A 72089-nucleotide genomic window follows, 5' to 3' on the forward strand; every position below is an offset into this window, starting at 1 on the left:
AAAATAAATGTAAGGTAAGCAAATAAAGGATATGATTAAAGGAATCTTATTGTTACTTTTACATTTATATTCTACAATAGATGAGTATCAGGCACCTGACCTAGGTTCCATTTTACAATGACTTCTAGAGTAACTCATAAAAGTCCTACTTCTTTCCTATAGATTGCAGCCTTGTCATGGTGGGGAAAGGGCAGAATTCACAGTCAGATGGGCCTGAGTTTGAATCCTGATTCACAATCTATAACCTGTGTGATTCAAACTCTCTATGTATAATAAGCATTTTATATAACAGAACAATATAAAATAGAGACGCTCATCTCTATTATCCTTAATAGGAATATTAAGGATAACAATATATGTTTTAACAAAAATGTATTTAAATAATTGTGTGTAAACGAGTGTATGTGCACTAGTTCTGTCATTTATTAGCTATGTAACATGATAAGGCTTAATTAACCTCTCTGAAATTCAGTATTCTCAAATGTAAAATAGGGGTAATAACTGAAACTATGTCGTGATTTTTACGGTATTAAATGACTTAATGTACAAATATTTAGATTATTGTCTGGCATAGAGTAATTTGTCAGTAACATTAGGTATATTTTTAAGTAATGCACTTTAAACATATCTGTTATTTAGTAAACACTCAACAAATAATTATGTTACTATTAGTTTTTGCTTTCTTACAGCTAAAAAATATCACAATATCCAATGAGAATTCATTCCTTGAGATCAAAGAGAGAAAATAGAATATGCACACTCCTACCTCGTCCCGTATCTACTTAACAGAAACATTTTTAAGTTCTTACCATCTGCCAAGCATTTATTTCCCATCAACCACAACTAATTTTAAATTTCAAGGAATGCCACAGAAGCCAGGTAAGTTGCAGCTGCTTGACCCTCATGACTGAAACTGCCCCATCTATCCTTCTGTATCACACCTTCTCAGGCATTACTTTGTGTTCTCAGTTTTATTCATTCATTTTTATCGTGTTCCACCTGGACCTGGAAACCGGTCTCTAAACTCTCTGCTCCTGTCTGTCATGGTGTTAGTTTCAGAACCCTCAAGGGATGCCACTGCTAGGAATTAACTCCAGGTCTACCCTCAAGAAAATGTCCTGAACCACTGGAGCCAGTTTCTACTTTTATGCCATTTATTGAAAGAGCTCTGGCATGACCTACTGAGAAGAGAAATCAAACATTATTGGGCGTGGTCAGGAGAAAGATCGAATGAATGGGAAGTGGTACAGGAGGCCAACCTAGCAAGTCCTCTCAAACAGTGATAGAGATAATACGACGTAGAGCAAAATATAGGGGGTGTTGTTCCAGAAACTGTGTATGTTTTGAAGGGATACTATAATAATGCAGCAATAATCAAAATATTTAACAACACACGTCAAGAACATCAACCAATCAGAATTAGGCATAGAGCAATCACAATGGGCGTTGATGATAAACAAGGACTTTGCTACAGTGATGTATACCAGCTGAATATTACCCTTAAGAGGACACATCTGTGGTAAAAAGATTCTTCAAAGGATGTATATTAAAATGTTTTAGTAGAAAAAAATGATTACATAATGGTCTTCTAAAAGAGAATGCTGAATAACTTCAGGAGTCATATTTGTTGAATAGAGTATGCAAGATCGGGACCAGAGCTGAACTGTAGTGATTTGCATGTGTTTTCTTGTGCCTTGGTTAGAGGAGTGCATAAGCAAGACATCAATTATATAGTTCTTGACTGGTGGAAATACTGAGTTGGGTAAAAAGTACAACATACGAAAGTATGGTTAAAAACAAAACTAATGCAAATGAGTAAATGATGAAAAATGGTGGAGCAAATTTATACATGTAAATGATTATCAAACCAGAGGTTAGATTCTGGATTTTCCCTAGGAATTTATGGGGTCATTATTTAACTTTTTAATTACAATGGCTTGCACCCCATCTCCTATGCATTGGAAAACCATGTGGGATAGAAGTTTTCACCTTCACTGTATCCAAAGCTCCTTCATGACCTCTTGTTCTGGTCTCCTGCCTCTACTAGCTCTAAATCACTCAGGCTTTACATCCATATCTGGTTTCCTTTCTCTCCCCAGCTCATCCCAAAGGTGGAGTATGGTCCTTTGAGTCATTATTACTTTAGTTTTTGCTACTGTAATAGTTGAAATGCAAGGTCTTGTTTTAATTTTAATTATCTGTGGGGCGCCTGGGTGGCTCAGTCGGTTGAGCATCTGACTTCGGCTCAGGTCATGATCTCGCGGTCCATGAGTTCGAGCTCCATGTCAGGCTCTGTGCTGGCAGCTCAGAGCCTGGAGCCTGTTTCGGATTCTGTGTCTCCCTCTCTCTCTGACCCTCCCCCATTCATGCTGTCTCTCCCTGTCTCAAAAATAGATAAACATTAAAAAAAAATTATCTTCACATAGGCAGTCATGTTTTTCTGTGTTATTGTCTACTTGTGTTTTTTTAGTAAACTGGTCTTTCCCTATATTTCTATAGGAGTATTTTACTCTTGGGGTACTATCTTACATATTATTACAAATTTCCTACAAATTAAATATATCACTAATATTCTGGGGCGCCTTAGTGGCTCAGTCAATTAAGCATCTGACTTTTCAGCTCATTAGTTCATAGTTTATGGCATTGAGCCCTGTGTCTGGCTCTGCACTACCAGCGTGAAGCCTGCTTAGGATTCTCTCTCTCCTTGTCTGTCTGCCCCTCCCCTGCTCATTCTCACTGTCAAAAATGAAAAAAAAAACAAACTTTAAATACACACACACACACACACATATACATACACATGTGTTACTAATATTCTGCCAGTATGTGTGTAATTTACCTTTGAAGTTATTTATGGTATATATGCCATTATAAAAGGCTAAATTTTTCAGAAGTTACATTTATCAATTTTTTTCTTTATGAGTTATTCTCTGAAAACCTTGCTCATGTGAAGATCAAATAAAAGGATAAGATTTGTTTTTGGTTTTCCATTATAAAAATATAGATTCTCATCACAGAAAAAAACGGATAGGGTAAAAAGGTACAAATTAGGAAATAAAAATCAGGTGAAATTTCTTCTCTAAGATATTATAAATGTGCTTTATGTGTACATATATTAACATTTTTAATAGAAATTTAAATCATAACTACTATACAATTTTATAACCTTTAATACATTGCAAGCATTTTCTCTGAACAGTCATGAAAGCTTGAGTAAGAGTTTTTTTAATAGAATATATGCTATTTCTATTTTATTAACTATACTCCCCATGTTTCTAAGTACTATTATAAACTCTCTTTAAAATTTTTTTTTCTGCTACATAATGATTAGCTGCTGCATATGGCTGTCCATGTGAGTAGCACTCTATCAACAATTGTCACCTGTCATTTGGAAGTATTAGTTTTTGACATTTATGATTGGTGCTGGTACAGGTATCCCTTTTGTTATTTGAATCCAGTCCTTTTTTAAAACAATGTGTTGAATTGCAAATATTGAGATGGTAAAAGCTTATACTCCCCATTTTAAATGGAAGAAATGAAGGCACATTTCCAAATCTGTCCCAAATCCCACAATTTAGCAATCGCACCCCCAGGTATTTACACAGGAGAAATGAAAACGGAGACTTGAATATTTATAGAAACTTAATTTGCCATGGATTCTAACTAGAAACAGCCCAAATATCCATCAGCTGGTGAAAGGTAGGCATAGTATGGTACATTCATAGTATTGTTCAGCAACATAAAAGAATTATAGATAACTTGAAAAACACAAGAATGAATTTCAATACATTTTTATAAGGACTCAGACACAAAAGACTAATACTGTATTATTCTGTATACGTACACTTTTAGAAAAAGGCTGAAATTTAGTGACAGAAAGCAGATTGGGGCTGGAAGAGAGAGGATTGACTGTGGATAGATAATGGCAATTTCATAGGGTTAACAGAAATACACTCTATCATAATTCTGGTTACTGACTGATTTTACTGTTTAAAGTTATACATCAGCAAAGATGTTGACATTTTCAACATGTGATTTCTTTTAAATGCTTTTTTTTGTATGTTAGGCTAAATAAGGTGCCTCTAAGTGAAACAGTTGCTAAGTCTATAAAAGGTATTTGGTTTAATTCCGACATTCTAGGGGAGTGGGAACTCTACTGATGGGGTAACAAATATCTTTACAAGTCAGGTGGTTTTATTTCCAACAAAATTTAAGGGAGACATAATTTATTTATCCACTTACAGATTAAATATAATTTTAGTGATAGGGCCTCTGTTTCTTTGACATAATTGGGAATAAGTTCAAATAGATGAATAACATTGCATAAAAAATTCCTTTCCACCCCATCTACTTATTTACCTATTTATAAGATGAACAGGTTTTTTAGGATTTGCATTTGTGAAGAAATTCAATATAGGATTCAAATTGAAGCTTAAAGCAGTCTTATTTCAAAAAATAAGCACATTCAACAGTAATGTTCGTCTAAAATATGCAATGTGGGGGCACCTGGTTGGCTCAGTCAGTAAAGCCTCCGACTCTTGTTTTTGGCTCAGGTTATGATCTCACAATCAGGAGATCAAGCCCCATGTCAGGCACTGCGCTGGGTTTGGAGTCTGCTTTAGTTTCTTTCTCTCCTGGGGCGCCTGGGTGGCTCAATTGATATTGGCTCAGGTCATCATCTCACAGTTCGTGAAATAAAGCCCCACCATGGGCCTTGTTACTAAGCCGTTTCTATTCTATTTATCCTATTCTATTTAGATTCTATTGGGTACAATTTGAAAAGGGATATAACAGTTTTAATTTAAAATGCCAGTATTTCCAAAACACTAGAAATTATATTTCTTAAAACTAACCACTTATGGTAAAACATTTATATTTTTAAAAAATGTATGAGTGGCTAAATAGTTTTCTGTAATTCTTTTAGGGATTATTTAAATGAAAATCTTTAATGATGATGACATGAACTATGTAACATATATTTAACATGTTCAATAAATTTTCATTCCAACAATATACTCCAAAAGTGAAGAATATCAATCCAGTTATTTTTATATAATATAGTAACAAAACAGCAGAAATATATTATTTCTTGAATTTAAAATTCTATAAATATATTCATTTTTATCAAATCAAATTTTCATCAATTTGATCATTCATTTTAACTGTAATAAAAATAAATAATAAGTGAAGAAAAATCTGAAAATATTAAAGAGTGAAATAAAAATCACTCCCAATCTCATGATCAACAAATAGCCACTTTTTAGGTTTTTAGTGATGCCCCTCCTTCTGTGTATGTGTGTGTTTATGAGCACAGTTTTACAGGCTATGACTTACATGGTCTCTCTTGTTTTCTTGTTCTATTCTTAGCATCACATCATAAAATTGTTTATGCATTGAATATTCTACAAAATTTAAACTTTCATTTCTTTGCAAATTTTATAATTAATTATAAGGAAATTGTAAGACTTCTAGGACACAGGTTCTTTCACTTTAGCATGAGTTATAATAGAAAAAAGGTCACCAAAATGGCCAGTAGAGGAAAATTTAAGTTTAAAATGGCATAACAGCAATCTTAAGAAATGAGAAGAAAGCTGGAGGTATCAAGTCCCAGATTTCAAGATACACTACAAAACTGTAGCTATCAAACAGTATGGTGCTGACACAAAAATAGACACACAGATCAAAGGACACAATAGAGAGGTCAGAAATAAACTCGTTATTATATGGTCAATTATTCTATGACAAAGGATGCAAGAATATACTATGAGGAAAAGACAATCTCTTCAACAAACAGTGCTGGGCAAACTGTATAGCTACATGCAAAAGAATGAAACTGGACCACTTTCTTACACCATACACAAAAATAAAACTCAAAATGAATTAACTAAATGTGAGAACTGAAACCATAAATCTCCTAGAGAAAATATAGTCAGTAATGTCTTCAACATCAGCCATAGAAGCTTTTTCTAGGTAGGTTTTCTGAGGCAAGAGAAACAAAAACAACATTAAAATATTGGGACTACGTCAAAATAAAAACCTTTTGCATAGTAAAAGAAGCCATCCAAAAAACAAGACAGCCTACTGAATGGGAGAAGATATTTGCAAATGATATATCTGATTAGGAGTTAATATCCAAAATATACAAAGAACTTATACAACTTACATAACTCAAAACCAAAAACCAATTAATCCACTTAAAAAATGGGCAGAAGGCCTGAATGGACATTTTCCCAAAGCCATTCAAATAGCCAACAGACACATGAAAAGATGCTCAACATTACTTATCAGGGAAATGCATACCAAAATCACAACGAGGTATCAGCTAACACCTGTCACAATGGCTAGAATCAAAATGACAAGAAATAATGAGTGTCAGTGAGGATGTGGAGAAAAAGGAATTTCCATGCACTGTTGATGGGGATGCAAAATGGTAGAGCCAATGTGGAAAACAGTATGGAGATTCCTCAAAAAATTAAAAGTAGAACTACAGTATGATTCAGTAATTCTGCTACTAGGTATTTACCCAAAGAAAACAAAAACACAAATTCAAAAAGATATATGCACCCCTATGTTTGTTGCAGCATTATTTACATAGCCAAATTATGGAAACAACCCAAGCGTCCATTGATAGATGAATGGAAAAAGAAGCATGGTATATATGTAGACACACACATGCACACACACGGGAATATTACTGAGCCATAAAAAAGAATGAGATTTTTGCCATCTGCAACAACATGGATGAACCTACAGGTATATTGCTAAGTGAAATCAGAAACTCAGAAAGAAAAATACCAAATGATTTCACTCACATGTGGAATTTAAGAGACAAAGATTGTTAAATACAGTGAACAAATGGTGATTGCCAGAGGGGAGGTGGGGGGGGAATGGGTGGAGCAAGTGAAGGTAATTAAGAGTACACATACTGTGAGGAGGACTGAGTAATGTATAGAATTGTTGAATCACCATGATGTGCACCTGAAACTAATATAATACTAAACATTAATTATACTCCAATAAAAAATCATAAAATGACATAATATTTCATTATTAATCCATTTGTTAACTCTAAGTTTAAAGAAAACAATAGTTAAATAACATGCTTATTTTTTTAAGTTTAGAATGAAACGATATATTTTGTGCTTTCTGCAGATGATGAATTTAATAATTATTTATTTACCTCTTCTAAGATTTTCAAGAGAGTCAGGTGTGTTGTGTGTTTTCTGAGTCCTTACATATTTGTCTGATGATTTTTTCTGTTGCCTTGACCACAAAGATCAAGTCTGTTTAGGATAAATGCTTGAGTTGTGACTTCATCTTTCAAATTCTGATTTTCCAGAATAGTTCTCAACAGCAGCATTTAGACAGCTAGTAGCAAAGGAATAAACATCATTTAGGTCAACTTTTTTATTACTATGGTGGTAGTAACTGTTTCTGGGTTTGTTCTGTCTAGTTATTTATAGAATTTTGTCTTGAACTTAATTATGCAAAAAGTATCCATATGTGGTTCTCTTGTCATCAAAACTGCTTGAAAGAATATGATTCATTTCATCTGCACCACCAGATTCTTTCTCAAACTATTAATTATAGTTGCCAATTTTTTTTAATTTATATTTTTATTCTTGACTTTTGCCTTATTGTACTTGGTTTACACCTGCAGAACACCTACAATTTTTGCATATTAAATTTTCCTTTTCTCTTTAGTATTCTGTTATTATTTGTATTCCTTTCTTCTTGTCTATTATTTTTGGAGAGTGTGCAAGTTAGATTTTAACCTGTCCTTCCTTCTCTCTTTTTTCTGCTATACTGACTAGATAGTATTTTCTATGCACAATTTTATTCTTCTACTGAATTTTGGTTTTCCTATTTTTTATTATTATTTTAATCTCAGTTTATTTGCTTTGCCCTTCTTCTGTTTTTTTCTCAATCTCCTCTCTTCTAGTAACTGTCTCATCCTATTCCATTCACAACTCTGCTCATCCTATTGTGAACACCCAGAAGGTTTTCTTCTGGTTCTTTTAGTTGATCAACTGCAGAGATCTGCTATTCTCTCTGATGCTTCAGAATTATTTCTCCTTCATTTGCATTATTTTCTCATAAATCTCATGTGTTCTTTCTGCTCCTGTTCTAAAAAGAGAAAGTTTAATGCAAAAATGATGTTTGCCAACAGATAGGTGGTGAGGATCTTCCTGGGCTCCATTCACTGTCTTCTTGACCTTAAAAAGTCTCTGTTCAGAAGCATAGATGGGGGAAAGCAAACAGATGGCCAAACACATAGAAATGTATCATGTCTCTCCTGTACTCACACAGCTTTTGAGTTGAAAAAGTATCTTCCTTAACTCTACAGCTGGCTTCCTGGTTTCCCTCAAATTAGAATGAACACACACACACAGACTTAAAGCCACCACTTTAAGAGATATGCATATCTCAGTGTCTATCCATTACTACTTTATATACAATATTTTGCTGTTATTTGATAAGATTTAGCATGCCATCAAGAGTCCACCTCTCTCGTGTGTGTGTGTCTCAATCTCTCTCTCTCTCTCTCTCTCTCTCTCTCTCTCTCTCTCACACACACACACACACACACACACACACACACACACACACCCCTCTGGCCATGTTTTCTTAGCATCTCGATATTCACAAAGCAGTGCCAGCACAATACTAGAATGTTGAAAAATTCTATTGTTGATGTAGAAACCTGTTTAAATAATATTATCTTTTTAGATACAGTAATATTTTATGGAGGTAACATAATTCTCAATCTAAGAACTAAGCATTCTAAAACATTTACATTTAGGTTATTTCCAAAGTTTCTTTTTCTTAATGCTTATTTATTTTTGAGACAGAGAGAGAGAGAGAGAGAGAGAGAGAGAGAGAGAGAGAGAGAGACACTGTGAGCAGGGAGGGGTAGAGGGAGAGGGAGACACAGATTCTGCAGCAGACTCCAGGCTCTGAGCTGTCAGCATGGAGTCCGAAGCGGGGCCCAAACTCATGAACTGCGAGATCATGACCTGAACTGAAGTCAGGCACTTAACCGACTGAGTCACCCAGGCACCCCAATCAAAAGTTTCTTTTAGCTACTTCCCATTCCTGCTAATCCTGCAGTAAAAATCTCCATATAGAACAGTGGGTCCTACCTGGAGGATTTCGGTTTGAAGCCATCACCAGAGTGAAACGTAAGGGATACTTTGAGAGTCAGATCCTATTGCCATGTTACTTTCAAAAGCACTCTCCAGGGTTTTAAAGGGATCAGCAGAAAAGGAGCTGTCTTGTTTTATAGCAAAGTTACTACACTTAAAAAGGCAATTCAAACACCTTTTCTTCTCTTTCCGCATGAGAGAATGGGGAATCATCATTTTGTTTTCTAGCCCTCTTTTAGGAGAACTATTGCTATGGCAAACAAACATGAATGCAGCTATCAATTCTGGTAAAATCCTTTCTTGCTATTGGTTTCCTATAGCTTAAACAAATTTCACAAAAATTGCTATGAGCCAATGAGAACTATCACCTTGGCGAGAACAGCATTGTGTTGAAAGGTTTTTAAATACAGGACAATATTTGGAGAAATGTCATTGTTACTTTGGACTTGAGAAAATTTAAAGCAAACACTTAAGTCTTAGAGTCAAAAGGTGACAATAGGAAGCTTATTTCCTATTCACTCACAAACCTCATCAAAACCACTTTGATACCTAGTTTCCCACCTTCTCAAGTTGTATTACATCTATCTGGTTGTCGGTAAATCTGGACTAAGGTGTTAATTGGTAATTAATTGAGCCAAAAGAATTAAATTACAACAAAAAGCATTAAAATTCTTCTTGAACACGAAGCCTGTTTGCTTTCAGCACCACCCTCCATGTCACATAAAACTTACTATGTTTGTTGGAATTTGAATGGACTTACAATTATTGAAGTTATGTATTTCAACTGACTATATATTCATATTCAGAGGAATCCAATCTATTTTTTATAGGACATTATATAGGGAAATGCTTTCTTTGCTCACACTTTGGCTGAGCAGCTTAAAGATTAAATAGAATCTTCCTTGAAATAGACAAAGACATTTTTGAATGGAGTAAAAAAAAATCCCACTTCATAGGTAAAACTCAGAATCCCAAAGAATTTTTGAGTTCCTGAGTTAAAACAGCTTGACTGTAAAATGGCAGATTAGATATCTAGGTCTTATTTTTTTTTCCAGGTAGCTGTCAGCCACCCAGAGAAATATACACCTTTTCAAATGCCAGAGTTAAACAAAAGAAACTAAATAAAATGTTATGTGCTCTTTTCTTAAATTTTAAATTCAGGAAACAGTAATGTGCTCAATTTCTCTCTTTGGAAAAGAAACCTAAATTGATTAAAGCCTTTATTTGATCCTTTTTATGGATTTTGGCTTGGTGTAAAGATCTGGGTCTCTTCTTCCTTTGGGATAAAGGAAGGCTGTCTTTGTTTTGTCTACACCTGCTGCTTGGGTATTTCACACGGAGGAGGTCATCTGGTTCCCAGTACGGTTGGTAGTTTATCCGCTTGTCTGGAACAGAAAGCAGCACATTCCTTAATATGAACAGTGGGCCTCAGATCCCATGTAGTTACAGAGCTTGTGTAAATTCAAGCTGCTGGTGGAGCACGTATCTTTCAGATTTTTCTCCCAACTTGTCTTGCAATCCTGGACCCAGCTGAATTACTTTATATTAAATATTAATAAGTATAAATCTGCAATTCTTTAAACAGAGAAGAAAAAGAATACCTTAAATTCAGGTAAGGGAATAAAGAAAAACTACTTTGATTTATTACCTTCTATGAAGTCTAATGTGGTAACTTAAAGAATAAGGGAATTACATGTTTTATGTTTTCTTTCTTTTTCTTAACGTTTATTTTATTTTTGAGACAGATGGAGATAGAGCATGAGCAAGGGAGGGGCAGAGGGAGACACAGAATCTGAAGCAGGCTCCGGGCTCTGAGCTGTCAGCACAGAGCCCGATGTGGGGCTCAAACTCACAGACTGCGAGATCATGACCTTAGCTGAAGCCGGGCGCTTAACCGACTGAGCCACCCAGGCACCCCATGTTTTATGTTTTCTAAGTTCCAATGTTCAGGGCTAGTACATGGATGCCAAAAAAAAAAAACAAAAAACAAAAAAAAACAAAAACAAAAGACAATAACATGAGTGTTCTCTGTTGCCATCTCACTCATCTCTTGAGGATTCTTCTGGCTTTTCACATATTCTCCTGCTTAAATCCCTCATAAGTTCTCTGTTATGGTAAGAAAAACTTCAACCACTTCACACCACAGACATCATCCTTTCCCAATTCACATTTCCCCAGCACCCCGGCTTCCTGCTTTGTCACTGAACCACAGCTTTACACATGGTCACACCATGCAACAGGGCCATTTCTCTCCCAAACACTTGTACATCCTATCCACCTTCTGTCCTCTTCCTCCTTCACGACAAATGTGCAGAGGGTCAAGTGAAAGAACTCACAGACATTGTACGGACCATTGGCAATACAAGAGACCTTACCTGCCTTTGAAAAATTAAGTAGAGACTAGGTCTGCTCAACCAAGGCACTGTCAATCCCCAGTTCCTAGGACAGGCGATAAGCCATACACTAACCTCATTTCATAGTTCAACTTGATCTCTTAATGAAGAAAAAATAAGAGAAAAAAATGAAAAAGATATGAATTGATCAAGGGAAGGGAAGGCAAATACCACTGCTTGCCTCCTCAAATTTTATTCCCTTCTTAATAATTAATAACTTCTCAATTCTATTTAGGACAATCAGAAACCCAGCCCTTCAGTCTCTCTCATTTTTTCTGCTTGGAATGCAGACACAAAGCTTCCAAAGGTACAGAAGCTTTTCTTCAACCAAATGTGACTATCACAAATCAAAGGCCTCTGCTCTAAGGATGGTAGAGAGGAAAGACGTGTCACAGAACTGTCACTAGCCCTGGTTTGTTTCCACCATAATTTTTGTCCACAGGGATAAATCCACTGCTATTTGAAAGTTTTGGTTGTTGCAACTGAATATATTACTTACTGACATAAGGGGCCAAACAGAAATGTGAATGGTATAATTTTATTAAATTAACAACTTTCCCACCAGATAAATTAATTGACAGCTATCATTTGTGGCCTATCATAATAGAAAGGACTAAAAGTAGGGTTTTGAATATATGTCTTCTCTCACTCCCAGAAAAACAGAGGGGAGAGGTCAGTGGCCTAATGTTCAATTGGCCATGTCCTTATTTAACTCTTCCCTTACCCCTTATGTCCGTCCCGCCACCTCTCAAATAGCAGCACCTAACATCAGAAGAGCCATGTGAGGCTAAGCTTTTATATACACAGTCCCAGATCATTAGAAAAAATTCCTACCCAAACAAAGCAGGAATGTGTGAACTGAGTAAATAACTGTGTCAGTACTCTTGATTTTTCTATAGGCCATTACCCATCTGCTTGGTCCACAACCCTCATTCTCAGATTCCTCATTACCTACCTCCCCCTGACCCCCAGCCCACTCAATTATCAATATTCAATCCCCACTTAGATTCTAGTCCTTCACTTAGTCGCTGTTGAGACTTATTCTCCTTCCTTTGACTTCTCCCAGGTCCAGGAAACAATTTCCTGAACTTGCCCTCAGTTCCTTACCTCATATCTCAACCTCATGTGAGAGCATCTGCCCCTAACACAGGAGTCCTTGAATCACTTCATCCCACTTGAACTCTGGCCAGAGAAGGGGATGAGATACATTTATGGGTAGAAAAAAATAGTCTTTCTAATCATGCCTGAAACTGGCTGCCAAAAAAACGAACATTTAATGGCCAGAATAACTTGTATTTAGAGTAGACTGATTTATCTTCTTTTTCAAACTCACGAAATCCTATGTTGGAGGTCAGTTGCCCTCTAGCCTATGGAAGAATAATGATTCTTTACACCTTGCTGGATGACTCTATCTTCATTCTAAGATGAGGGGCTATTTCAGGAACTTGTTTGGTGACAAAAGTGATCTTTTGCCAATTTCAAAGATAAACAGCCTCAAGCAGTCAAAATGATTTCACAAGTTTTCATCAAAAGCTATAACTCTGACTTGAACCTTTCAATAGTAATGGCTTCAATGATTGAATTAATGCATCTGGAACAAAATGTAAAGGAACAGTACTTCAGAAAGTATTTTTGAAGAATTAGCAGCCAGGCAAAATTACAGAATGGTGAGTTATAAATTTTTATAATTTACAGACTGTTCTGTAACCTAATGGGTCGCCTGCACCACCTGCACACTTTTCTCAAAAATCTTCTCTTTCCCAAAGATGCAAATGGTTACAGACATCCTTGGATGTAAAAGAAGGCCTTGGTACCTACTATAATCATATGTATTTTGGGGAAAGGGCAGTTTCTCCAGAAAACTCTGATAATATGACTCTGCTCTCTAATCAAAGATGACACAAATAAAGATGGCACTTGATAATGCCAGGTATATTAGAGTCCTTCCCTGGCAATGAAATTTATAACTAAGTGATCTGAATTGTTGTAGCACAGATATTCTTTAACAGAAGAAGTGAAAATTCAAAGCTGTCACAGCTGAGGTCTGTAATATGGGATGAGAGGCAAAAAAAAATCCATTTTTGGAGACAGAGATCAAACAATGTCAGACATTCAGAAAGAATCATAGATGAGAAATGGAGAGAAATGATTTCTCAGTCTCCCTACAGTGGGCCAGTGTTTGGTTGTAGTCCATTCCCAAGTCCTGCCAATTCACAGCCCTTATGGTACTTGAGATATTCTTATACCATCATAATAAATTCACTCTTTTTGCCAAATTTAGTTCCATTGGGGTTCTTTTATAGATACGATAATTTTCTGCATTCTGTAGTTTTTGTAAAGCTTATGGGAAATTGTTTCATTTTAATAACAGAGATATTTTCTTTCATTTACTGAAAGCTGTTTTCTATAAACCATGTGCTACCTCTTTAGACAGTCACAGCCAAATCACATACGTGTTCCGTAATCAAAGTACACATGGGGAGACGAGACATGTATCTCAGTATATGAGTACATGTAGCAAGTTATAAGGGACAGGACCGACATACTATAGAAAAAGATTATTTCTTAGTAACTCAAGGAAATTTCAGGAAGAGACGGAATTGGAGTCTGCAAGTGACAAATGGGCATCATTTAAAATGTAGGGTTAGGAGGGAAACATACTTTTTGGGTAGAGAGAATATGGACACAACTATGAAGACGGAAAGAAGGAAGAGATACAAGCAACAGTTCAGTGTAACCAAAATTAGTCTTGCAAGAAGATGTAGAGATTAGGATTTAAAAGGAATGTTTGAGCCAGATTAACAGAGGCCCTTAAAATCATGTGATTTACTTAGAATTTATCATGTTAGCCATAAGAAGTCAATAAAGATCTGAGCCAGGGAATGATATCAGGAGTGATTCAGAAATGAATCAGGAGCACCTTGGGTGGCTCAGTCGGTTAGGCATCCTACTTCAGCTCAGGTCATGATCTCACAGCTCGCGGGTTTAAGCCCTGTATCAGGCTCTCTGCTGTCAGCACAAAGCCTGCTTCAGATCTTCTGCCTCCCTCCCACCCTCCCTCCCTCTCTCTCTCTCTCTCTCTCTCAAAAACTAAACATGAAAAAAGTAAAAAAAAAAAAAAAAAAAAAAAAGAAATGAATCAAATGGCTGAACAAATGATGGGACTACAGAATAATAATGATGCCAGTGAGAAAGCTACAGTTCGGTGTCCAATGAAGCGATATTAAGAACTGGAGAAGGAAAAATTTTCTTCAGTAGTAGTATTTTTTTTCTCTTTTTGGTTCCAATATCATTAAGGAAAAGTGACATTTTGAAAGTGTCATTCAAAAAAGGTAGCAGAAGTGCTTCAGGAAGAGGCTGGGGGGTGGGGGGGTAGAATGATTTGTCTCCAAAGATGGGAGCCAACAAACCCACTGTTAAGGAGCTGGGATCCTCGATGACACAGCAGGGATGCATATAGTAGTCTAGATAGGGAATTAATGAGAACACAGAGTGAGAGAATAGAGGAAGGGTTTTTCATCTAATAGAGTAATTGTAAAATGAAAGGATTAAGAAAACAGAAGGGTAGAGTTAGACTGAAGACATTGGATGCAAATCTATATCCAATTAATATTGATTGCCTATACAGTTCCAGGTATATTCACAAATGGTGAATTACATTGCTATGTTACCTACATACTGCACATCTAGAGAAATTGAGAAACTGGCCTGAAATAAGCCCATTTTAAGTGGTACAACTGAAACTTCAACCCATTTTCTGGTGTCTTGATTTTAATCCTTTGCATTGTATCACATTGTCTCTCATCAAAACAAGGAGATGTGAAGGAACATAAACATGAATCCAGGTCTATGCTTTAATAGGAATGCTGGTTTCACTGAATATCCAGCCGTCTTAAACCAGCTTCTTTAAGTACTAAACCCAAATCAAAGTAATTTCCACTTAGGCCATTGGCTATTGATAAATAATTAACATGAAATTACTAAATAGATGCCAGAGGTAAGCAATTATATATTTTGATATTGTGACAAAATCAACAAAATGCAATCACCAGATTGTTTTTTCCTAGTTTCACAGCTTGTTAATTTTGTGACTATTCATTTGAGTAACTACATCTGAAACAGGAGCATAAAAGGCTAGTGGCCATTTATTCATGTATTATAAATGCTAAATTCCAGAAGTGTGTGACGTCTACATGAATATAAAACAAATTTATTGTAATTAATGTTAGTACCATGAATAAGAAATAAATTCATAACGTGCAATATGGAAATACTAAGCAAAGCATGGAATTTTTCTCTTTTTGAAATTCATCTCACATTCACATGAATATGATTTATGTTATTGTAATATACACTATGCCTCTGGAATCAAAGTGGGAATGATTAGTTCTTTATGTGACCTTAACAACAAATAATGTGCTAACAGGATCATAAATATCAACTAAAATTAATTTATATTTCTGATATTCCTAAAACAGCTTCCTGAATTTGAACTTTAAACAGCAATATAATGAATGAATATAAGCATAAGTGCCATGACATATTAAAATGTCAAAACAGAGAACACCTATGATCAGAGTTCAAGGAATGGATCATAGATCACAGAATGTTAGAGGGAGGAAGGAACTTGGAGGTCATTCAGTTCAATCACTTCATTTTGTAAATGAGAGAAGGGAAGACCAGAGAGCTAGAGACTTCTCTGGGGTTCAATGCACAATTCCAAAGTGCCAGTGCCAAGAATCTAGTTTAGACTTCCTGACTTTGGTCCTTGTTATTTTTGCTACATCATGTTGACTGAAGAATTGTTTTTCCTTGTCTTAAAATCATACCTGATTATTGCATTAGCGAGTGAAAAATTAATGGGTGTATATATTTTTTTACTTTTTAAATGAGAAGTAAACACTTCTATTAATTGCAGCAAAACATTTACCATAACCTGAGCTCTGATGATAGTTTTGTTTCCCATACATTCTCCAGCAAATAGGCTTTCTAGATTTGAACACATATCGTAATACTGATGGTCTTTTAAAATGTTCTGTATTTTTATTAAAATAAATTACTGGACCTGTGATTTTTTAACTTACCTGATACAAAAGAGGAAATCATTACCAGATTGGTGTTGTAGCAAATTTGGAAATTAAAGTAACACCATATTTTTTTTTCTATTCAGGTATCATTTACAAAAAGAGAGGGTCATAGATCTTAAGTATATCATTTGAAGAGTTCTGAAAACAGCACCCTGGAATCCACATCTAGATCAAGGTGTTTTTTTTTAACACCTCAGAAAAATCCTAGTATGTCTTTCAATCAATATATTCTCCATCCTCTTACGGTGACAACCATGAATATTTTGTTTATGTTTTGATCAGACTGGTTGCCTTTATTTTTATTGAATTGTAGGAGTTTGCAGTATAGTCTGGATAGAAGTTCTTTGTCAGATACATGCATTGCAAACATTTTCTGCCAGTCTATGGCTTATCTCTACACTTACTAAATTGTGTCATTTGAAAAGAGGTGTTCAAGGGGCACCTGGGTGGCTCAGTCATTTAAGCATGGGACTCTTGATTCCAGCTCAGGTCATGATCTCTTGGTTCATGAGATCAAACCCCACATCAGGCTCTATGCTGACAGCGTGGAGCCTGCTGGGATTATCTCCCCCTCTTTCTGCCTCTTTCTGTCTCTCTCTCTCAAAATAAACCAAAAAAACATTAAAAAAAAGAATTGTTCAATTTTGATAGTGTAAACTTTAATAGTTTTTTTTAAAATTATGTCCTGATTTTGTATGTCCTAAAAAATATGTGTGTATCTCAAGGTACTGAAAATATTATTCAATGTTTTCTTCTGGTAACTTTATAGTATTAGATTTTATGGTTGGTTCTGAGATCCATCTCCAGTTAAATTTTATATATGAAGTGAAGCATGAGACAAGGTTTTCTCCCCCCATATCATGATCCTGTTATCCCAGCACCATTTATTGAAAAGACATTTTTTCCCCATTGGAATAATCTGGAGTCTTCGTTGAAACTTCACAATGAAGGTATAAATATTTTTTGGACTCTAACCTACTCCATCGATACATTCTTATGTCAAAAGCATACTCTCTTTTTAGCTTTTTTATAAGTCTTCAAATCATTTGTAAGAACTCAAACTTTATTGCTGTTTCCTTTTTCAAGATTATTTTAAAATTCTAAGCACTCTCATTTCCACATAAATTTTAGAAGTAACTTGTTGGTTTACATCTTAAAAAATGGATGAAATTTTGGTTAAGACTACATTGAAACTATAGTTTAATTTGAAAAGAACTACATCTCATTAATTGTGAATTTTCCAAAACACATAAGTATGATATATCTCTCTTAAGTCTTCTTTAATTTCTCTCATAGTCTGCCAGTTTTCGGTATACAAGCTTTGTACTTTAATATTAAGTTCATCTTAAGTAGTTTGTTTCTAATGCTAATGTAAACTGTATTTGTTAATCATTTCCATTCATTCAATGCTACCATACAGAAATAAATTGACCTTGTATTCATATAATTTTGCCTAATTCACTTAATCAAGACTGCTTGAACTACTTAAAATTTCTATTATCTGTAAATAAAGACAGCTTTATTTTTCCTTCCAATCTACATGACTTTCATCTTTTTTTTCCTTAGTTTATTTCACTGGTTATAACTTAAATTACAAAGTAGAATAGAAGTGGTGAAGCAGATATGCTGGCCTTATTCTCATTCTCCAGGGAAAAGTGTTCAGTCATTCATTATTAGGTATGATGCTAACTATAGGTTTTTCTTAGATGTTCTTCATCAAAATGAAGTCTTTTTCTCTTCCTAGTTTAGAGAGAGTTTTGATCTAAATGAGTTTTGGGTTTTGTCAAATGTTTCCTATGCATATATTTTGGTGTTTACAGATTTTCCAGATTGTTCTGAAATGTTCTATTAAGATTGTAAATTACACTGACTTTTGAATGAACTGTAGAAATGGAATAGACCCCACTGGGGTGTTCATGCATGTGTCCGCGTGTGTGTATTACTACTGTTTTGTTAAAGAATTTTGCTTATGAGGGATTTCAGCCTGTAGATCTATTTTATTGTAACGATTTTTTCTGTGTTAGATATTGGGGTAATGCTGACCTTATTAAATGAGTTGTAAAGTGTTTCTTTCTATTTTGTAAATGAGTTTATATAGGATATGTATTTTTGCTGCTTAAATTTTTTTTTTTAATGTTTATTTATTTTTCAGAGACAGAGAGTATGTGTGCATGTGTGCTAGCAGGGTAGGGACAGAGAGAGAGAGGGAGAGACAGAGAATCCCAGGGAGGCTCCATGATGTCAGCGCAGAGCCCGACACAGGCTCAATCCCACGACTGTGAGACCATGACCTGAGCCAAAATCAAGAGTCTGATGCTTAAACAACTGAAGCACCAGGCAATCCTGTTGTTTAAATTCTGACAGAATTCACAAAGGAAGCATTGTGGGCCTGGTACTTTCTTTGGAGAATTACTTTTAATTACTAATATATTTCACTAATAGATCCTGGGCTATTCAAAATCTTTTTTTTAAAAAACAGTTTGTCCACACACACCCCCAGCTCCTGCCAAGAAATTTCTCTGTTTCATCAAAATTGTTGAGCTTATTGGCTCAAGTGTTTTTAAAATGTCTTTTTATCGTTTTAATATGTATAAGATCTATAGTAGCATCCTTATTTCATTACTGGCATTGGGCATTGTGTACTCTTTTTTTCCTTGGTGGATGTAGATAGGGAGATTATCAATTTTAACAATCTTTTGAGAGAACCACAGTTAATTTCATTTATTGCTTTACTGTGTATTTCATTAATTTATTCTCCTCTTATTATTTTCATTATTCTACTTAATGTCGATTTGAACTTGCTTCTTTTTTTAACTTCTCATGCTGGAAGGATAGATGACTTTTAAACCTTGCTTTTTTTTCCCCCCAAACTAAACACATAGAGCTATAAATTTCCCTCTAAGCACTGTTTTAACTGCCTTCCACAAATCATAATTTTTGGACATTATCATTCATCTTAGAATATTCTGTATTTTGTTATTTCTTCTATCACTCATAGGCTTCTTGGACCTGGATTGCTTAATTTCTAAATATTTGAGGCTTTTCTAGATGTCATTTTTTATTGATTTCTACTTTAATTCCTCAGTGGTAAGAAAATATACACGGTATAGTTTCGACCTTTGAAATTGAAACTTTTTAAATGGCTCAGAATATGTCCCATCTTGGTGAATGCTCTGTGTGCGTTTGTTTGAAAGCAATTAGCATGCTGCAGGTTGTTAGATGCAGTGCTCTATAAATGTCAATACCATCAGGTTGGTTAATAAAATTTTTCAAGTTGTTTATATTCTTACTGATTTTTCTCTCAATTAGTTCTATCATTTACTGAGAGAGGAGTTTTGAATCTCCTACTGTAACTGTAGATACATCAGTTTTTCCTTCATGTTCTGTTAATATTTTCCCCCAATCATTTTGAAATTCTGCTATTAGGTACATACACATTTAGTATTGTTAGGACGTCTTGAAGAACTGTTCTTTTTATCATTATAGAATGTTTCCTCTTTCCTGAACTTTATTTTCTGATGTATTAATATACCTATTCTACCTTTCTTAAAATTAATATGTGCATGGTACTTAAAAAATTAGCTTCTTTATTCTACCTGATAATCTCTGTCCTATCATTGGGAGTATTTGGCTTACTCACATGTTTGGAAAGTAATTTTACCTACTGACTAGTTACACCTTTCTACATTAATTTTGGTGAGCATTCTAGAAATCATAATATGTATACTTGACTTTTCACAGTCTACTTAAAATAAATATAATAATAGTTCTTGAAAATATGTAAATCTTCTAACATCATAGATCCGTTTTCCTCTTCACATTCACTTATGCTATAGTGTCATAGGCATTACCACTACACCACTATATTCCCTGCATGTTATACTTTTGCTTTAATCAGAACTAAGTATTTTTAGAAATTAACATAAAAAGCAATAGGCTTTTACATTTTTCCAGATATTTACCACTTCTGACTATCTCAATCCTTTCCTGAAGATCTGAGTTTTCCTTTGGTATTACAGTTGACCTTTAAACAACATGGGAGTCAGGGGCACCAACACCCCTGGAGCAATGGAAAATTATGTATAAGTTTTGACTCCTAATAGCTTAACTACTAATAGTTGACTGTTGATTGAAAGTCATCAATAACATAAACAGTCCATTACACATATTTTACTTTATGTACGCATTTTATATATGTATTATATACCATATTCTTAAAATAAGAAAATGTTAAGAAAATCATTAGAAAGAGAAAATAGATTTACAGTACTGTAAAAAATCTACATGTAAGTAGTACTGCTCCCAGTGGTCCCTGGATTTGCCTTTTGCTTCAACAATGTTCACACAGAACAGGGGCACCTGGATGGCCCAGTCAGTTAACTGACAGACTTCAGCTCAGGTCAAGATCTCACGGTCTGTGAGTCTGAACCCTGCTTAGGGCTCTGTGTTGACAGCTTAGAACCTGGAGTGTGTTATCAGATTCTGTGTCTCCCTCTCTCTCTACCCCTCCCTCCCTCTCCCTCTCTCTCTCTCTCTCTCTCAAAAATAAAGATTTAAAAAAAAATTTTAACCATGTTCAGACAAAACAGAACCAGAAATGCCAGCCTCCACCGCCTTCTTCCAGCCTCCACGGCCCTCCAACATTTTTTCCAGCCGCCACCTTAGAAACCATTTTCTCAACCATCCTCTGCTTCCAGAACCAATCAACACCATTTTTCTAATCTTAGCTCTTTACTGCCAATCTACCATGAGCTCCAAGATGTGTCAGAATTATTCCACCGAGATGGAGACGGCCATCAACCACCTGGTCAACGGGCATCTGCAGGACTTACACTTACCTCTCTCCTGGCGTCTGTTTTCACGGACACGTGGCTCTGGAGGGCTGGGCCACTTCTGGGAGTTGGCCAAAGAGAAGCAGGAGAGCTCCGAGCGACTGAAGACGCAAAACCAGAGCAGCACTCTCGCCTTCTTCCAGGACGCGCAGAAGCTGACCCAAGATAAATGGGAGAAAACCTCGGGCTCCATAAAAACTACCCCAATCCTGGAGACGAACCAGAGCCAGGCCCTTTTATACCTGCGCGCCCTGGGTTCTGCCTGCGCAGACTCAGTGACTTCCCGGAGAACCACTTCCTGGATGAGCAGGTGAAACTCACAAAGAAGAGGGGCGACCACCTGAGTAACCGCTTCAGGTTGGCTGGGCTGGGCTGGATGAATATCTCTTGGGAAGGCTCACCCTCAAGCATGGCTGGAAGCCCCCAGGGCCCGGCTGCCTTTGAGGGGTCCCTCTGGCATCCCCCTGGCGTCAGGGCTTCTGCCCTCGCCTCTCCCTGAAGCAACTGAGCAGCTTTTTAACCACCCTGGAGCCCAAATCAAATGGAAATACGAAAGCTTTTTGCAGGGCTGAGGAGGAGGGAGGGAAAGAAAAGAAGAAGAAAAAAAAAATCTGTGTTGAAGTAGACCCACGCAGTTCAAATCCATGTCGTTCAGGGGTCAACTGTATTTTATTTCATAATGAAGAAATTCCTTTACCATTGTTTGTAGTGTACATCTACTGAGGATAGTTTTTAAAAGTTCGCCCCTCTTTGAAAATGTCTTTTTTCTCTCTTTCTTGGTAGGTATTTTGTCGGATATAGAATTTGGAGAGGACTGGTTTTGTTTGGTTTTGGTTTTTTCCTCTTTTAGAACTTTAAAGATGTTTCCCCACTGTGTTCTGGTCTTTATTTGTCTAATTATTGCGTCCTCTATAATATGTCATTTTTCTTTGGCTGCTACAAAATTGTTTCTTTATCTTGGGTTTTTAGAAGTTTGACTGTGAAGTTTCTAGTCATGCTTGTGTGTGTGTGTGTTTGTCCTGGTTAGGGTCTGCTAGTTTTCTTGAATTTATAAATTATCTCTTTTACAAAATTGGGGTATTTTCAGCCAATATTTCATCAAATATTTCTTCTGTCCTCTTCTCACTGCCCCCTGCTTCTGGAATTCGAGTCCCAAATGTTAGTCCTTTGATAACGTTCCAGAGGTCCACGAAGGTCTGTTCTTTACATGTTTTTTTTTTCTCTAGGCTTCAAAATATGTAATTTCTATTTCTGTTTCAAGTTCAGTGTCTTTTTACGCTGTCATCTCCTTTTTGTGGATCATCCCATCCAGTGAACATTTTTTTAGCATATTGTATTTTTCAATTCTACAACTTTTCAGTTGGATCTTTTTTATATACTTTTTTTTTTTTCTGCTGGGATGTCCCCTTTCCATGCTCTTGAGCATTTTTTAAAAAAAATTTTAATGTTTATTTATTTTTGAGAGACACAGAGACAGAGTGCAAGCCAGGGAGGGCAAAGAGAGAGGGAGACACAGAATCCGAAGCAGGCTCCAGGCTCAGAGCTGTCAACACAGAGCCCAACGTGGGGCTCGAACTCACGAACCGTGAGATCATGACCTGAGCCAAGGTCGGACACTCACAACCGTCTGAGCCACCCAGGCGCCCCTTGAGCATTTTTTTAAAACCTTCTGAGGTTAATTATAGTAGTGCTTTGAAATCCATGTATGTTAATACCAAGAGCTGCACCCTGTCAGGGTCTGTCTCCTTTGATTGCTATTCTATCTTACAATGGGTTGGCAGAAGCAGAAGCATTCTTATAAAATGGGTAAAACTGTATTGTGTTTTGGACCTTTTGAATTCTATATTGTGGGGAAATGGGTTCTGGAAATTCCAAGTTGGTTTTATACTCCAAACTCTTGATAGCATCTCAAACCTTAGTTCATCCCCCTTACCCCCCACCTGGCTTCACTAGAGTCTGTCCCACATGTGCATATTCAGAGATTTGGGCAGAGCTTATACAAAGAAGGTAGGGCTCCCAGTCTCTGACTTTAAATATCATAGAAAACATAATTTCTTTTAAGCAGCTAGTATTTCTCCAGGTTCTGTCCTCTGGTTCTTCAGTCTAGAAAGTCTATGCACTTTTTAATTAAAAACTCAGTCACCCCATGTAGTGCCAAATCTCACCTGCTTTCCAGATAAAAGATGTGAAACCCAGTAAGTTACCCTGTGCTGTTGCCTTTTTCAAATGTGTACTTTGCCTCCAGAATCTGGCTGCTTTTGTTGTTAGCTCTTCATTGCCTTCAAGCACTGTTTTTGGTTTGTTTGTTTGTTTGTTTGTTTGTTTCTATAGTATTTTGTCTGGGCTAATATTGGTTATCTATGAAAGGGTACCATCTTTTAGGAACTACTCAGCCATTCCAAAAGAACCCCTAGTCTATTTACATTTGATACAATTTTCCTATGATTGGTGTAAGCCTGCCATTTTGTTATTTGTTTTCTATTTGTGCATCTGTTCTTTGCTATTTCCTTCTTTAATAGCTGTATTTTGCATTAGTTGAATATATTTTAATATTCCCATTTACTTCCTAATTCATATTTCATTATACTTCTTTGTTTTGCCTTGCCTTGTGTGTGTGTGTGTGTGTGTGTGTGTGTGTGTGTGTTTTCTCTAGGATTACAACACATATCTTCATCACATGTTGTCTTCAAATATAATATACAAATATTCATATATAATACATAAACCTTAAAACAATATATTTCTATTCTGTGCCTTGTGTTTTTGGTGCATTTGTTGCACATATTTTGGCTTCTATATGTATTTAAAGCCACAATATATTATTTTTGCTGTAAAAAGTTAATTATCCTTTTCAAAATGAAAAAAAAAATAAACTATATTATGTTTAATCACATATTTATTATTTCCAGAACTCCACATTTCTATTTATAGATCCAAGTTTCCATTTACTCTTTTATTCTGCCTGAAAATTTTCCTTTAACATTTCTTTCAATATTTACCTGCTATTAAGATTCTCTCTGCTTTTGTTTGTCTGAAAATGATTTACTTTGCTTTTAAACTTGAGGGATATTTTCACTGGATATAGAATTCAATGTTGACAGATTTTCTTTTCATTCAACACTTTAAGATGTCATTCCACAGTCTCCTGGCCTCCATGGTTTTTATATAAAATTTCAGCCCTCATTTGAATCATTCTCCCCATATATGTAATATGTCTTTTTTTCCTCTGTGTATTTTTTAAGATTTTTTTTCATTTCATTGTACTTCAGAAAGTTGATTATGAATTACCTTGCTGTGCTTTACTTGGTGTTATCTCAAATTTGATTTGTTTAGCTTCTTGGATTCATTACAATTATTCATTAAATTTGGAAAATTATGTCTATCACACCAAAATCAGTACCCTAAATTCTAAATGCTGAGTCTTTATTAAAATGAGCTGTTATAGGGGTGCCTGGATGGCTCATTCAGTTAAGCCTTCAACTCTCAATCTTGATTTAGGTCATGATCTCATGGTTTGTGAGTTTGAGCCCCATGTTGGGCTCTGCTGACAGCGTGCAGCCTGCTTGGGATTTTGTTTCTCCCTCTCTCTGCCCCTCCTCCCCTCTCTCAAAATAAATAAAGAAATTTTAAAAAATAAACTGTTATATATAGCTTAAAGCAGGATTACTGATTCCCTCTTCTATCTGAGGGGCTGTGTCTGCCTCTAAGCTTAACTCACCATTCAGTTGTTAGTGTGGAAAAGCTAGCATAGAAAAAGAGATCCTCGGGCTTACCTCAAGAATCCATGTCCTGCTTATGTATGATATATCACACAGGGGAAGTAAGTACAAAAGAGAGTACCTCACATAAATTGTTCATCTTTGGGACATAATAACCACAGTCGTAGTAACTGGGGTCCAACAATGCCCTAAGCTCTGACCACATTCATGGGAGAGGTAGGAAGAGAAGTGGAGGCTTGGTTAGAAAGGGTAGAAGATTCCATCCCAAATAATATAGGTAGAAGGATTTTCTAAGTACCTTGAGTCACAAAAAAGGAATACCACCAACAGAATTCAGAGATTTAGATTAAATTAGATTAGATTAGATTAGATTAATCTAATGTTTAGGTCAGAAAAAGATTTGAGAGAAATGCACATGGAAGTATGGAAGAGATTGAGGTTTGGATCTAATTTTGGTGGGAAAACAAATAAATTCCAAAATTTCTTTGACACTCTGAGGTAATGTAAGAAGATGACTGAAGTAAATCAGTCGTATACTGAGCACTATGAAAACAGAAAGAAGAGAGAACCTAACTGTGTCTGAGGGACCTAAATGGGTTCTCAGAAAAGGAGACACATAAACTGAGTCCAAACAAAGATGAAGTGTTCTCCCTACAAATGCACCAGTAGAAGTGAAAGAGCAGACTATAGGCAGAGTGATACTATAGCAAAGGCAAAAGTATCCAAGAATTGTTTGTATTCAACAATTTTTTGAAGCATTTTTGAATGATAAGCATTCAGTATGTTTGTGGTGGCATAGTGGCACATGAGAAGTCAGGAAGTATCAACAAAAGGCCTTCACGCTATAGAGTTTAGACTTCATCATACAGACCAACAATCACCAAGCTTTTTGATTCTTGAGCATGCAATTAAAACCTTGAGTTTGAAAAACTCAAAAAAGAAACTTAAAAAAAATTTAAGCTGCTAGACACATATGAATATGTAGAAATCAATAGTCTGCATATTTTAAAAACAGAGGATATAATGGAAGGAAAGATCTTATTTAAATATCAAAACTGCAATAAAAATATATAAGAATACAGGCACCTGGTGGCTCAGTCAACTAAGCCTCTAACTCAGGTCATGATCTTGAGATTTGTGAGTTCAAGCCCTGCGTCTGGCTCTGTGCTGACAGCTCTGAGCCTGGAGCCTGCTTCAGATTCTTTGTCTCCCTCTCTCTCTGCCCATCCCCAATTCATGCTCATGCTCTCACTCTCTCTCTCTCTCTCTCTCTCTCAAAAATAAATAAAACATTTTAAAAATTAAAAAAAAGATAAGAATCATCTGAACAAGAAAATGTGCAAGATTTGTTTGAAGAAATCATTCTAAAATACTACTGAGGACACAAGATATTTGAACAAATAGAAAGGTATACCTTCTTGAATCAAAAGTTTTGACATGATCAATTTCCTTAAGTTAACCATTAAATTTAATGCTTCCTCAATGAAAATTCCAATAAGACTTTTATTTATTTATTTGTTCATGTAATCTCTATACCCAACATAGGGCTTGAACCCACAACCCTGAGATCAAGAGTCGTATGCTCTTCCAGCTGAGCCAGGTAGGTGCCCTCTACAATAAGACTTAAAAAAAATTTTCATCTTAATGTAAGAACACTTACCATGAACATATAACATGAGATCTACCCTCTTAACCCATAAGTATATAATACAGTATTGTTGACTATAGGTACAGTATTATATTGTACTATAAGTACTTGATCTCAAGCACTTATTCATCTTGCTTAACTGAAACTTTATACCTATTGATCAGTTGCTCCCCATTTTCCCCTCCCCCAGGCCCTAGGAATCACCATTCCACTCTTCAATCTTTTTTTTTATTTTACTTTTTTTAAGTAAACTCTACATCCAATGTGGGGCATGAACACGTGATCCTGAGATCAAGAGTTGCGTGCTTCACCAACTAAGCCAGCTTGGCACCTCTCCACTCTTCAATTCTATGAATATGACTTTTTAAGATACCTCATATAAGTGGAATCATGTAGTATTTGTATTTCTGTCACTGGCTTATTTTACTTAGCATAACGTCTTTAAGGCCATCTGTGTTGTTGAATATGGTGAATTCCCATCTTTATTAGGGCTGAAAAAATATTCCATTGTATGTATATACCACACTTTATCCATTCATCCAGTGATGGACATTTAGGCTGGCTCCACCCCTTGAATTTTGTGAATAGTGCTACAATGAATATGGAATGCTAATATCTCTTCAAGATCCTGATTTCAATTCTTCTGGATAAATACCCAGAAGTGGGAATACTATAGTATATGGTAGTTCTATTTTTAGTTTTTTGAGGCACCTCTGTACTCTTTTCCATAGCTGTTGCATTATTTTGCATTCACCGAAAGTGGACAAGCATTTCAATTTCTCCACATTCTTGCCAACATTTGTTGTATTTTTTTTTTCTTGATAATAGCCATCCTGATAGGTCTGAAGTGAAATCTTATCATAGTTTTAATTTGCATAGTTTTAATTTGATTAGTGACATTGAGTAATTAATTTTTTCCTATTCCTGCTGACTATATATATGTTTTCTTTAGAGAAATGTCTATTCAAGTTCTTAGCTCATTTTATAAATCAGGTTGTTAGGTTTTTTGCTATTGAGCTATAGGAGTTCCTTGTATAGTTTGGATATTACTCCTTTTTAGATATATGGTTTGCAAATATTTTCTCCCATTTCATAGGTTGCCTTTTCACTCTGATTGTTTTCTTTGCTGTGCAGAAATTTTTTAATTTAATGTGGAACCATGGGTCTATTTTTTTACTTTTGTTGCCTGTGTTTCTGGTTTCATATCTAGCAATGAAATCATTGCTAGAACTCAAACCCAAGTTCAGCCAAACTCCAACCATCAGGGCCTTAATTGCTATGCAGTGTTGTCACCAATTTAAGGAGCAAAATGAAAAACAAAAATGCCACACCTTTCACCAGGCATGAAGAGAACTCACAGAGGAAGAGATGGAGTGGCTCCATCCGATGGCAGGATATTTCCTTAGATTCAAACATTATGTTGTGGCTTGGTTAGAAGCCCAAGCTTTAGACCCAGGTAGACTTCCATCAAATATTTGAGACGCAGTTTCTTGACCTGTGAAATAGGGATAAAAAGCAGTGTAATATACTTGTTATTAGAATCAAATTAAATAATGTATATATAGTGCCTATTAAATAAATTGTAATAATTTTTTATCATGTATCTTCTGTTGGTCTAACAGCAAAAAGAAAAAAAAAGATAATGTTCTTTAGGGTGGAACAGAGAATTATTAAGACTAGAATGAACACTGCATTACCTCAAAGACATTTATCCAAGTAGTTTTATTCATATATTGAAAATAATCTGTTTATTTATCTTCTAATAAGCATTTTATCTTGTGGTTTTAAACAATATATGCACAGACAGTAAATAGCCAAGTGGTCTCTTCAAACTTGCATAAATTCCAATCCAGATTTTCACTCTCCAAACTAATTGAAAACAAATTCTGAAAAATCATGAAGGCAAATAGAACCAAAAAATCTGTAAGTATTCAAATAGGCTCTCAGGACCCCTCAGTAACATTAAAAAGTACCCTGAGAATGAATCAAAACAATATGATTGCTTGAAATTGTTGTGCATGTAAGTATGGAATCAGTCCCAAAGGACTGGATGGGTAATAAGTATTTCTCTTTTATATGTCTGCTGGCTCTGACCCTGGAAACACTCAGCTGGGAACTGGTGTGTCTGCTCTGATGTCTGAGTGGACTACAGCTGGGCAACATCACCATGCCTGTGCATGAGAAAGAATGATTCTCCCTCCTCCCTCTCAATCTATCTGACATCTGCTAATGAAGTCCAGAGGACAGACTTTGCAAAGCCCATCCCTCCTGTAGAGGGGGGACATTTGGTGAAATGATGAATGGCCTATACCCAAGCTAAATAGACAAAAAGAGATTAAATGTAAGCAGTTGAACAAAATGAAGCATACAAATTATAGCAGACATCAGTACCTTCTTTCCCAATTACTCTGATAGGAACACCACCTCACCCATTAGGTGTTTGCAAAGCAAACTTTCACTTTGTGTTAATTAACAAAATATATATCTACAAGAATTACATGGTTGTCCCACGTATAGCTTTCTGTTAAGTAGTGAATTGTCTTTTCTTAACTACAGTGAAATTAATGTCCTTTTTAACATTTGCTAAATCTGTACGGTTTGTTGTTGTTGTTGTTTAAATACAATGGAACAATTCAGTAAGGTATTATAAGATTTCATCTAGTGAGGATAAAAGTTAATGCTGTCTAGAAAGCAAGGCTTAAAATTTCTTGAAGCTGTGTTTACCATCCTGACTAAATTATGCCGGCAGAGCTTATAAACTATTAGGGCCTTTAGATCTTTAGATTGGAAACATTTTCAGATTTAGAAAAGCTTCATTGTTTGATTTGAACTTTTCTGTTTCAAATAATTAGGGTGGAATGGGAACATAATCCTCTCACTAACATGTTTTTTCCTCAGAGAAGTCTGAGGAATGTCGCATAAAGATGCAATCTGGGAAAAAAAGAAAGAAAGATGAAAAAAATTCTGTTCCTTTTCACTTAATACCTAATAACAAAATTGCAAAATATAGAACATGATGGTTAGTGTTATCTTTTACTGGAATATGTCAATTTCCCCAGAGACACTATGCAAGTAAGTATTTGAAACACAGCTGTGGAATATTTGAAGATACTCCTCTTTGAGGCTTTTCTACACCTGTTCCATGGCAGCTATCCACCCACCTTTGCCTCCATCCAGGTAAAGAAATAAATAAAACAAACAAAAGGACTATTCTTCTTTGACATGTATTTTGTATTTTGTTACCTGTTTTACATCTTTGCAATTCTGGATAAAATAAGCTTTGAGAGAAAACGTCCACTTTCAATTTCATATTTGATTCCGTGAGCTAACCTTAGCTAGCTGCCCCTTTGAAATCACAATGGAGTCTTAAAATCATTTAAAGTGTTATTAATTTAGCAGTTGCACAGTGATGGATTTTTCAGATTGCTCATACATAGATCTCTTGACTGAAAATGTGCATAGCCTTGTTTCCTTAGCTATCACTGCCATAATTTCCATGAAGGATGATATTCCACAGCAAAATTACTGATAACCAAATGAACTGCCATTAGATAACTCCATTATTTAGGCTAATGTAGACTTTAGCTGGTCATATTACTTTGTGAAAAGCTGGTGTAAATATTTCCAAATAAAACTATTTTTAGAATATAGGCTTTAGTTTCTGTCTTTTAACTACTAACAACCAAGCATAAATTCATTACAGACTTGTAAACTCAGATGTGATTAATATTTCTCTACTACATGAAAATGAGTTTGAAAATATAGGTAGAGCCCTAATTATGCTTAATTCAGTTCATAAATGTCCAAAATAAAACAACCTCAGATTGTTACATATATCTCTACCCTTGATTTCAACATGGCAGTTCACAGTCTTAAAAAATAAAATAAATAAATAAATATTTTTTTTTAAAGGAGCAAAAAGCCATTTCATTTTCACTGCATGCTGAATGCATTTCAGGTCATTATTTTTATGAATAGAAAATGTGAAGGTCATTTAACCTCATCCTTACAATTAACAATTGCTATCAGTTCAGAGCTGTGGGAATATCTGTGAATCTAAGTTTTGCTCAGGGAAGTTCCAGCTAGGAAAGAGAGAGGAGATAAAACAAATGGGCCTCCCTCATTTAAATTCCTGAGTAAATACTACCACATTACCAGCTCTGAATAATTAACTTCCATCCACTGTGCCAAAAATGACGCACTGTATCTGGAATCCATCTTTTCAATAAATACCCCAGAAAGAAACCACCACAGAAATCATGACTGCTATCACTGCACTAAACTTTTTACTTACTCAAATCATTTTCTGAAAACCATCATTAGAATCAAATTAAAATAAAGCTGAGGTTTTCTGAATAAAACTGTCAAAAAAGATAAAAGTTTTTACATTGACAGTAAAGCAAATGATTTTTTCCACTCTGTTGAGGTTGCATAAGAGCGCAGTATATCTGAATGACTTATGGTCCATTAATGACAGATTAACAGCTGGAGGAGGGGAGATCTTTCCAAGAATAGTTTTCAAATGAATGAAACTTCAGGCCTAGAGGCAATGGGAAATGCAAAGTGTGGGGAACTGGGGGAGGATGTGGGTGGAGGAATCTTATAAGATCAGACTTTCATAATTCATTAAAATCACTGAAAATGACAGAGTGTGATCTGAAATGAATTTTCCATATTCACCGGGGAAGAGGTCATAGTTACTAAGTCCTTGAAGGTGACTACAGGAGATAGAGACCCAACGTGAGTATATTTGTGCAGCCTACCTGAACAAAATAAGACTTGCTAAGACAGAACATAGTGAAGGATTCTACCTATGTGGTTTTGTTCACCGGGATTCTTGTGTTATAATGAAACACCAAACACTGCACGCAGCCAGACTTCGGTGGAGTGTGGGGTGGGGGTGCAGATACTAAAAAGGTATTTGATGTATACAAATTTACAAAGACCAGTCCCATATTCTGGAATGATAATTATATCATATATATACTTAAATAAATTATAAAAAATAAATTCCAAAAAATAGAACAGCTAGCTTTCATTTTTTAGGTTGACTTTCTGGGTAGCCTAAATTTAATTTTTTATCATAAAAGTAATTCATGATTTTATAGATATTATAGAAATCTGGTAAAATAAATGAATAAAGTAGAAGTCACTTCCCAGTAATATCCATATTTAAATTTTAGTGTATTTCCTTCCATCATGTAATGTATTTATTCATAACAATTTTTTCAATAAGAGTGAAATGATATTGAATGTACATCACATTATGTTGGGAACATAGGAGCCATTTAGCCTTGCTTTTGAAGTCAGTGATCTATCTTCATGTAAATCCAGCAGACTTGGCAATCTATTATGGCTACTAGACCAAGGCATATTTATTTTTCTATCTGGCCAGTGCTGGATTTGTGTGCTCAGTACTCATTAAAGATACTATCCGTAACAGTGATCATAGCATATGTATAGCATCCTTACATATATAACTCTACCTAAATTCCTAATGCAAATACAGAAATTGTAGATGACTTCACTACCTAAAGGTTCAACAAGTACATTTTCATCTAGCTTCTGACGTCTTTTTTTCAGATTCCATCAATGAACAATAAACTTTACTCTTCAATAAGAAAGAATTTTGACATAGGTCAAACACAAGAGTGGAACATGGCCCCACCAACACACACAGAAACTAATAATCTTGTTAAAAAAGAAATAACCCACTGTGTAATGAAAAAAATAGATTAATTATGATGATAGAAATACTACAAAAATGATTAGAATAGTGTCTATCTGCATTAAGTATTTTTCTTTAAAGGTGATTAATTTTATTTTACTGAATCCTTCCACATTCATATTTTCTTTAATTCAGAATAAATGATAATAGTCAAAGATCATATATCTCTTAGAGGGAGAAAAGTTGGAGATAATTTCTTATGAAATTTTAGGCTTTACGAAGTTGCTTAAGGATGAGTACTCAGGCATAAAATTTGTCTTATTTAAATCAAATCTTCAAGGAAATTGAAGAAGATATAAAGAAATAGAAAAACATTCTGTGCTCATAGATTGGTAGAATAAATATTGTTAAAATGTCAATACTACCCAAAGCTATCTACACATTCAATGCAATCCCAATCAAAATTGCACCAGCATTCTTGTTAAAGCTAGAACAAGCAATCCTAAAATTTGTATGGAACCACAAAAGGCCCCGAATAGCCGAAGTAATTTTGAAGAAGACCAAAGCAGGAGGCATCACAATCCCAGACTTTAGCCTCAACTACAAAGCTGTAATCATGAAGACAGCATGGCATTGGCACAACAACAGACACATAGGCCAATGGAATAGAGATTCCAGAATTGGACCCACAAGAGTATGGCCAACAAATCTTTGACAAAGCAGGAAACAGCATCCAAAGGAAAAAAGACAGTCTCTTTAACAAATGGTGCTGGGAGAACTGGACAGCAATATGCAGAAGATTGAAACTAGACCACTTTCTTACACTACTCACAAAAATAAACTCAAAATGGATAAAGGACCTGAATGTGAGACAGAAAACCATCAAAACCCTAGAAGAGGAAGCAGGAAAAAAAACCTCTCTGACCTCAGCTGCAGCAATTTCTTACTTGATACATCCCCAAAGGCAAGGGAATTAAAAGCAAAAATGAACTATTGGGACCTCATAAAGATAAAAAGCGTCTGCACTGCAAAGGAAACAATCAACAAAACTAAAAGGCAACCAACGGAATGAGAAAAGATATTTGCAAATGACATATCAGACAAAGGGCTAGTATCCAAAATCTATAAAGAACTCACCAAACTCCACACCTGAAAAACAAATAATCCAGTGAAGAAATGGGCAGGAGACATGAATAGACACTTCTCTAAAGAAGACATCCAGATGGCCAACAGGCACATGAAAAGATGCTCAACGTCGCTCCTCATCAGGGAAATACAAATCAAAACCACACTGAGATACCACTTCGTGCCAGTCAGAGTGACTAAAATGAACAAATCAGAAGACTATAGAGGCTGGAGAGGATGTGGAGAAACAGGAACCCTCTTGCACTGTTGGTGGGAATGCAAACTGGTGCAGCCACTCTGGAAAACAGTGGGGAAGTTCCTCAAAAAACTAAAAATAGACCTACCCTATGACCCAGCAATAGCACTGCTAGGACTTTACCCAAGGGATACAGGAGTGCTGATGCATAGGGGCACTTGTACCCCAATGTTTATAGCAGCACTTTCAACAATAGCCAAATTGTGGAAAGAGCCTAAATGTCCATCAACTGATGAATGGATAAATAAATTGTGGTTTGTATATACAATGGGATACTACTTGGCAATGAGAAAGAATGATATATGGCCTTTTGTCACAACGTGGATGGAACTAGAGAGTGTTATGCTAAGTGAAATAAGTCATACAAAGAAAGACAGATACCATATGTTTTCACTCTTATGTGGATCCTGAGAAACTTAACAGAATACCATGGGGGAGGGGAAGGAAAAAAAAAAGTTAGAGAGGGAGGGAGCCGAACCATAAGAGATTCTTAAAAACTGAGAATAAACTGAGGGTTGATGAGGGGTGGGAGGGAGGGGAGGGCAGGTGATGGGCATTGAGGAGGGCACCTGTTGGGATGAGCACTGGGTGTTGTATGGAAACCAATTTGACAATAAATTTCATAAAAAAAAAAAAAAGCAAAAAATAAATAAATAAATAAATAAAGTCTTCAAGAAATCAAGAGGCCTTTATGCTCTTGACTATTGATGCATTAACTTAAATGCTTATGATAGTTTATTGTTATAATAAATATTATGATAATATCTCTAATTCCACTACCCTGGTACAACAAGTTTTAAAATTTCCTTTTCCTGCCCATTTGAAACGCAAAATTTGTAAGTTACATTTACAGCAAAATAAAAATCTAGGGATTCAATTTTTTAATTTTTACATTATATGATACATTTTTTACCCTGTTTTTACTTAATCTTTAAAATAATTTTAATGGATCCATAATACTGCATAAAGGAGAAGCCCCATAATTTAGTCATTCCCCTTTCTGAAACACTTAGATTGTTTTAAATGTTAACATGTGTTTCTGTTTTATTGATAAACTTTTGCCCAATCTCAGAGTTTTAGCTTTATCCCCAACTTTTCTTTGCTTTTCTTTTTTTTTTTTTGGTTTGTTAATGTGTTACTCTAGTAAGCTATATTGTTGCTTTTCACATTTAACAATTCCCCTTCATATGTGATGAGCTTTTTCTTATCCAAAGTATTCATTTCTTATATTTAATAAGATCAAGTAAATCTATTATTTTCCACATTTTTGTCTTTTTTTTAAATTTATTTTTGAAAGAGAGAGAGAGACAGAGCATAAGTGGGGGAGAAGCAGAGAGAGAGGGAAACAGAATTCAAAACAGGCTCCAGGCTCTATGCTGTTAGCACAGAGCCAGACGTGGGGCTGGAACTCAGGAACCAGGAGATCATGACCTGAGCCGAAGTCAGACGCTCAACCGACTCAGTCAACCAGGCTCCCCTCCATATTTTTGTCTTTACTAGTAATTCTTATTTTTCACAAATTACGTTTCCAAGTGCCATCTTCCATATTTGCTCTTTGGTCTTGCATTTTAATGTGCTCTATTGAGTTTTGTTTTTTTTTTTTTACATCATATTTCTTTTTTTTTTTATTTTTTAATGTTTATTTATTTGTGAGAGGAAGAGAGACAGAGACAGAGTGCGAGCAGAGGAGGACAGAGAAAGAGGGAGACACAGAATTCGAAGCAGGCTCCAGGCTCTGAGCTGTCAGCACAGAGCCCGACGCGGAATTTGAACCCACAAGCTGTGAGATCATGACCTGAGCCAAAGTTGGAGGTTTAACTGACTGAGCCACCCAGGTACCCCTATATCATATTTCTAATAACTACTACATTCAACAATGATCTCAGTCATTTCAGTTGCTGTTTTCATTATTGTTTGATCTTACTTAATGTTTGATTAGTTAGGATGCCACAGTAGCAAATACCAAAATTCCAGTTGCTTAAAATGACAAAATGTATTCCTTGCCCACTGTCCATGACCGTCCTGGGTTGATAGTGGGGTCCTGTTCCTAGCAGCCCCAGGGGAGACTCAGAGTGATGAATCAGCAAACATTGCCAGTCTTGTGCTAAAGGAAAATGTGAGCTTTGCAAGGTATGTCAGTTAAATGCTCTAGCCCTAAAATAACATATCACTTCTGAGCTGAATTCATTGGTCCACACTAGTTCTGTAACTCCCCCTGACTACAAGGGTCTGCAAACAGTCCTATCACATACATAGAAACGTGGAGAACTGAAAATATTTGGCAAACAGCACTAATGACCGCCATCTCTCTCCTAATGCTTTCTTTAGTGTCATAAATTAACCTGTATTTTCTAAAAATTTCCATTTTATGTTAAAAAAAGTATGTTATGTTATAGAGTTTGGCCTACAATTCCCTTCATTTTGCTTTTTATTTCATGTTGCAAATGTCTTTTGTGTGTTTGTTTGTTTGTGTTTGTTGTGGATGGCTTTACACTTTCTGTTTGCTCATACTTCCATGTGATTAATTTGCTAATCTTTCAAAAGCAGACCAGATGGAGAATTGCTTTAAAGCATCTTCCTAGCAATCTGACTGTTTTCTGGCTGAGTGAGCCTCTTTGATCTTGAGTTGGAAATTAGACTTTTTTTTCCCCTTAAGGCTTTTCATATCCCAATAGTTTATTTAATAATTCAGTGTCAGAGTAAGTTTTGACGAATAGTTAAGGTGTGGAAGAGATTTTTCTCCAACTACAACAGCTTACTGTACAGTGTATTGTCCTTCCTGGACCTGGAGTTAAGAAACAGCTCACATGGAGGGTTATTTCTATCTTCACCAATATGGGGTCAACATGTTGATGTGCAAAAATACGTAACAAGGGGACTAGAGGTCAGTTCAACTCAGAGTCTCAGATGATGGCAGGGAGGATTATTTGAATTCTGAATCAGTACGCATTGTCATAACTATCACTGAGGGAGGCTATACAGATTCCTTTTAATAGCTACAAAATACCTATGTGTTAGGAGCAGGGGAGAAGCAGAAGGAGAGGCTCAGAGAATCTTAAGCAGGTTCCATGCTTAGCGTGGAACCTACATGGGGCTCAATCCCACAATCCTGGATGGTGAGCTAAGCCGAAATCAAGAGTCAGATGCTCATCCAGCTAAGCCACCCAGTAGCCCCTCAAAGGAATTCTTAATTAATATTTAGAGAGAGGTTGCTTCCTTCTACTTAAATCAAATACATGGCTGAAATTTTAATTATTTCACTTTAAAGAATTTGAATGTTAATTCAACCTTGAGGTTAGGAAGGGACAAAGGTGTTAAAAATGGACTCATGAGGGGCACTTGGGTAGCTCAGTCGGTTAAGCGTCTGATTCTTGGTTTCAGCTCAGGTCGTGATCTCATGGTTTGTGGGTTTGAGCCCCATGTCAGGCTCTGCACTGGGTGTGAAGCCTGCTTGGGATCCTCTCTCTCTCTCTCTCTCTCTCTCTCTCTCTCTCTCTCTCAAAATAAAAAATAAACTTAAAAAAAAATGGGCTCCTGAGCTATCCAAAGCTGAGTTCAAACTTAGCCATGTTAGTAATGAGCTGTGCAACCTTGGGTGACTGATTTGATTCTTGAAGCTTGGTTTTTCTCATCTGGAAGAAATACATGATAATAATACCTAATTAATAGGATCGTTGAGAGGATTAATTTCTAAACATTCACCATAGTTCTGGCCAGAGTTGAGCTCAGAGGAAGGAAAACAGATAAACAAAGGCAAGAAGATGAGGAAAACACAGCATTTGTCCCAGGTTGATTGGCACTTTGTGTATATAAGAGAAAGGATATTGCATAGTGTTGTGCTGGTTGTTCACTGCACAAAGGTGCCAGAACAGAGGGGCAAGTGATTGGCACTTTGGGTATATGAGATTAGGGCTGCTGCATAGTGTTATGCAGGTTGTTCACTGCACAAGAGTGCCTGACCAAAGGGACAAGTGGAGCTGAAATCCAACCCATATTCTGCTTTCACAGGCATCCTCCCTGGCATAGGTTCATCTGCCCAGAGGAAGAAGTGCATTTTTCTTTACATACTATATGAGCTAAGGGTGACCCTGAATACACAGGAATTATAAGAAATTAGACTGAAATGTACATCTGTGACCCTATTCCTAAATAGGGAGGAGTAGAGTTCCAGAGGGCACTCATCATCTCCTCCATCATCTCCTTTCCTTAAGTACAGGGTGTTTGGGCCATTTTCATCAGTTGGTTTTTAAAAACCAAAAGCAAAAATACCTATTGTCCCCTGATGTATTATACAGGCCTTGATATTCCAAACATTTTCCCTTCCTTTCCACCCTTTCTTCTGAGTCATCATTCCAACAGTTTGCAGGAGGTCAGGTAGCCTTGACCACTTTGTGCCAGTTGTGGTGTTTTGCTTTTTCCTGCCAGGATAGTCTCCCGGATTGAAAGGCATTTTACACAGTTTGATCTTGGTGGTGTAGTCGAGACTCGAGCCTCGTTGGTTGGACGACCAGCTGCCTCAGATCACAGCCTCTCTTCTTTCCCGCCAACGTTATCTCCAAGAGGAGCGAGGAAAGGAGGAAAAAAGCCACGAGGAGAGTGAAGTGTGCAACAAGATACTGCATTCTGCTGTAGAAAGCGTCCTAAAGTCTATACTCCTCCTGTTGTCACTCCTTCTCTGTGCTGCGCTCCAAGGATGCAGGTTTCTCAGGACCAAAGACCCACACGATGCTCATGCTTCCGCTACAACCTGCAGATCCCATGACCTGCCAGAGGGGGCTGTGTGGCTGCTGGAAGAACGGAACATCTATTCTGTTCTTTCCAAGCCTCCAATGCCTTTTCAACCAAACGGGCAGGAGGAGGGGGCATTTGTATCGGGCAATAAAGGGTTCTAATGAGAATCTATTTCACTGATCCATAAAATAAAACCAAGATTGTATCATCTATCTTCTTCATATAATAACGATTACAATTTATTAAATTTTGAATATGTTCCAGGTGCTTTACATACATTCTCTTTAATCCTTATCACAACACTGTAAGGTAGTTATTTTTATCTCTGTTCTATGATAAGAAAAATGTCAGTGAGAAAAGTTAATTAACTTATTCAAATATAAAGAGCTAATAAGGAATAGGGTTAGGATAAATCCCAGTGCTATCTGACTCTGTAGCCCGTGCTCTTTTTGTTTCTCTTTTTATTAGTGTCTCTAAAATGATTTTTAGATGACAGTGTAATGCATACATATATTCTCACAGGCACGATCTATACACTGCCAGGTATATGTAGTCAATGTGGACATCGTTTTCACATCACTTCTTTCACCCAATTTCCAGTCCTGGTAACTTCCCCAGTAGAGACCAGTTTTCAGAATTTTTAAATACATTTACACACACACACACACACACACATATATATATATATATATATATGTAACACACACATATACATATATATACATATGTATATGTATATGTGTGTGTTACATATATACATATGTATATGAAATACATATATACATATGTATATGAAATATTTTCATATATATTTCATATTTTAAAAACATATCTATGTTTTGTGTTTAGGTTGTTTTTTATGTGTTATGACACCACTACATTCAGACCCACTCCTTTTTGTAGTAGTCGGATTATATTTAAATTTGTATCTGCCATCTCATTCTGCTTTCTTTTTACCCAGCTTCCTGCAACCTAATTATTCTGGACCCTGACTTTTTTTTTTTTTTTTTTTTTAATTTTTTCAACGTTTATTTATTTTTGGGACAGAGAGAGACAGAGCATGAACGGGGGAGGGGCAGAGAGAGGGAGACACAGAATCGGAAACAGGCTCCAGGCTCTGAGCCATCAGCCCAGAGCCTGACGCGGGGCTCGAACTCGCGGACCGCGAGATCGTGACCTGGCTGAAGTCGGACGCTTAACCGACTGCGCCACCCAGGCGCCCCTGGACCCTGACTTTTTATATAAGTAAACAGGCTGAAAAGAGTATTTGGAATATGATACTGCTAATTTCAAATAAGTCTGGTATTTTTCATTCTAGTGTATCTTTGTGTCGTGGATAAACATACAGTTATTGGGAAATACTACTAATAATAATAGTAATAAAGGAAATTTCCCTCTACTCACTACACTGATATGATGACGTGAGCATCAATTTTTCTGTTTGGTTGAATATGGTGCTTTTTTTCCACAATGTGGATTTTCCTCAAAGGTCTGCTTTTTCTTGGCTATATGACATTTTGGCCATCCCTCATTTTACCTCTGTGGTATGATGCTGCAATTAATTTTATAGCTCAGGAAACTATGAACCAGAGGGAATGAATGACAGTCAAAGGCATGGTGCTATCTAGTTCTAGAACCAGAAATGAATCCCATCTACGTGCTGGCTCCTGTCTCAGTACCCTTTCTACAACATAACACATTATTACTGGGAAGTCTTATGTAAATGCTTTAACTTATTTGTAAATCTATCCTCCTTTCTCTTCACATTTCATATCCTATTTCCAGTCACATTTGTTTAGCTGAAAAAGTTGGACATGCTTTGTGTCCTTGGCAGAGAACTCTGAGAAAAGCTCGTTTATTCTTGTAGTTTGTTTTGAATAGCTTCTTCTGGAAGTATCTGGGATTTGGATATGTTCAATAAATCCCAGTTAATAAAAAGTTAGAATATTATGGGACCTCAGAAAAAAATCAAACCCAATTCCTTGTTTTATAAATTCATTTAAAAACACATATTGTATGACCCTCCCCCATTCATGCTCTGTCTCTCTCTGTCTCAAAAATAAATAAACGTTAAAAAAAAAATTAAAAAAAAAAAAAAAAAAAAAAAAAAACCGGGGCGCCTGGGTGGCTCCGTCGGTTGAGCAGCCGACTTCGGCTCAGGTCACGATCTCGCGGTCCCTGAGTTCGAGCCCCGCATCGGGCTCTGTGCTGACAGCTCAGAGCCTGGAGCCTGTTTCCGATTCTGTGTCTCCCTCTCTCTGACCCTCCCCCGTTCATGCTCTGTCTCTCTCTGTCTCAAAAATAAATAAACGTTAAAAAAAATAAAAAAAAAATAAAAACACATATTGTGAATGCACTTACTGCACCCTCATAAATGCTGATACACGTTAAAGGCTATTTCTATATCACATCTGGGAAACTGGAGCCGAGAAAGACCAATTCGCTCGAAAATTCTCATGTTCATAGTTAAAAGGACTGGAGCCCAAGTCTCGTGACTTAAAGTCCAGTGCTAAACACCCATGTGACTTGCCAGGGTGTTATTCTGTATAGTAATAAAACATAAGGTAGTTCGACCTACTTATCGTATGTGCTAAGCTTCATTCATTATCTTTGTGGCTTATAGAAAAAGACAGTATCATTGTGGCGTGCCTAATGCATTTATACCTTTTAAAACTTAAGACTTTTATACAGTTTGTTTTCAAATTTCTAATCACAGATAAATAGCAACATTTTGGTGGTCTTGAGTGATTTGCAGCTCTCTCTCTCTTTTCTCTTCTCATACAAAAATAATTCTTAAGGTCACAGTACGTGTATTCCTGCAACTAGCATTTGTATTCAAGTTCAGTAAATCTCATTGTCAACATTTTGTGACCGTCCCTGTTAAATTCTGTGGAAGGCTTGATGTTGCATTATAATCCTTAAAATACCATTGTGTTCTACCTGGGCTGTTCAGGGATATCGTTGTTTTGAATGAAAAGTGTAGCATGTGTTTAGTGTATTACTAGGCACCTTGATCTCTCACTTGGGCGGGGGGGGGGGCAGCATTTAGTGACCATGCATCCTCATTAGCATGGAGGACAAGCCAGTGTAATGGCAAAGGAAGTAGATTTGCCAGGAGATGCCCTGGGTTTGCATGCCCTACTATTCCTGGCTCTCTCAAACCCTTGGCTTCTGTATCTTAAAAATGGGGCAATAATATCCATTTCCTCAGGGTTGTTTTAAGATTTAATTGAAATAATGCATGTGAAAGTACCTTGGCACATATAAGGAGTTTAATAAAGCTAATTTCCTTTCCAGTTTACTTAATGTTTGCTACTTTCAAAACCATTCTTTCCCAATAATGTAATAACTGGCTTTGACAGCAGTAACAGAGCCATACACGGCATTCATGCTCCTTCCCTGAAGACCAGCTTTCTTCATTAGTATCTGAGCCTGGCAAATCAAAATCCTTTCTAAAATCTTCTAAGTGACTTTAAAATCCCTGGGTGCATTAGTCTGGATCACTTGAGTGTATCTTGCACATTTAATTAAACCTGTTATTTCTGGAAACAAAAACAAAACATTTAAGAAGGAATGGCTGAGAGCAACCGTTGTCTTTCCAGTAGTGCAACATGTGAATGGCTTAAGGAATCTTTTAAAGCTGTGCTTTATTTTAATTGGTTTCTGAATCCGCTCATTTTCTGGCCGCGCCTCTATTTTCTTCATCTGCCATTGCCTTTTGCCACTTCTCTTTGGGGATATCTGTTATCCTTAAAAAGGGGATGAGATGGGAATTAACTTGCTTTTGACCATATCCATTTATCCACTTGAAGATCACTGTGGCAAACTATGAAAAATGCACTAGTTTTGAAAAATGACAAAGCTCCCAGGATTGAAAAGGTGCTTATCCCCTCACAGGAATCTATTTGTGCTGTTATTCTTGGCAGCTAGAGCTGGATTCTTCAAAAGGAGATGCAGATTCTATTTTTCTTTATCTTTCCTACCCTGAAAATTATGTCTTGCTTCTGCATTGGGAAGGTTTTGGATCAAAAGTCCTTTCCTATTTGCACTGCAAATAAAAAACACACCCCATTGTAAATTGTGTTAACACCTTTTCGACAATCTAAACCTCATGAGGAAAGATATGCTGACTATTATGTGTACATTATAAGTGCTGTGCACAGGTGTGTTTATAAGGAGGCCTTGTGTTTGATCTCTTCCATACCTTAGTCCTTCCCTAAGCATTATTATCAGCACGTAGAAAATGGAATCTGTCTAATCGGTTCCAACTGAGTTAAATCCAACAAAAGTACTTCACTTTGAATTTTAACTGGACCAACACCTTTGTCTTAGTAATAAAAATTTAACCACTTACATTTTCCATCTTCTTGTGTTACCTCCTTCATGGTCCAAGATGATGCCTTTATTCACTTTGGACAAATATGATGCCAAATGGTGCTCTTCTTGAAACCCATGGTTTCCCAAAAATCAGGAGACACAACTCCATTTCCCCTAAGAATCCTCTCATGTTCCATTCCCATGGTGACACAAGTCCCATGGAATCTCCCTGCGTGGTTTGAGATGGTTTGGGATAGAGAAGAATAAGGAAATTAAGGGGCAACGCTAGAACATTCACACAGGACAGTCAGCTCTATTACAGAAATGGCCTTTCATTATCTGAGAAATCTCTTATGTCTAGGCTGCAGGTGCATGTGGTTTCAAGGTCACAATATTGTGTTTGGACTGCTTCTTGGCAAGTCCTGCATAGAAGGTCCATCACTCATTAGAATGTGTGGATTTTTTCATCCCTTGCTATCGACTATGAGAGATTAGGAAAAGTTCCATTAACGTTTTGTAGGTCATGCATAACTTTGATAAAATAAAAACTAAACTTTAAGAGATAAAATCTATAAAGAGTAAAAAACAGTGATTGTAGACTCTGGTAGAAATTTCCATTGTGGCCCAACTATGAGACTGACTCTAGAGTATTTTTCCCTTTTGCTTTGATTAAAAGTGCAATTTCACATGAAATAGTGTGATATTTCATCTCCCGTTTCCAGGGAGGCTCTCTGGAGATGGTCATTAACCAGTGTGGTCAGGCGAACCAGCAGCTTCCCTGATTAGTTTCTCCTGCTGTGCAGTATAGACAAAACCTCAATCATAAGACATTCCAGAGAGCTTGAGTGTCCATACTCCAACTGTGCTACCTAGAGAACTGTCAAGTGTCTGTAAATATTTTGCAGTTCCTTAGGAAAAAGTGTTAGCCTTCTGAAACAGCAGAGTAGGACTGTCCCTGCATCTAGCCCTGGTTCTTGGTGGATTTGGTTTGTGTGCCTTCTTTTAGGCAGGCCGTCTCTTTGATGCGTCCCATGTCTGTAACTCCTTTTTATCTCTGTGTGGTTTAGGCTAAGGAGTATTTTTCTTCTGACACTTTATCTTTTTCCTAAAATGAGCAGAAAATCACTGACTATCTTGATTGATTCATTCGTGACCTTAGTTGGGACTAAAAAGCCAGGCCACTGGACAGGAGAAAGAAGCTTGAATATGCTACAGGAGATGGGGGAGAGGGCCCATCTGTTACTCCTCACAATTTTCAGTCGATCATCTTCATTTTACATTTCCCCTCCCATCCTTAGCTCCCACAGCTAAAGTGAAAAGACAAACTTGGTCATCATTACATTAATTTCAAGTTCATTCCAATCATCTTGCCACTTTAACATGTTTTGTCCTATTTTCTCTCCCAGATGGTGGGTGTGCATCTTCTGAGAAGAATGACTAGTAACTTCAGCGCCTTAAAGTTGTGTATCCACCAAATAGAGCTATCTGTAAATACATTGTTTGTTTTGAACAAACCTTCTGTTCTGGTTCTATTTGATTAACAAGAATAATCAAACATCTAAATAAAAATCATTGTCTGTTACCACTGGAGAGTGTCCAACGAGTCACAGACAGCTTGGAAGGCTGGCAAAAGGCAAGACGCGTTGTGCTGGGGGACATCCAGGCCAGCGTGGAGGGACCTGCGTGCCATCTGCCCCCACCTCTTCTGCTCAGAGCCCAGTCCAATCATTTTAACCTCATTACAGCAAGATTCTTATAAAGCCAAGAGATGGGATTCAGCCGTGGCTCCCAATTTCGCCAATTGCACAAAGCCTCACATTGACAGAGCCAGCTTCTTGAAACGCCTTGAATAACCTCGTGGCTCACGGTCACCAAGATGCCTCCCAATACTGCATATTCTGTAAAGGGCTGAGTACCATTTCTCTGTGTTTTACCTTTCCACGCCACAAGAGAAGTTGAAACCTTTCAAGTTATAATGTGTATGTTCCCCATGCACAGCGCTGGAAGATATTATGTGCTAATTGTTTGTTGCTTTACAGCAAAGCAGGCCCACTGAGAAGCCGGCCCTTTTATGATATTTGTAGAGCTGCATTTCCCAAGAAGCAAAGTTCAACAGAAAAAAAAAAAAAAAAACGATCAGAAACCCTTTCTTCGCCAGATAAGAAACATTGCTGACACCCTGTTTAATGAAAACTTTCAACTGCTTCTTTTCCATCTTTATTTCCCCCTCTAAGGTTCAGCTTATTGGCTCATTATGCTCAGGGAACATGAAGGATGACGAGGACATGGAATTCTGGCTCAGCACTTTGGGAACCCAGCCCCCACTGGCTCAGTCTTCCTCCCTTCCTCCTCTCTCCCTCCCCCTCTCGCTGCTGCTCTCCCCGCTTCCCCCAGCTCTCCCGCCTCCTGCTGTAGATCTCTTTCTGCTGCCTGGCAACCGCTCCACAGGCAATGTCACACAGGATTGCTTATTACAGCTTCAGAGAAATAAACAGGAGGGGAAAAATTCTCGCTGTTACATTAGAACAGTTATGTACAAATGTACCAAAGCCAGGTAATTCCAGGAGTGATGTTATGGTAGAGTTTTGCACCACGGTGCCTAGGTAGGTCTACCCTTACGTGGGTAGAGAGAAGGGTGAGGGGTGGGGAATAAAAAGAGAATTTTTACATGGCTTTTAGCCACCAGTGTATTAAATATATCCATTCTGTTGGCATAGACGTCAAATATAACTATTTCTGGGCTTTAAGGACTGTAGCAAGATATTTTGCAGTTGTCATTTGCAAAGTGCACTGTGCATATGAAGAGCACAATTCTAATGCTTATCATTATAATCTTGACTTTTAAAATGATTGCGTAGGTGGCCTTAACAAGACTTAAGGGCATCTCATCTAGTATCTGTGAAGTGAGTCAGGACCTATCTTTCCTTCAATATAGTTTATTCGCTAATATGAGGGTCTTGTGTTCTTTTAAACATTCACTTGGGCATTGCTTCCAGTAACTGGCAGGGATTGAGCACATTCTTTGTAACCAACACCGGATACAGTGGTGAGAAGAGGAGACCCGGTGGCCCTCCCAGGGATCACACCATCACAGGGAGGACCGACAATTAAACAAATCACTGCAATAAATTCTGCTAAAGGATAAAAGGCGAGAGGGGATAAAAAATGGAAAGTCTGTTCCATTTTCCACTCAGGATTCTATGCCTCCCTGTGACAGGAATAGTTCTATATCAGGATTTCCTTTTGTGTCCTATCTATTTAGCCAGGCAATGGAAGGAAACCCGTTTCTTTCTAACTTGGTTTCCTGAGCATGATATCCAAATAGCATAAACACTGTTTGAAGTGTGTCTTATCTAGAAATCTGAACTCACCTTTAACTTGATTGTTAAATCCTTTCATGTTCCAGGTCCTTATCCTTGTTGGCCTGAAAACTGGGAGTGACACTGGCCTATTTGCTGGGACTAGTAAACTGTAAATCATAACTAAGACCTCGTTCCTCTCCCATTCCTCTTGCCCACAAATCAGTCTTAAAGGCATGGGTGTCCCCAGTGCAAATCACACCTGCCCCAGGCAGTTTCTTAACTCTAGTCTCATTTACGAAAATCTCTACTCCCCTCCTAGCCTTCTTTTGTCCTCCTGTTCTTGTCTTCTTGGTCTTCTGGTTTATTTGGCTCTGTCTCTGCTTCCTTACCTATACTCCCCATGTGATCTTGCAACAGAATTCCAAAAGGTTTTTGTTTTCAACTTACCTCTCACCTGGAATCCCCGATAGTTGACAGATGCCTCACATGACTAAGATGTGCTCTTTGGGAACCCAGCACCAGCACCTAAGTGACAAAATTTGGTTCTCAATTTGAGGTAAATCACATAGGTATATATCTATTTTTCTCAAAATTATGAAAGGAATCACAAAACCCCCAATCCGGTATTTCTGAAAACTGTTTAAGCAGTTACATCAACATCACCTGGGGGCTTGTCAACAAATCAAGATTTAGAACCGAATACCAGATTTACCAGCCAGTTTCCCTAGCTGATTACTATGAACATTAACGTTTAAGCCTCATGGCCATGATCATTTAGAGATTTGGACAAAAAAAATAGGCCTTTTCAGGTGACTGAGTGACAATATAAATCCAAATTTTTAGCAATACCAACAGTTTTTGTTTTAGGTTGGTTTTTTGCTATTGTTAAATCACATCCACCCAGACTTTTAGGAAGGGTTTCTCTGTAAGAATATGGGTATATCCTTTTTGAAATTAATGGACCACTAATATAAAAACAAATAAACAAATAGCACAATTCATAAAGAACAATAAAACAAGTCACATGATGGATTAGATTATCTTATTTACCGAGGACTTCTGACTGGTTACTCATTTATTCATCAGATATTATTAAGTGACTATCATATGTCAGTCACCATTCCAAATGTTGGAGACACAGGACGTTTTGTCTGAACAAGATAGGCAAAGTCACTGTCCTCACTGAGCTTCCATTCTAATAGAGGAGGCAAGCAATGGACTGCTTAAAAAATAATGAAATATTGGGGCGCCTGGGTGGCGCAGTCGGTTAAGCGTCCGACTTCAGCCAGGTCACGATCTCGCAGTCCGTGAGTTCCAGCCCCGCGTCAGGCTCTGGGCTGATGGCTCAGAGCCTGGAGCCTGTTTCCGATTCTGTGTCTCCCTCTCTCTCTGCCCCTCCCCCGTTCATGCTCTGTCTCTCTCTGTCCCAAAAATAAATAAAAACTTTGAAAAAAAAATTTTTTTTAAATAATGAAATATGTCCAAGCAGTAATGGTGCCATGAAGAAAAGTAAAATAGCATGTGGAGTTTGAGATTAACTGGAGACGTGGGGGGAGAGGCAGTTTCAAAGGGGGAAACTTCTCTGAGATGATACTTCAGTAAGGACCGGGATGATGTAAAGGAGGAGCCATGTGGAAATCAGAGGAAAGAGTGTTCCAGGCAGAGAAAGAAGCAAGTACCAGGCCATGAGGCAGGGTTGGCCTTTACGTGTTTGGAGGGAAGCAAGTGGGCTAGGGTGGCTGCAGCCCAGTGAGTGAAGGGAAAGTGGCAACGGATGGGGGGTGGGAGGCCATGCGGACTTTGTAGGCCATGGTCAGGAAGTTTGTGTTTTCTTCGACTTCTAATGGGAAGCTATTTTAGAGTTTTGACCAGGAAGTTATGTCATCTTATATGCATCTATGCTTTAAATCACTCAGGTGTACAGACTGTAGAGGGGAAAGACTGAAGCTAGAAACCAGCCTGAGGTTTCTTCAGTAGTTAATGGCAAGAGATGATGGTAGTTTGGGTGAGAGTCCTATCACTGGAGACAGAAGGGAGCAACTTCAGGATATATTTCAGAGAAAGTGATGGTAGCACTTGTACTATATATGGAAAAGGAAGGAAATAAAGAAACCAAGGATGCCCCTATGATATTGGCTTGACCAACTGGTTGAATGGTAGCAGATTTTATTGAAATGGGAAGCCTGGAGGAAATGTACTTTAAAAAAAGAAAAAGTTTATTTATTTTGAGAGAGAGAGAGAGGAGAGAGAAACCCAAGCAGGGTCCACACCCAGTGTGGAGCCCGACACAGGGCTCCATCCCATGACCCCAAGATCATAACCTGAGCAAAACTCAAGAGTTGGACACTTAACTGACTGAGCCACCCTGGCACCCCAAGAGGAAGTGTACTTTTGGAGAAATCATAAAAAGTTCTCTTTTTGTTGTAGTAAGTCTATAAAACCTTACAGATTTTCAGTCAAGATGTTGAATAAGGAGTATAATAATCTGGAGCTCAGAACTCCAAAATGGAAAGAAAAAAATGAGATGTTTTGGATATGTAGTTCTGGAGAGATGAGGAGTCCCAAGGAGCAAATGTCCCTAGAGAGGAGAAGCTGGAGAATTGAACACGAAAACATTTAGTGTTAGAGGACTCAGTGTCCTCTAAACGTTTAGAGGAGAGAGGAGGGGTCAATGAAGGAGGCTGAAAAGGAAAGAAAGTGGGTGTGGCATCCTAGAAACCAAAGGAATGTTCGAGCATAGGACTCGCATCATGGTGCATAGTGACACAGATGGCTGTTCAGCAGCATGAAAGGAGGCTCAGTGCCAAAGTAATAAGTATATTTGGATGTTAATGATTTGTATTTTTGTGCTTTAATAAATAAAAGAGATGTGAAAGTTACAAGTGAGCTCTCCCCCAGGACCTCCAAAATGGAGAAAGCAACTGTTGACAACATCCTGACACACAGTTACGTAAAATGACATTCTCCTTAAGGAACGGAGACATGTTCAAAAGCTAGTGGGTTTCTTTTTTTTATAAACTTCCTTTAGCAGCAAATCAACATCACCAAACGGCTGATTGAAAGGGCAGAATAAAATACGCTGATTATATCTGCTAGGACTTGGCATTTGGGAGAGGAAAGGTTAAGGTTTAATAAGTGGTAACTGAGAGCTAACATTCTTAGATTTCCAGAAGGTTTTACAGCAACTGAAGGCACACAGAAAAGAGGAGGTGGGAGAGCGAAAGACATATTTCAAGCTGTGGTGAACTGTGTTTTTCTATGTGCTCACTAGCTCAGAGACTGTACAGAAATAATGATACCCTGACTAGACAGGAAAGGAAATTGCTGCCCTGTTTAGTATTTATTGAGTGCCCAGAATGGGAGGCATTGAGGGCACTTACAAATTAGGTGACTAGAAAGTTGTGGGACTGATCCACATTTCATCTGTGGTCAAACCTTGTGTGATTTCTTCTCCATAAGTTTACTTTATAAGGCATCTAAAAATATGTGTCTCACAGACTGCTTTTATATCCATATGAACAAGTCTTTCTCATACATAGTATTGATCACTATGATGATTAATTTTGACTTTTGTTGACATTTAATTTAGTTCATTCATGTTTTTAAAAAACGTGTTAGGAGGTTTGAAGTTAATTCCACAAAGAAGGCCAACTGCTGGCCAGACATTTTCCTGGGGGCTATTTTTTCTTTTTTCAATCCATCTACTTGGATTTTTAGAAAGGACTTTCTCCTTAAGAGTATAAATATATCTATTTTAAGTGAGCAGACCACTAACTTACAGAATCAATAATAAGAATTCATGGAGCACCTGGGTGGCTCAGTCAGTTAAGCACCCAACTTTGGCTCAGGTCATGATCTCGTGGTTCGTGAGTTTGAGACTTGCATCCGGCTCTGTGCTGACAGCTCAGAGCCTAGAGCCTGCTTTGGATTCTGTGTCTCCCTCTTCTCTCGGCCTCTCCCCCACTCATGCTCTGTGTCTCTGTAAAAAAAAAATGAACATTAAAAAAAATTTTAAATAAAAATTTACTTCATGGGAAATGAAGCCACAAAAATAAGGGAGAGTCTATAATGGCAGGTTGAAAGAACAGACCAAACTGAATTGCAGCTGTGAAGGGATCAGATGTTTAGTAAAGTTGATGTCTTCCTTTTTCTGATTTATCCTCTTTACAATTTAGGATCCTTTACGGTGATATGCCTGTACTGGATTAATCTGCACTTTTTTTGAAGTTACAGGAAACATGCGATTATCCTCACTAATGAAAGGGAAGAAAAGTACAGGCAATCCAAAATGGTGGCATACTCCCTGAATCACGGCCAGTTGGCTGTAGGATGTGTTTTGTACTTAAGTTTGGATATGGGTGTGTCTGATTTTCTGGGAATTTACTTCAAAGGGAAGAATGAAATGACACAGTGAAAACTTGGCTCTCTTTGAGCTGGGAAACTCTCCAGTTTTCCTATCCTAACCCCGTTCATTCAGGAAACAGACATGACCTTGCTCAAAGATCTTTCTGAACAAAAAAACTGTGCACTGATCCTTTGTATTTCAAAGGGCTTCCTCACAGAGATATGAGTTGCCTTAAAGCCACAGCAATAATTAAGCTAAGTGTTTGATAGTGGTTCTTCTGGGGCAGTTGAGTGGACAGACAGATACCAAGCTATCTGCTAGAAGGGGCTGAGGGTGAACTGCAGCAAGCTTGTCTTGCAAAGCACTATAGTATTTGTGATAAGCTCAGGTTTATATATAGATTATTTCTCTTATGGACTCTGAAATCATTAGCAAAATACTTAACATGCCCAGTTTCTCCATCTATAAAATGGTACCCTGTGGGCTTGTTATGAAGATTAAATGAGCTAATACTCAGTGCTTGGCTCCACACCAGGTACATAGTAAGTGATCAAAATCACATTAGCGATTACTAGAGTCTGTGGACTGAACTTAAAAATGCCTTTCACCCAGAATTGTCTTGTTTTTTTGCAACTATATTCAGTTGCAGTTGTGTTTAGTAAAATGCAATGTCACCTAAAAATATTAATAAATTCATGTATTCAGCAAGGAAATATTAAACAACTACCAGATACTAGGTATCCTCATTCATTCATTCATTCATTCATTTATTCATTCATTCATTTTTCTCATTTATGTATTTTTTCAATCAACTGCTACTGAATGAAAAACTACCATCATGTGAAAGCCCATGCAATCTATGACACTATAAGTTGTCATGAATAACAACTATAAGTAATGTAAGAAAAAAAAAAAACTGGATCCTAAGTGGAGGTGGGGCAAAAGGGAATAGAAAATTCAATTTTGGGACAGATGGGACATTTGAACTTGATTTACATAAGAAAAGCTATTAGGTAATTATTGTTACTAATTTTTTTTTTAGTTGTGATAAAGCTATTACAGTGATGTTGGAGAATGGTACACTTAGGAGATTCATGCTGAAATACTTAAGAGTAAAGTGTCAAGATGTCTGCAAATTACTTTTAAATGTTTCATGAAAATAGAAACAAATGGGAAATTATTAACAATTTTTAAATATAGGTAAGGGATGTAAAACTGATCATTGTATTATTCTTTTATCTCTCTTTATATATGAAGGTTTTCTTAATAAAATTGGGGCAAGGGAGAGGCAAAAATCTGGTTCACATACATTTTTAAAAAATTCTGTATGGACATAGAATAATCTATTCCAAGTAACTCAGTCGAGAGGAGAAAGCTGAGGCCTGGCCGGTTAAGTGACTTATCCAGATAACTGGAAAATGTCAGAGCCAGGTCACTTTCCAGCAGAGCATGTGGTAGTACTCAGCTATCTACGCTTCTCCTTCTACCCTGGTGAAAGTTTCAGAAACAGTGCCTGCAACCACAAGAGAGACAAAGTAACAGAGTGCAAATGGATCAATGAAAATCTATTCACACTAATGGAGAAACAAGTAAGAATCCTCCTGTGATGGGAAGGCAGTAGTGTCATTTTCTTCTAATTATAAAGGCCAACAGAACTTTCTTTACCATAATGGAAAATAGTAGCTATTGGGTGCTGAAAGGAAGTTAGTTTCACAGGAAAATGCCTCCAAATATTTCAACATTATCAACACTAAAATTAATTATATTCATTTCATCTTATCATGCCGCAAAACATCCAACTGAAATTATAACTGATGTCAGAAGTCAAGAGATAAGTTTTTATGATTGAAACCTAATGACTTTTGTTATTGCAAATGATGGTATTTTTCTAGAAGATAGCCAGGGAATTTCAAAGCATTGATGGGGAATGTTTCTGACTTTTCATAAGTATAAATATAGAACAGCAGCCATTGTCTATAACTCAACTAGAAAGAACTTTCAAGAAACCACAATGGAATAATGGACACATTGAACTTTTAGGATTGGAAAGACAAATTATAATACTCATATTTAGTAAGTCAGGCATAATTCCATGAGGTTAACAATGCATTTTATGTAATCTTCCACGACTTTAAGGCTAGAGGCCAATAGTTTTCAGCTACACATGCAATTTTACAATGCTGCACATCCTTTTTCATTCCACCCACTTGACGCAACAGTTGTAATTTGGCCTTTTCCCTATTCCTCTCACGTTCAGGGTCTTCTGTTTAGCTTGCAAAGTGAAACTTGGATCTAGGCTATGGGGTACCATATTATTGTGCAAAATTCAAGTTCCCAAAACATCAAAGACACAGACATAGTCCCTATTTTGTATGCAAACAAGTGGCAGCAAAAACCAAAATGTGTGTCTCACCGTGTGCCAAGGGAAGAGCTCACACACCTCCATACTAGTCATGGTCTTCACTATCTCCTCCCTGAACTCAAGACTACATCTACAATCTGCATCTCTTAAAAATAATACCTACACATATTTGTATCTATCTACACACACACACACACACACACACACACACACACACACACATTTTTACCTCTGTGGCAACAAGGAACAAATGTCTTCTCCGTTTTCTGTAGTAAACTATGTCCATCTTGCCACAACATTCATGCAACTGGTCTCATGTCATATACAGATTTCCCCTGGGTTTGTGCCGTTGTGCTGAATGTGGGTCATTAGAAAATAACCACAAATCCAGATCTTGCAAAGTAGAAGGGGCTTCTTTGATTCTATTTTTAGTTGATTAGTCAGTGGTGTTTGGGTGAGATAGATCCCCCTGCCCCCGAGGACTTTAATTTTACATAATGTAAGTTTGTATCCCAAACAATTCACATAAAAATACAAAAGCACTGTCTCATTTTTGTCTCATATTAGTTACTATTTCAAGATATTTTACACTAAACAAATAAAAAGCAGCCTTTCAAACACAGTTCATTAAAAATGTGTCTACGGAGTAGTATGATTAAAATTAAATACATCATATACCATTTCCCATTCTATCGAACAAAATGAGAAAAACTTCCATTTTTAATCACTCACTGTAGAATACCTATTATACAGAGAGGCGCCTGGTTGGCTCAGTCAGTTAAGCATCTGACTTTGGCTCAGGTCATAATCTCCCAGTCCATGAGTTCGAGCCTTGCGTTGGGCTCGGTGCTGACAGCTCAGTCTGGAGCCTGCTTCAGATTCTGTGTCTCCCCCTCTCTCTCTACCTCTCCTTCCCCCCTCAAAAATAAATAAAACATTAAGAAATTTTTTTAAAAAGAATGCATATTATACAGAAATGGGGGAACAAGGGCATGCTTTCTGGAAAGAGCTAGAGCTAAACATGGGTATTTTGGCTAGCAGTACAATCCTGCATAATGCTGCATTCTTCAGTGTGTCAGCAGTTCAAAGCAATACTCTGTTCTTTGGATCACTTATCCATTATTACTTCAGACAATGAGTATCTGATACAAAATAAAAGTGATGGATGCAGAGTGAACTGGTGAGTGTGTTCTGAGTAAGAACAAACGGGAACAACACTGTGGTTCACTGCCTAATGAAATTACTTTTGGGTATTTAAATACATCTTACATTATGTTATGCATGGATTGTTGACCTGAATTCTGGAAATCAGCCCTGGAAAATTAACTGTTTCTACCCCATGAAGACATTATTTAAATCTCCTTCATTGCATAGTGGAAACAATTATTAAAGTTCCTCATATTTGCACTTGAGGCATCAATATTTTAGAGTCATCATTTTAAAATTCATCTGGCATTCATTTTTCTTCCCCCCACCCCACTTTTTTTAAATAAAAAGGGCAGAGAACAAGGATGGAAAGAGCAAATATATGTCTTCCAAGATACTGCATAATAAACATTCCTGTTCGAATCTGAAATCATGAATTTCGGACCGGAAAATGATTCATCATTTCTTGAAAAAACAATTTTTTGTAGACGTATGCTCTTCTTGGCATCTGGTTACCTACCTGTCTCCTGCAGCTAAAGCCATGAAACTCTCTGACTTGCCATAACATTCGTGCTCATAACCCCGTGCTGTCAAGGAGTGAGATGCTGAGTAATATTCTCCTCCTCTGTCCAAAATCAAGTTTGATCATTTCACTCCTCTACTAAACCATTCTCAGTCTTTATCCCCCACATACGTCGTTCCTACATAACAAAGATCCAACTCTGCAGTTTTTTTTTTTTTTATCAAAGTTCTACGATTCCAGAGCTCTGTATGAAGATCCATTTTCTCAGGAAAAAGAAACTTATATTTAGCTCAGTTCTCATCTTTATCTAAACAATATTCTAGTGGATTTGTGGACTGGTTATAAACAGTAAAAAAGAAAGTAGAATTTTGGTGAATAATTCATTGTGTGGAAGCTGGATTTTTGGGAGACTTCTCAGTACTTTACTTTTAACAAACTATCAATTCTTTTCCAGGAACCCTTATATTCTTAGAGGATTGAGATTTGGGGAAAGCAAGGTATAAAATGCAGAGTAAAATTCCTCTGAACTATACTGACTTGTTAGGATTTACTCTCTCAAAAGGTATGGATCACTTTCAAAACTCATTTCACTGTCAGACTTTGGGACATTATCTGTCAAGCCTACAGACACATATTTCAATAAGTCTCTTATATTTGGATACCAGTCCCTTGCAACTTATTCTGAAAGAATAGATATTAAAGCTATTTTTTCAAGAATAAAAGGGCAAATTTACATCTTTTATTTATTCAATGAATGTTCTACAGGAAAAATTTACTAAAAGTTTCAAAAAATATATTAATAACAATGATCATAGTAATTAATCACTTCTAGAATGACCAATTAGAGCTCTAAGAGGTAACTTAAATTTGGGAATTACCATGACAAGGGAATCAATATGTGATGAATGTATTTCTACTTGCCAATTCAAAATAAATTTCCTCAAACAGATTAAAATTCTCAAGTGTCAAATTTGTTAAGTACATTCATCTCAAGAGATAAATTATAATTAAACTACTATTAAATGTCCAGCTTGTCTAGTGTGCTATTTAGAATGAAATATTTTGCCTCTAATGAGGAAAGGCTAGAGAAGTTTTGATAAATTTCTGTTTCAAGGATTTAAGTGCATTGCAGCTGAATTTCATATAATTCATCTATTAAGGTCTCGACATTCACAGTCCTAGGCTCTGGAAAATGAAGATTTGGGTTCTGGATAGAAATGCTGACAGCTTTTCTGAGCCTGAATGTGTTTTGACAGTGAGATCCCACAAGAGAGAGAAAGATACCAATGGATTGGGGGCCTGTAGAGAAAGAGGGAAGGAAGAAGGGATTTCCCAGTGGGTGACTATACTGAGAAGTGATTTAGGGGGCATGAATTAGCGAGGTACTCCAAGTGATATGTGTATAATAATCCTTCTCTGATAACTCAAATCTTTTGTAAAATTCTTATGTTTGGTGTGAGATAGTGAAGATGATTTGGAGAAACACATAGTCTGCTACTGAGAAGAAAGACACGGCATAACATAATTTATTGCCTATCTCTCTACTTGACCAAGAGCTATTTGTGCTCAGGGACTATGTGTTTTATTGCTATAACCACAGTCTTTTACATGGTGCCTAGTCTATACAAGATGATTAATAAATATTAGTTGAATTGAACTAAATATGTAAATACATGAGGCTGGCATCCTGTAGGCTGTTTTCATTTTCTGTTTTTTTCTGAATGGGAGGTTCCTACTAACAGACATCAAGGAACGCCCTTATGTAGCAAATTTGAATGGTGTCAGCTAAAATATGCAGTGAATATATCTTTCCAGGCTCCAATTTCCTGTCAGCTTTTCAAAACAGACAGATTGTCTTTTTCATTCAGGAGAAGCAGGGGGAGGTGAGGAACAGACTTCACCCTGTCTGAACTGCTCACTCACCTTGTTGGATATTTGAGAACCACTGAATGGCTCAAGAGGTGCCACAAGAAAACAGTGTTGATCCTACTCTGCCTGGTTCCTGTAAAAGAAAAAAAAAATACATATTTTTTTCCGAGCTCTCTTACCAAGTGTTAGGTTTAACATCTGGCACCAACAAACCTGCAAAAAGATAATAAAATGTGTTTGGGGACTTGCAGGCCCAGAGATGAGGATAATTTGTAGACCCAATTTCTAATAGTGCAGGGGGAAATGCTTTCATCTGAATCACTGATGTGATCAAATAAAAATGAGTGAATACTCGCCAATTGCTAAAGCAATTTATCTCTCCAAATGTATTCGAAATGTTAATTTTATCAGGGTGCAAGCTGCTAAAATGCAGCTAGTAGATCATTAAATTTCAATAGGGAATAGACTTCATATTTAACATAAACAGTCAAGTCATTTTGGCTGCCTGCATCTTGTGCCACATTTAGAAAGCCTTCTGTGTAACCATAGGAACGGTTTTGCTTAAGCACGGTTGCTTGTGTAAATCCAATTCATTCTGAATTAGCTGGAGAAAAAAAAAGGGGGGGGAGGGTTGCCTGATTTGTTTCTGTCCATTGCTTCCCAAGTTGCCTCTTAAAACATGCAAAGAGAAAATTAAAAATGATTTTTTTCTTTCCTCTTTTTGGAGAGTAGGGCAGGGATGAGATTGGGAGGCAGAATTCTTCTGACAACATTGGCATGATGGAGAATAAAAAATAATGAAGTGGTCTTCGATAGCTCAAAATCTTTGCTGCTTAATTAGGCGCTTTTACCATTTGGAATATTTCCTATGCTTATCGTTTTCTTCATTTAGAGTAATCTTCCTTAATAGAAGTGATTTAGGAACACGCTCTTCCTGGATATAATTTTACACATGGCATAAAATCCCAAAAGAAATTTATTGGTGTTAAGAAACTCTTCTTTTTGTTCTAGGGGATTTTAGAAGCTATCAGCCACACACACCATATAGCGAATTAGATTAATCTTATTATTTTCCTTTCAACACCTAGATTGAAGCAGCTAATTGGAGGGAGATTTAGAGGAGAGGATATTTTCCCACATTGTGAACTGAGGAGAAAGCAGGTTTTGATAGGTTGACCCAGGGGGAATGTTTAAGGCAGCCAGAGGGAAGTGAGAAGATAGTGATTTTCCAGAGAAATAAGAGAGAGCTTTCTCCTGTGTGTCTTTCGCCTGTCTGGAAAACTCTTTCAACATTGTTAACCCATTGGCATCCTTCTTATCTTCATGGCCCAGTTCAAATTTCATTGGCTCCAAGATACTTTCTCTGGCCTCTACCTCTCAGTAGCAATCATTGTTTCCTTTATTAACTTACTGTGCATTGCAGATACTTCTGTGTAAGCCATAAATTCTTCCTCCTTACTTTACAAGTGCTTGTTTAATTACCTATCTCCCACCCCAGAGTATAAGTTATTGTGGATAGGGAATGCTTCTGCTTCTGCTTCTGCTTCTTCTATGCCACCTAAAGTCTAAGGCATTGCATTCAGTGATTCCTAAAGAAATGTTTTTGACTAATTATGAAAGGAAAGACTGAAAGGCATAGGGATGTCAAGGGCAGGCATAGCCTAGCCTGTTTTATAGTTTTATCTTGCTTAGAGGTGGAAGGTGGTACTGCAGAGGATAATTATGGAAATTTGGAGGAAGAGAGGGAAAAGTAATGGGAAAGGGAAGGTTATTGAATTCATAAAATATGCCAGACATTGTAATATCAACCCAAAGAGGATACCTTTAGTGGGCTGAAAAATGTTCCCCACCCAAACATATACACATCCTAATCTATGGAAAGTGTAAATGTTACCTGATTAGGAAATAGGGTCTTTGCAGATATGACTAAATTAAGGATCTTCAGATGGTGAGATTATTTTTTTTTAAGATTTTTAAAAAAGTAATCTCTACACCCAACATGGGGCTCAAACTTACAACCCTTAGATCAAGAGTTATATGCCCTTCCAACTGAGCCAGCCAGGGGCCCTGAAATTATTTTGAAAATCTAGGTTAGTACTAAAAGCAATCACAAGTGTCTTTATAAGAAAGATGCCAAAGAGATCATATGGACAAAAGAACAGAAAGCAAAGATTAGAGTGATGTGGTCACAAGCAATGGGGATGCCAATAGCCACAAGAAACTGGAAGATGCAAAAGAAAATTCTACCCGAGAGTCTCCATGGGGTGCATCATCCTGCCCACACCTTGGTTTTAGCCCAGTAATACTGACTTTAGACTTCCGGCTTCCAGGACTCTGAGAGAATAAATTTCTGGGTTTACTAAGGCATGGAGTTTGTACTAATTTGTTACAAAAGCCAGAAGAAACTAATACAATACCCTATAGAACCCCATTTATAAAGGAAGAGAAAATCAAATTCAAGAAAGGGTCGGCAACTTCACCAAGTGTACATTAAAAATCATTGCTGGAGTTGGGACTCAAATCCAAGTTTGACCAACCTCAACGCTGCTTAGACACTTTTTCTCATCCAGCATGTATCAAACTCCCTCCAAGCCAAATTGTTTTATTCAGTCAATATGACATTGGTCCATGGGCTGAGACACTACAAGTGGATTTCCTCCTGCAGCAAAATAGAAATAGAGATTTAAATTAGTTAATAATTTAGGTAAACATCTAGGCTTCTCTCACAATTTTGTTTTTATTGGGATTTAATTCACATACAATACTATATTAGTTTCAAGAGCACAACATACTGATTCTACACTTGTGTGCATTGCAAAATGGTCACCATAAAAAGTCTAGTATCTGTCACCATACAAAATTAATACAATGTTATTGATTATATTCTCAACGTTACACATTCTCATGACTTATTTATTTTATAACCGGAAGTCTGTACTTCTTGATCCTCTTCACCCATTTCACTCTCCCAATCACTTCCCCTCTGGTAACAACCAATCAGTTCTTGTATCTAAGAGATACAAGTTTTGTTTGCTTGCTTGTTTTTGTTTTTTAAAATCCACATATAAGTTAAATCGTGTATTTGTCTTTCTCCATCTACCTTACTTCACTTAGCATAATATCCTCAGGGCCCATCCACATTGCCAGATATGGCAAGATTGCACTCTTTTTAATGGCTGAATAATTCCATTGTGTGTGTGTGTGTGTGTGTGTGTGTGTGTATACACACACATATATATGATCGGATATCCATTCATCTATCCATGGACACTGAGGTTGTTTCCATATCTTGACTATTATAAATAATTCTTCAATGAACATGAAAATACTTGTCTTTTTGAAATAGTGTCTTCATTTTCTTTGGATAGTTATTCAGTAGTAGAAGTTCTGGATCACATGATAGTTCTATCTTTAATTTTTTGAGGAACCTCCTTACTATTTTTCATAAAGGCTGCACTAGTTTACATTCCCAACAAAAATGCACAAGGTTCTCCTTTTCTACACATCCTTTACAATATTTGTTATTTCTTGTCTTTTTGAGAATAGTCATTCTGACAGATGTGAGGTGATACCTCATTATGGTTTTTATTTGCATTTCCCTGATGATTAGTGATGATTAGTAATTTTGAGCAGTTTTTCATGTGTCTGTTGCCCATCTGTATGTCTTCTTTGCAAAATGTCTATTCAGATCCTTTGGTCATTTTTTAAGTAGAGTGTTCGGTTTTTTTGTTACTGAGTTGTGTGAGTTCTTTATATATTTTGGATATTAGCCCCTTATTGGATATAGTATTTGTAAATATCTTCTCCCATTCACTAGGTTGTTTTTTCATTTTGTTCATGGTTTCCTTTGCTGTGCAGAACCTTTTTAGTTTGATGTAGCCCTATTTGTTTACTTTCAGTTTCACTTCTTCTCTTTTTAGTTCCTTTAGGTTAAATTATTTACTTGATATTTCTCTTGTTTCTACTTACCAGTAGGCCTATATTGCTATAAACTTCCCTCTTAGAACCACTTTTGCTGTATCCCATAGATTTTGGTATGTTGCATTTCTGTTTTCATTCATCTCCAGGCATTCTTAAATTACTTTGATTTCTTCTCTGAACCAGTAGTTATTCAGTAACATATTGTTTAATTTCCATGTATTTGTAGTTTTTCCAGTTTTATTCTTGTAATTGATTTTTAGTTCCATACCATTGTGGTCAGAAAAGATGCTTGATATGATTTCAAGCTTTTTGAAATTTATTGAGACTTGTTTTGTGGCCTAACATGTGATATGTCTTAGAGAATGTTCCATGTGCACTTGAGAAAAATATTTATTCTCCTGCTTTTGGATGGAATGTTCTGTACATCTCTATTAAGTCCATCTGGTCTAATGTGTCATTTCAGGCTAATGCTTCCTTATTGATTTTCTGTCTGGATGATCTACATCAATATCCATTGATGGAAGTGGGGTGTTAAGTCTCTTATTATCATTTTTGGTTCTTCTATGTTGGATGCATATATATTTATAAATGTTATATCTTCTTGCCAGACTGACCCCTTTATCATTATGTAATATCCTCACTGTCTTTTATTACAGTCTTTGTCTTAAAGTCTGTTTTGTCTGATATGAGTATAGCTACACCAGCTTTCTTTTCATTTTCATTTTCATTTTCATTTTCATAGAATAACTCTTTTCATCCCTTTACTTTTATTTTGTGTGTGTTCTTACTTCTGAAGTGAGTCTCTTGTAGGCAGTATATAGATGTATCTTGGAGTTTTTTATTTTTATTTTAGTCCCTTCAGCTATCTTATTTCTTTTGATTGGAGAATTTAGTCCATTTATATTTAAAGTAATTATTGATAGGTATGCACTTACTGACATTTGTTACTTGTTTCCTGGTCAATTGTGTAGTTCTTCTCTGTTGTTTTCTACTTCTCTCTATCCGTTCCCTTGTGGTTTGATGCCCTTTTTCACTGTTATATTTAAATTCCTTTCTCATTTTCTTCTGAGTATTTACTATAAGTTTTTGCTTAGTGGTTACTGTGAGGTTCACATATAACACCCTCTATGTATATAACAGTCTATTTTAAGTTTATAGCAACTTAAATTTGAACACATTCCAAAACTCTACAATTTTACTAATCTCCCACTACATTTTAGGTTCTTGAAGTCACATTTTACATCTTTTTATTTTATGTATCCCTTAACTAATTATTGTAGTTTTCGTTCATTTTACCACTTTTGTCTTTGAAACTTCCTAGTAGCTTTATAAGTGATTAAACCATTATCTTAAGTATATATTTACCTTTTGAGTGACATTTTTACTTTTGCATGTTTCCTTATCATTAATTGGTGCTATTTCTTTTCAGCATAAAGAAGTCTCTTTAACATTTCTTGTAAGGCTACTTTAATAGTGATGAACTCCTTTAGCTTTTGTTTGCCTGGAAAACTCTTTATCTTTCCTTCAATTCTAAATGATAATCTTGCCAGGTCAGGTATTCTTAGCTGAATGCTTTTCTTTTCAACATTTTTAATATGCCATCCTACTTCCTCCTTGCCTGCAAATTTTCTACTGAGAAATCTTCTGATAGCCTTTCTGGAGTTTCCTTTGTATTCAGCAATTTGTTTTCTCTTGCTGCTTTTAAAATTCTCTCTTTATCTAACTTTTGACATTTTAATTATAATGTGTCCTGGTGTGGATCTCTTTGGGCTCATCTTAATTGGAATTCTCTGCACTTCCTGAACCTGGATATTTCTGTTTCCTTCCATGGGTTAGGGAAGTTTTCAGCCATTCTTTCTTCAAATAAGGTCCCTGCCCCTATCTCTCACTCTTCTCCTTCTGGGACCCCTAAAGTGCAAATGTTAGTACTAGACTAGAAGTTCCTTAGATTTTTCTTATTTCTTTTTCTTTCTGTTTCTCTAGATGAGTTCCACTGCTTAGTCTTCCAGCTTGCTGATCTATACTTCTGTTTCACCCAGTTTGCTGTTAAACCCCTTTAGTGTATATTTCAGTTGACTTATTGTATTGTATTCTTTGGCTGTGACTTTTGTTTGGTACTTTCTAATAATTTATCTCTCCATTGAAGTTTTCACTGTGCTCCTCCATTCTTTTCCTGAGTTCAGTGGCCATCTTTATGACAATTACTTTGAAATCTTTATTAGAATTCTAAGATAGATTACTTATCTTTTTTCTTTTCTGAGGTTTGTTTTATTCTTTCACTTGGAACATATTTCTCTGTTTCTTCATTTTGCTTGACTCTTTGTATTTGTTCGTGTGTGTTAGGCCAAACAGCTACCTTTTTTAGTCTTGAAGGAGTGGCCTTGAGTAGGTAATGATACTTTTCATTCAATCTTGCCCTCTTAGTTATCTCTCAAACCTTTGTGATTGTTGAAACTGCCTGTTTTAGTCTTGATATGTCCCAGTTGTTGAAGGCATGCCAAGATCTGTCAAGGTTCCAAAGAGAGAAATCTCATTTAACATGTAGTTCTGGGCTTATTGTAAGCCAGACCCTCAGGAAGCAGCTTTTAAAGTATGTGATATATACAGTACTGTGGCGCTACAATTGTAATCCCTCCTGGCCTCCAGACCAGGGGATCTAGAGATGTTCCCTGAGTGATATTTGGAAGTATTGGGACTCCACATGAGTGCATAAGCTCCTTTTTGGGAGGTCTCATTGGCTATATTAAAGCCAAAGTGGTGCACAAGGATGATGTCTCCCTCCTTCCTTTCCCTGGAAGTGCCTTATTGGCCTATAGAGACATGAGAGTCTAAAGCTTGTCCCTCAGGTTAAAGCCCCAAGATAATAGGCCTTTTTCACAGGAATACTGGGTTTCAGTCTGCTATTTGTGCAGTGCCCGGTGGTAGTAGCCTGACAAGAACTATCTTTCTGACTATTGTATTCCTGTGGAACACCAGCCCCTTTTGGCCACCAGAACCAGGTAATCAAGGAGCATCCACTTTGTGGACTGTCCATGCCTGTTAGCTTTAGCTAGTCAGTTGGAGACTGTAGGGGAGAGACCATACTCACCAGCATCAGAAAAGCAGCAGGAAAATGTCTTTATTGCCCATGCCCATGAACTTCAGAAATGCAGTGGGAGAGTGCCTTGTCTGTGTGCACATACTGGCTTTAGCCGGGAGCAAGAAAATGGTTGTTCACACTTGCCTACCCCAACCTACCCCAGTCAAGGAGTGTGGAGTACTGCAACCACAGTGCTCCCCAGCTTCAGCAAGGCAGACATATAGAGCTGTATCTCCTTGCCTCTTCTTTCTTAGTAAGGCAGTTGGGGGAGGGGATTTCACATCCAAGTTCACCCACGGGTGCTAGCAGTGTAGGTGGAGAGTGCAAAATTGGCTTCTGCCAGCACCTCCATCTCCAGGGAGAGTTTCAAGTGTTTCCTACCCCTCCAGCAGATGCTTTTACATAAGCAAATAAATCTCTTTCACATACAGTCTAGGTGCTTTTTAAACTACTTTTTCACCAAATCTCAGAGCAAATGAGATTCTACATGAGCTCTCTAAAAAGAGAATCTGTTTCCTATAGCATTTTGGATCCTTTAGACACCAGCCCAATTGATTTTCTAAGCCAGACTTTTGGGGGCTTCTCTCTCCAGTACAAATCCCCAAGGTTGAGGAGCCTGATGTGGGGCACCAATGCTTTTCTCTTCCAGAAGTGAAGACTAGTGAGATCCCTCACTATTATGTATTGCTGCACCAGACATAGGGTTTTTGGTGAGAATGTCTCTGACTCTCCCATCCATCTCTATGTGGTTTTTATATCCTTTGTGTGGAGAAGTCATCTAGATTTCAGATCTTTACCATAGAGAAATAATCCATACTTAGCTACAGATCTGGTATGTCAGGGTTCCTGGGTGGCTCGGTTGAGTGTCTGACTCTTGATTTTGGCTCAGGTCCTGATTCCAGGGTGGTGGGATCAAGCCCCGCATCAGGCTCTGCACTGAGTGTGGAGCCTGCTTAAGATTATCTCTCTCCCTCTCCCTCTGCCTTTGGCCCCCACTCACACATACACTCTCTTGCTCTTAAAAAAAAACCAAAACTATCAACAATTATAGACTTGGTATGCCTGTAGAAGAAGGTGATTCAGGATTTCCTACACCATCATCTTGTGGAAGTCTCACCAGGCCTTTCCTATAAGTATATACCAAAGCAGGAAACTACATAAAAAAATTGAAAAAAAATTTTCAGGTATCCAACCAGTGACTTTGCTTGTTCTGCTTCGCTCAGACTATGGTTCTTTATAAATATCAAGGGGAAAATGGCAGATTTCTTTCAGCTTCTGTTTACAGATGACTTATTCATCCAGTAAGTATTTATCAACAAATATCTACTAAGACCATACTATGTGTCAGATTTTGTTTTCTTGTTTGAAATGCATTACTTCACTAATCAGATAGAGATTCCTACACTTAGTTTTGAATTTTAGTAGGAACTAGAAAGACAAAACAAACAAATGGAAGACAAGATAAACATGTAACGTGTCTAGTGTTAGATTTTTAAAAGTGCTAAGGATAAAAATAAAGCCAATGGAAATAAGAAATAGTAGGAGTCAGGGTGGAGAGTGGCTGGGTAAAGTGGCCAAGGAAGATATCCTGGGAAAGGAGTCGTTAACCAAAGACCCAGAGGAGATGAGAGAAGAAACCATTGGAACATCTTAGGGGGAAAGCAGTTTAGGCAGCTGGATGAGCAAATTTGAAGATGCTAAGAGAAAGGAGGTCAGTGGAACAGGAGATACAAATTGCATAGGACCTTGTAACGTCATTGACAGAACTCTGGATTTTATTCTGAGATGAAAAGTCATTGGAGGGTTTTGGGTTGACATGATCTGGTTTACATTTCAAAAGGATCACTCAGGGGATCTTGTAAAGAATAGACTTTACCAAAGCAAGTAAGCCATTTGGAAGGTCATAATTGTATGTGGTTATAGAAAAAAGGGAAATTGTCTGATTTACTCTTTATCTTGAAGTTGTCTCACCACTATCTCAGACACTGATGATTCCATGTACTTACTACACTCTATTTTACTTTTGCCCTTTTTGATTTTCATAATGAAATTCAAAACACAAATGACCTACACAGTTAAATGTCTCGCTGTAATACCGAGCTTCTCTATCTGAAGAGAAGGAAAACAGAGAGAAACTAATTTTTTTTAAAAAAGCTAGCCTTTTCCTAATGCCCTAAATTTCCTATAGTCTAAGCCAACAAGAACAATGTTGACTTTGCTTTCTTTACAGGTCTGGGAGTTCTTTAATGTATAAAATACAATGTTTATCCCACCTTTCTGCTTCACCAAGAACCCTTACATTACATGGACTTGTAATTCAGAATTTTCCTTATGTATAAATATAAATAAGTCTAGAATTTAATTAAATATTACCATTATTTTATTTTTTTATTATTAGCATTATTTTAACATATCATACAAATTTTACACATATGTAAAGCGGGAAAAGGAACAAAGAAGAAAAAAAGGACTAACAGTGCTGCAGAGAGTGGGGATGGGAGAAGGAGGAGCAAGCAGGAAGCAGGCTCAAGATCCCCAAGTGCTATATTTTATATCACTTATTCAAGAGTTCAGAATAACCTAATTACGTGGTTTATAATCCACAAACTCCTTCAGCTTCGCCAATTGTAGACATAGTACCCTGCAATTTCTAAACAATCTTCTCAGATATACAACATGCCAAATCTCTCCAATTTTAGTGACAGAAACATCTCAGAAGGCTTGGCAATCTAGTTTGAAACATATTTGAAAATCAGGATGACAACTTTAAAACATTTTGTGACTTCAAGATTACACCAACTAGTTTTAATATTGGGACTTCAAAATCATTCCACACGGATTTTATCCCATTTCTTGTTATTAATAAAGCAAAATACCACAAGTCCCTATTGTAGGACAGGGCTTCTCACTTAAGACAAAAACATGAGAAGTTGCTTCATGAATAGGTAAACAGAATAATGAGAAATTCTTCAAACTCAGTTTAACAGCTTTCCTATAACCCAACTCAGTTTGATTTTACATTTGAGAAGGAACTTCTGGCTCTTTCACTGTGTGAGATTACACAACTTCAGAAATGCTTTTTGAAATAAAGATTCTAAAATGTCCTTACAGTAAAAAACAAAATACCTTGTTTTTTACTGAGGATATAAATTTTTGCATAATCCACTGTTGTTTATATTTTAAAATTCCATCTCCTTCCTCTATTTGAAACAAAATATTTACCATTTGGGAATATTGAATTACCATTTTTCTATCATTTTTCTCTGACAGGATTGCTAGCATTGACTTCTTTTAAATAAATACTTGCTGTGTTTATCCTAAGGAGCCAGGAAGCAAACTTAAAAGGACAAATGTTAAAAAAAGAAAGAAAGAAAGGAAAGAAAGGAAAGAAAGAAAGAAAGAAAGAAAGAAAGAAAGAAAAAAGAAGAGAAAAGAAAAGAAAAAGAGTCAATTCTAGTCAACAACCTAAGCTCTGTTACTAAGGGCAATAACACTGGGATTCCCCAGGAGATTCCTGTGTTTATTTTTATTTATTTATTTTTTTAGATCCTATAGGGAAGGGTTGGTTGGCAGGTAGGTAAGAGAAAGGTCAAGGTGTCAATACTAAGAGCTTCAGCTTGTGAAACAGGCTCCAGATTTAGAAAATAATGTGATCCTTTTTGACTCTTAAGATGTATTTTCATGGACATGCTAGTTTTGATATGAATAAAACATCAAACACATGAAACCTAAAAAGAGGAAAGTGAGGAGAGTCTTTCCTTCCTATATTAGTTGAAATACCTTGGGATAACAGTGAGAAAAATGGCAAAATGTTCAATATTTTCCTAAACATCTGATACACTGTCAATAACGCAGTTCTCACAAAGGTTAACAGCACAATCTCCAGAGGTTCATTACCTGGATTCATATCCTGGCTTCCCACTTTACCAGCTTCATGATTTTGAGCAAATAATTTAACCTGGCAAAGTTTCAGTTTTCCAGATCTGTAAAATAGGAGCAATAGTAACATCTACCTCAAAGAATTCTTAAGGCAATTAAGTGAGTTGTGAGTTGAGACAGTGAAGTGAGTAAAGATATGTAAAGAGCTGAGAACAATGCCTAGGCACAGAATTAGTACTCTCTAAGCTTGAACTATTTCTCTGCTTAGGCAAGGAAGTTTAGCTCAATTTATGTATCCTTGATGTTAAAAGTTATGGCCTTACAAAGTTACAAAATTCAATGGAGGAAACATTGTCTTTTCAATAAATGACATTACAAAAATTGAACATCTATATGCAAAAAAACAAAAATAAAAACAAAAGAAACCACTAATGCCTCAAACCTTGTATAAAAATTAACTCACAATGAATCATGGACTTTAATGTAAAGTCTTAAACTGTAAAACTTTTAGAAAAAAAATAAGATAAAATCTTCAGGATCTAAGGCTAGATAAAGAGTTCATAGGCTTGAACCATACTAAGAAAAATTGATAATTTGAATCTGAACACAATTTAAAACACTGAGCTGCAAAAGACCATGTTAAGAAGATGAAAACACAGGCCCACTCATCTGTTCAAATAACAGCATTTCAGTTTCTTTCATTTCCTTAGTCTGGGAAAGAGAAAACAAACCCATCAAAAACCTGGGTCCTCACTTTTAACTTTCCCTGTTTTAATGAAAGGTAATGAAACACTTTTTTTTTTTTTTTTTTGGTCAGTATTTTTCCTTCTTTACTAGGACTTGGGTAGTGGGGAATATTTTGGTGCTAACTGTATTGACAGGACATTTCTACTGTGGAGGAGAATACTCACTGTTGAGCAAGCATATGCCTTGACTTTCTAGTTTTCTTCTAAAACCTTTCTTTTTTTCCCCAAGATTGATGAATAAATTGTCATTTCAAAAGAGAAATGACTGGGCCTGGAGCCATCCTTAAATTTAAGACTGCATTATCATTAGGTGGGATATGATTGCACTGACAGGGCTATCACTGGGGTGTGAGCCTGTCAGGGTCCAACTGGTTGAGGAACTTATCTTTATTGTCTCTGTTCAATGAATTACATCATGCTTTCTTCTTGGGGAGAGGCTGTTGTAGCTAGTCCCAAGATGGTAAACGTGATTCTCCTATTACCCCTTTGGGCCTTAATAAAATTTACTCAACTGATCCTTGAAGCCTTGTGTCATTCCCTCAAATACAATTGACTTTTATCAGTTAGAGGGAAACTTATCTGGCACCTTTTATGATGCAAAAAAATAATGCATGTAGGACACCTGGGTGGCTCAGTAGGTTGAGCATCTGACTCTTGATTTCAGCTTAGGTCATAATCATAGGGTCATGGGATCAAGTCTCACATCAGTCTCCATGCTGAGCGTGGAGCCTGCTTAAGACTCTTTTTCCTCTGCCCCTCTACCCCACTCCTGTCCTCTCTCTCTCCTTCTCTCTCTCTCTTTCTCTAACATAAATAAAATAAAAATAATGCATATAAGCATGCCATTTATCTGTAAAAGCTTTTTTTCTGGTTGTCAAAGCTATTTGTCTTCTGCTTTTCTTTTCTTAAAAACAGCAAACAATACAAATCTTCTGCCTTATTTTGTGAACTTTATTGACGGCAGTTGGCTACAATAGCGCAGGAATGGGCTGAAATACAGCAGGTCAATGGAAAGATAGCATCACAATAAGAAGCTGTGATCTAGCATGAAAGAGTTGGTGTAGTTTCAATGCTGGTGTTTTTTAAGGTAGGGCTTATTTTTATTTTTTCCCTAAGGCTAAGAGCTAAAAATGGACCCAGGGACTAATTTAACACAGCATAGAAGTCTAGTCTAGGAAGTGCACCTTTAATGTCTATAACAAAAGATCAGCCTCTTCTCTATGCCATCAGCATGATCTTAAATTACCACGATTTTCCATTGGATGCCTCTAATTCCATGGACTAGATGCAAAAAATAACAAAGTATGTTTGTTTTTCACCATCAGCAGGATGCTGGTTGGGGACCTAGCTTTAAAACAAAATGAAACAATAAATGAGTGTGATAGTACTTTGTAAACTGTCAGGTGTTATATAAATAAAAATTGCTTTTGTGATGGAACAAAATAAACTCTTAGAGCAGAATCCTGCATGTTTTCTCTAATAGAAAATCGAGACTTTGAAAACAGAGATATTGCCATCATATTTATCTTTGTAGTTGCCGTCTCTAAAAACCACCTCAGTCTTCTGATCTCTATCCTGTATGTTGTTCAATATACACACGATGTATCTTAAATGACTGCTTGAGTTAATTTAATTAATTAATTAAATTAATTAATTTGATAGATGAGGTGCAGGCCCATCAGCTGCAGCAAACCTTATGCCTCTGATATTCCTCCACCCTACTGTGAATTTGAACATAATCTTTGGAGTACTCGCACCTGGGAACCACGTGACGAATGGCTTACCTGGGTAAGGGACCTGGTCAGGGCTCAAGGTATTTTATACAAATTGATCCATTTCCTTGGCCTTTGCTCTTTCCTCTCATTTCTTAGGCATTTTAAAATTGAAAATAAAAACATCTAAATATGTGAACATAGAAGCAGAATGTCTTCAATAGATTTAGCTCAATTGGACAATCTCTCCTGAGCCTGGCACTGTGCTCTGGAAATTAAGCTGCAAAATGGGATGTAGATGTTGCCCTCTAGAAATCTGTAGAGAGAGTAAAGAAGAGATGATATGAACAAGGTGTGGTGGGGCTGTGTGGGAAAGAAAGAGTGCTTACAACTGACTACAGGTGACGGTGTTTCTGGAAGTTTCCTCAAAGAAAATGACATCTGACTTGAGCCTGACAATGTGGGTGAAGTGCTGAAAGGCCAGGACAATCGTTACCATTGAAGAGCACTCATTCTGGATCTCTTCCTTCCCATATGGTAACAGAAGGGATTCTACAAAATGAGTCTTAGCTTCACTGAGTTCTACAAGAATCATGGCATATTAACCCAAGGCATTAAAGTATTGCCTAAGGAGATCCTAGTGACAACTTTCAGGTCTCTCTTGCTCCTTTAAATTTCAGAGAAAAGCCCATACACTATGGTAAAAAGCATGGGATTTGGCATCAGACAAGATTTGGGTTCAGATCTCTGCTGTGTCACTTGAGCAAGTTATTTAACCTTTATAAACCTCAGTTTCTTTATCATTAATATGAGGATTAGAATGGTATTTAACTCATTAGGATTTTGTTAGGATTAAGTGGCATAATACATGAAAGGGGCTTTACCTAATGCCTTGTTCACAGAAAGCACCGAATAAACAGAAGCTATTGTCATTACAAGGAATTTCACCCCTCAACTACTATATTTCTCTTCTCTAGATCATGCATTGCTCAAGAACACACAAACTGCTAAGGCAAAATATTTAGTTTTAAAACATGGATTTGGCTTACCACTGTTAATAAGAGGAAAAGGTGATTTAAATGTACCCAACTCCTCCATGAGTGGAATGATGTTGAAAATTAAATTGGGGTTACAGTGCCTCCCTCACTACCCCCAGAGGCAACCCTACATGGCTGCCTCCTCTTGTTCCCAGCAGCAGTGATAGCTAGGATTGCTTTATAGGGCCTCACATCGACCATCTGGGATTACTAAGGAAATCATCAGGCTTGGGAGGGTCCCTGTTTAGACTTGAACAATCTGTATAAGCTTGGACTCTCGACCAGAAATGTGGCTCATTATGCTGCTAGACTATTAACTATCAACTTTCATTTTGAAATATAAATTCTGCTCTCTTGGCTGCCCCACTGATCTGGTTATGATGTGCTGTGCGTAATGGAAAAGTACAAAGGGAAAAGATGGAAATTTAAAGACTTACTAAAACTACAACAGCCATTGATGACAACTCCAATCTCTGCATGCAAATGAATTCCTTTTGCCGAACATCAATGTTCCAATTTAACCCATCGCTCCAATTTTAAATATGTTTAATTAGGTATGTAATGTTCCTGCTATTATTCCAATGACTTTTTTTTCCTTTTCAGGCACTTATTCTTATTTGGGGTTTCTCTCATCTCTTTATTTGTTACTGTAATTTTTTTTCTTTTTCTTTTATTTATGTTTTTCCCATTTTAGATTGGGGGGGGGCTGGGGGGAAGAGGAAGAACACAAAGAATGTTTGAAAGGATATTGTGCTAAGATTTTAGTTTAGCATTAACAAATAAAAAAACATATTCTGATCCATCCAAGGGCATACACACAAAAAAAACATTGCCAAACTGAAACAAAACAAAACAAAAACTATGTGCCATGCATTGCACTAGGCACCAAACATAGTAAAAATGAATAGAGTATGCTTCCTATCTTATTAGAGGGGTCCTTATTGATGAGGCTTATGTTTGTTATTCTGGGGTTCCTAGTTCCTTAATTTTCAAGAAAGGTACCCAACTATTTTTTGTCAATGGCTCCAGCTTGCTGAGGACTAAGGGGTTAACCATTTACTGCTGATCTTTCCTGCAGAAAACTACCAATTGAATATGGGGGGTAATATTAGATTTAAATCATAGCATGCAATATTTCCATATTACATAAAATTTCCCCATGCATTTAATAGCATTCGTATACCTAATAGAGCTGTATAGCCTAGCAATGCACTTAACTTGTAATAGGTTTCTCATTTTTAATTTC

At 36.8% G+C, this 72089-nt stretch overlaps 1 long non-coding RNA gene across 1 annotated transcript; it reads right to left on the reverse strand.

Moving 5' to 3' along the window:
• Positions 1-27724: 27724 nt before the first annotated feature.
• LOC109503557 lies at positions 27725-59131 on the reverse strand. The gene is made up of 5 exons (XR_006585233.1): positions 59007-59131; positions 56524-56602; positions 46672-46749; positions 42960-43151; positions 27725-28320 (listed from the first exon to the last, which is right to left on the reverse strand). It is a non-coding gene; the product is annotated as an uncharacterized LOC109503557 (long non-coding RNA).
• Between the last annotated feature and the right edge of the window lie 12958 nt (positions 59132-72089).

The sequence above is a fragment of the Felis catus genome, chromosome C2 (genome assembly GCF_018350175.1).
Source record: "Felis catus isolate Fca126 chromosome C2, F.catus_Fca126_mat1.0, whole genome shotgun sequence".
Lineage (NCBI taxonomy): Eukaryota > Metazoa > Chordata > Mammalia > Carnivora > Felidae > Felis > Felis catus.